The 71,504-nt window shown below is 42.2% G+C and overlaps 3 protein-coding genes across 6 annotated transcripts; 1 reads left to right on the top strand and 2 right to left on the bottom strand.

The window, feature by feature from the left end:
* Nucleotides 1–1,209: 1,209 nt before the first annotated feature.
* Nucleotides 1,210–12,521, bottom strand: NECAP1 (NECAP endocytosis associated 1). Its single transcript, XM_024579364.3, has 8 exons — nt 12,407–12,521; nt 7,591–7,691; nt 7,329–7,433; nt 6,632–6,713; nt 5,674–5,782; nt 5,401–5,581; nt 3,385–3,487; nt 1,210–3,055 (listed from the first exon to the last, which is right to left on the bottom strand). The coding sequence occupies exons 1-8, from the start codon at nt 12,499–12,501 to the stop codon at nt 3,007–3,009; spliced, it is 825 nt and encodes a 274-aa protein (XP_024435132.1). The 5' UTR covers nt 12,502–12,521; the 3' UTR covers nt 1,210–3,006.
* A 7,954-nt stretch (nt 12,522–20,475) lies between these two features.
* Nucleotides 20,476–41,222, top strand: C3AR1 (complement C3a receptor 1). Of its 3 annotated transcripts, none has more exons than XM_045187267.2 (4): nt 20,476–20,586; nt 33,980–34,199; nt 34,986–35,146; nt 37,959–41,222. In XM_045187267.2, exon 4 carries the CDS (start codon nt 37,989–37,991, stop codon nt 39,441–39,443), a length of 1,455 nt encoding a protein of 484 aa, XP_045043202.1. In that variant the 5' UTR covers nt 20,476–20,586; nt 33,980–34,199; nt 34,986–35,146; nt 37,959–37,988; the 3' UTR covers nt 39,444–41,222. The 3 variants fall into 3 exon arrangements, with proteins under 3 accessions (XP_045043202.1, XP_045043201.1, XP_045043203.1); XM_045187266.2 differs by having other exon boundaries at nt 33,980–34,231; XM_045187268.2 differs by lacking the exon at nt 34,986–35,146 and having other exon boundaries at nt 33,980–34,231.
* A 630-nt stretch (nt 41,223–41,852) lies between these two features.
* FOXJ2 (forkhead box J2) lies at nt 41,853–61,073 on the bottom strand. 2 transcript variants are annotated; one of them, XM_053921843.1, is made up of 12 exons: nt 59,950–61,073; nt 57,045–57,227; nt 53,832–54,178; nt 52,360–52,434; nt 51,518–51,586; nt 51,181–51,321; nt 50,496–50,694; nt 47,965–48,357; nt 47,446–47,547; nt 46,681–46,890; nt 45,968–46,066; nt 41,853–44,554 (listed from the first exon to the last, which is right to left on the bottom strand). In XM_053921843.1, the coding sequence occupies exons 3-12, from the start codon at nt 54,162–54,164 to the stop codon at nt 44,466–44,468; spliced, it is 1,710 nt and encodes a 569-aa protein (XP_053777818.1). In that variant the 5' UTR covers nt 54,165–54,178; nt 57,045–57,227; nt 59,950–61,073; the 3' UTR covers nt 41,853–44,465. The 2 variants fall into 2 exon arrangements, with proteins under 2 accessions (XP_053777818.1, XP_024435223.2); XM_024579455.3 differs by lacking the exon at nt 57,045–57,227.
* Nucleotides 61,074–71,504: the final 10,431 nt, after the last annotated feature.

Below are 71,504 nucleotides of genomic sequence, written 5' to 3'. Positions count from 1 at the left end.
GCTGACAGCTCTGGGAGTGGGGGGCAGATTATGAGGCGGAGGGACGAAGCAAAAAGGAAAAAGGACTCATGGGCAAGTGTGGTGATTGCAGGGGGGAGGGGTGTATAAGGGGGTTAAATGGTAATAGGAAATACACAATAAATTTTTTTTAAAAGAAAATTATTAAAGGCAATAAGCAGGGGACAAAAGACCTGTGCAGGGCTTGGTTTTAGGAAGATTATTCTGGTGGCAACATTTAAACTGAATTATAGCAAAGAAAGCTACTGGCTAGTGATTATCTAGAAAGTTATCAGCATGGAGGAAGTGAGGAGTAATAAAGGTTCATGCTTTGGCTGGGGTGGCTCAGTGGACTAAGTGCCAGCCTGCAAACCAAAAGGTCACTGGTTCCATCCCTGGTCAGGGCACATGCCTGGGCTGCAGGCCGGGTCCGCGGTTGGAGGCATGTGGGAGGCAACCAATCAATGACGTTTCTCTCCCTCTCTTCCCCTCTATCTAAAAATAAATAAATAAAATCTTTTAAAAAATAAAAATAAAGGCTCTCATATCAACCATGAAGGCACATGTCAATGTGTAACTGAGGTTGGGCTAAAAAATGATTGTCTACATTTTCCCCCAAACAAAACCTGAGGATTAGAATACAGTTCTATCGATGACAGGCCTCACAACTTCAGTAATGTAAGGAAGGCCACGGTGGGGGAAACCATCTACACCCTACCCTTGGAGATCAAATGGGGAGGGATATCAGAATCTCTGGAGAGAGCAGTATGTGTTACTTTACAAAAGAAAAAAGAAAAAAAGGCAAGCAGCCAAATCCTTGTGATTCATCCATCTCCTGCAATAGTCACTGAATGAGAACTCCAAGATCCTCTAGCTTCCCAAGTCTATGACTCACTTTTGTTCTATCTCTTACACTGATGCCTTTCCTTTCTGCTGAGTCTAGTTCTGGGATGCGGGAGGTGGAGTAGCTCATGAAGATACTTTGAAGCAAATGAAATAAACAGCACTAGCAAAGAAATGATGAACAGTCTCTGTAAGGAGTGCTCTGTGTTCGAACCATGAGCAGAGGTGTAGCCTCAACTCTGTAAGGGCCCCTATTTCTTGAAAAAGAGTAATAGCTACAAAAAGTCCTTTTATTACCTACTGGCCCATTCATACTGGACCAATTAAGTAAAAAAGGTAATGAAATAGGCATATAAAAAGAGACATTACCTTTTTCCATATTTTTAATTACCATTATTGCACCAATACACTTTATATACATATATCTTAAACTTCATTATCAACTTTTCAGCAATTCTAATACATAATATATTATCATCTTCAGAATACAAAGAACACAACATGGAGGAAGATTGAGAAAATAGGTTCCCAATAGTTAGCCACTGGTGATTCTATACTTTCCTTTTAGTGTTTTCTATGGAATTTAAAACGCCCTGCCACAGCTCTGTAGGCACAGAGCCGCCTGCAAAGGGAGGCAATGAAAAGAAATGGACCCAAAGTTAAAAGGAGTCAAAAAGGAAATCCTGGACAGAGAATATATTTTGAAACTAAATATAAGGACTCCCTTCAGCGAGAGTGTACACATCCGAATAGTTACTAAGGGAAGAAAGGATATCTTTCCATTCCTTCCTCAAAACTGCTCACTAACAAACAAAACAGGTGGTGCCCAACCAGCTATGAAAGGGAACTCTCGTCACAGCATTATAAAAGGAATGGTGGGGCAGAGGGAAAGGAAAGTGGCGGGAGAGCAAATTGCCTTTGAGATGGGTCTCAAAGCTGTCATTTGGGCAAATCCTATCACAGCTAAAGTGATGACTCTCCAGCTTCCTTCATAAATGAGTACACGTGTAATAGCAGCTTTTCTACTGAAGAGCGAAATGGACTGAAAATGTTTATGGAAAGGGGCCAGAGACCCAGGCAGCAAGGCAATGTGGGTACTGAACAAGAGTTAGGTGCTTTCCACCTCTCCGCTGTACGGGTCATGAACTCTAACCGCTCAACGTCAGCTCAAAATAATCAGGCAAACACAAAGTAACGCTGTGCTTCAGATGCAGCAATGACATGGCGCTGCAAGAAAGAACAGAAGGCCCTTCAATAACGTCATTTTGTTATGCTGTTGATGAGATGCAGCAGGAACTTAACTCTTGTTCATATCTATTAGCCTATGGTAAACTGGTTTTGTTACAAGTGGTTTAGCTTAAAGTCGAGAACCTATCAACGGTAAGTGAGAACTTATTGTAAACACTTCTCTAGAATGTAACTTGGAAAACACAGCTCCTTGAACCTTCTTCATCCAAGAGACACCCACTGATTGAAGATGTACTATTCAACAAACAGAAGAATAGTGGAGGTGCCACCAACACAACCCTCGTATCATAGAGAGAGACACGCAAACACATGAGAGGGTGATGGAACCGCACCCAGCACTGGATGTCCATTGATCAGGGTAAGCCGGAAGGAGGGTATATAGCAGACCCAAGAAACAGGTTCTTCTCCATTCCTAGGAAAATCCTGTGTTTGTAAACACTGAGGTCAGGCTGTCCATTTTCAGAGTCTTGGGTTAGTGGAAAGCGAAGTTTCAAGGCTTTTGTTTCTCCTGAAATTGCTAAATAGGGCTTCACAAAGAGGCACACGGGGTCATGAGATGATTCCGAAATACGTTAAAGAATTTAAAAGATGGAGAAAAATTCAGCAGATGTTAGAGGTCATTTCCCCCTCACAGAGACCCTGGCCTTTGGAGCCCTGCACAGTCAGCCACAAGTGTGATAAGACCTATAATTCCCCTGCCTTGAGAGAGAAGAGGAGATAAGAGATACTTTCTTGGCTGCACAGCAAGTAACAACACCGGGGCATGAAATAAAACCAGCTCAAATACAATGGAGAAGCTATGAAAAAGATTGTCCGGTAATTTTGGTTCTGGGGAGAGAAGGGATTCCTAACTTCCCTCACAGACTGGTGCCCTCAAGGTCATTTTATTCTTCAAGTCTGTCCTTAAGCCAATGCTATTCAGAACTGGACCCAGTTGGATGGCTGTGGTGCCTGGTTTGGAACAGAGCTGCAAGACAAAACAGAGAAAGCCAAAGACATAATATTAGGTTTGCTACTCCATTCTTTACTTAATAGTTTCAAAGAAATTGCTGCCTAGAATTCCTAAAACTATATTTCACAGCAACTCTACTTACCAAGGCCTGAAATATCCCACTCTAACTTCATCCTGCAGTTTGTTTTGACCCCCCATCCCCAGCACTTGCGCTTCCTTACCGAGAATTCCTGCCGGAGACTCTCTATGACCTACGCACGCCGTTTTCCCGGATCACAGACTTCATCTGACCGCACACACCACCCACACCCCGACGGAGAGTGCGGGCTGCCCTACGGTCATACCTGGGTGCGGTACTAAAGTCTCCCCACAAGTCGTTGCTCGCAGAAACTGGAGCCGGTGCTGGTGTCGTGACAGGGGCAGGAGAATCCAAATCTAAAAGTATATCTGAATACGAGGTAAGAGAAGACAAAAAAGGAGAAACATAATAATAAAAATCTTAGAAATAAAAAGTTATGTTCACACGATCTATACACAGCAGCTTTATTTGTAACAGATAAAAACTGAAACAACTCAGATGTCTCTTCGTGGGTGGTGGTCAAGCACACTTTGGTACATCCCATAAATGGGAAGAAACTAGTGATATACTAACTTGGATGATCTCAAGGGAATTATGCTGAGTGTAAAAAACCAACCCAAAAGATTATATACTGTATCAGCGACTTTCAACTAGTGAGCTGCAAGAATTTTTTTTTAAGATTTTATTTATTTATTTATTTTAGAGAGGGGAAGGGAGAAAAACATCAATGTGTGGTTGCACCTTGCATGCCCCTCACTGGGGACCTGGCCCACAGCCCAGGCATGTGCCTAAGTTGGGAATTGAACCAGCAGCCCTTCGGTTCGAAGGCTGGCGCTCAAACCACTCAGCCACACCAGCCAGGGCTGCAAGAATTTTTTAAAACATGTAATACCTGACTATTTAGTCAGGGGCACTGACCTCTTTTCCCTTAAACTGCCAAATAAAAAAAATGACAACAGCCAACACAATAGCTGTCCAGTGTGAATGAATCAAAATTATACCATTTTTTTTCCAGAACAGCAAAAAATACATTTTCTGGTGTGTCGCACAATTTTAGTAATTAGTTTATGTGAGCCATGAGATGAAAAAGGTTGAAAACTGCCTACTATCTGACTCCATTTATATAACATTCCTGAAGTGACAAAATTAGAGAGATGGAGAACAGATCAGTAATTCCCAAGGGTTAGAGACCAGGGAGGTGCGAGGATGAGGGAAGAGGCAGGGAAGAGGCTGGAGGGCGGTGTGACTAACAGAATGACACAAGGGGTCCCTGGAGCAACAAAACTGTTCCGTATGCTGGCCGTGCTGGTGGGTCCAGGAACCTGTCCACGTGAAACTGCACAGAACCACACACACACACACAAACGAAAACATATAAAACTGACAAAATCAAAGTAAGCTCAGTAGATGCTATCAAGGTCAATCTCCTGGTGGTGATATTAGATTACAGTTTTGCAAAATGTCCCCATTAAGGAAAACTGGGTACATGTAAAGGGATTTCTTTGTATTATTTTTACAACTGCATGTGTATACATGCTTATCTTATAATAAAAAAAGTTGAATTAAAAAATATAAAAAATCCTAGATATTATCCCTAGGCTTCTATTGACATTTATTATAACTCATTGATTGTAATATCTGGTTCTCTAGTCTCAGGAAAATTCCTTCCTGTGTTCTGAAGTTCTCATTCTTTAAATGGAAAGAACTATCTCTTCTTTTTCCCATCAGACAGTAAGGAAGAACAAAAACGCATTCACAAACCCAGATGCCTCGTTTCCTCCCCAGCGCCCTCCTGAAGAGATGGAGAGGATTCAGAAATACCAATCACTAGGTGGCTGCCCTGTTCTGAGACTGTGCGAGGCGCAGTCCATCACTGAAGCTTCACAACCTGGGGCAGTTTTACTTCTCCATTTTGCAGATAAGGATACTGATACTCACAGAACTTAAGTAATGTTGCCAAGCACACTCAGACACAAGGTAGCACAGCCACACCTGAAAACTTGGTCCATCTGACTCTCAGGCCTACTAGCATCTAACCAAGGTGCAATGAAGGAAATAATCTTTTTAATATCCACACATTTTCTGCGAAGAACCTACCACATACCCTGACTCTCAGTTCACTAGAAAAGCTCTGATCCCTTGGTAGAGGCTGCCTGAATTACCTTGGCAGTACAAGCGCCATTAATAGAAAAAACATCAGCACTCTCCTTGGCAAACAGGTGTTATTCAGTTATAACCTAAGGTATGATTTCTGCAAGTTAAAAGTACTGGAGAAATTTACCTGCATCACTACCTCCATGGTTGGACTTTGGAATGGGAGGTGGAGTGACATGATTGCTGATGGCAACTGAGGAAGGTGGGGGAATAGTGACTTTGCCTCCAGGTGGGGGTGGGAGTAAGCTTAGGCCCCCAGTCCCTGCAGTCTTGGGCTTAGAAGTGCCTCCTTTCTTGGTTGTAATGTTCTATAAAAGAAAAAAAGAGGGAGAGCAAGAGAAAAAGACAGAAGTTACAGGCTTATGGAAATACAGGAAGGGAGGGAAGAAAGCATACTCACCCCAATACTCAACTTGATGGTCTGTCCTTCCTTGAAGCCCAGATCCAACTTGGGACGTGTGTCCATTTCCTGAGATTCTTTGGAAATCTCAGATTCCTGCTTTACCCACCTTCGGCAAAAGAGTAAGTTATCTTAACTTGGGATTCCCTGAAAGCAGAGTTTCACATACAAATTTGAGTATAGCTACTTTATGTAAAACAGGATTCCAGAAAGCAAAGTGAGGAAGGATGAAGATCTGAGAAAGAAAGAAAGAAAGAAAAAAAAAGCCAAGAAAGAGGGCAACCAGGACTCAATACCTCTGAGGAGCCAGACAGGCTGCGTATTAAACTTGTCTCTCCAAAGGAGGCCATTTAGCCACAATCCCCATCCCCCATGGTTGAGGGCGTCCCTGAGGAGGTGTTAACTCCTCAGTTCTTCCAGGCTGCACCCTCTTTGCTAACTGAGTGGCCTTCCACAATTTCAGAGAGTCCTAAGGCAGAAGAGCACAAGTATGCCTGCCCTTGAGGTAGGAAGTTGCCAGTGTACGTGGTGCTTTCCACTACAGCTACACCAAAGTTAGGTGGGCTAACTGAAGAAACAGGCACAGGTGCAATAGGCACAAAACATGTCAGTTACATAAAGTAACAAACCTGGTATGTAACTCCCACATATCCTACATACAGCCCCCCAGTTACTGTACACCTTCTCAGCCACTAAAAGTAACAGCAAATTCCCAAAGGCATAAACGAAAGCATCCTCTCAAACCACTGTACAAGGGAGCAAACATATTCCGGGCTATAAGGAAAAGATAAAATAGATATGAAATAAAGTAAGGAAACAGTGAATGGAAAAATTTATATTCGTAATAAACTAGTTTACCAAATAAAGACACCGGGAGCTAAAAGATAGTCCACATTCAACTGAGAAGCAGCTTTCCCAAAACTATTTAACCTGGTAACTAAGGACAAACTTCACTCACTTGAAGTGATCTTGCAAGGAGACATTAAAGTCGAAGGCATCACCCCGATCTGTGAAGCCAATGCCAATGAAAGCACTGCGCCCTGGGAAAAAGACAGGAATACTCAGAGTAGGAGTGTCCCTATGGCAAATTCTACGCACTGAAAATAGAAGTTACCCTACTTGAAGTCTGGGAATGTGAATCATTTTCTCACAGACCGGGGTCCACAAACTACATATGGCCCGTAGTCCGCACGCTGCCGTGGCTTGTTTTTGTAAATCGCGTTTCACTGGAACACAGACCACCTGGCCCACAAATCCTAAAATATTTATGGTCTGTCTCTTTACAGAAAAAGTTTGCCAATCTCTGATACTGACTATGGAGAAAAGATAATGGTTGCTCCAATATAGATAATTTAAGATAGTCCCACCAAAACCCACCACAAACAACGGATGGGCAATAAGTGTAAATTCTTTTGTTAGATATACATTTTGATTTATTTACATCTACCTATTAATTCCCACATCTTGAACTTGTGTTCATTATCTATTACAAATAACATGTTAATCCTTCTCCTTTAGCAACTATAGTTAATTATGGAGAAATGGGAGGAAAAATTTAGTAAACTCAAGTGTGATAAATGCAATTGAGACACTTTCATTGAAGTGCATCCACTCTTTTCCTGATCTCATTGCATTCCAAATCTCAGGTCCCTTACCAGTCCCATCCTGGATCCGGATTACAAAGTAGCGGCTGGAATCTGTCACTGTCTCCACAGCAATACCAGGATACTGTTCTACTGGTGCCTGAGCAAAGAGTTCCCCTGACAGGTAAGAAAAAGACTTCTTTGAGCAAAGGAAGCAAAAATCTAAAACTCCATTTAACAAGTATTTCCATTTCAGTCCCCAACTTGAAAGTACTTATGAAAGCACACCAAAACAATACCCTGAACATGTTAGAGGGTCACCAACATAGATTACCTGAAACTTTATCCTCGAGTTTGATATAAGCAATCTTCCCTTTTGAAGTGATTCGGAGGCGACCAGTCCAATCAGGCTGGTCTAATTTCCAGTCAGATGCCCTACGACAGGAAAATGGGAAGCCTCAGGCCTCGGGTCCATATCTTTAATATACTAACAACCTATGCAGAATCATTTGCCATATTTCTATGTCCCTGTCCTGGATTACCTATTCTTTCTACTTATTAAATAACCAACGAGAATAGCTCATGATCCCCTCTACATATGTAACTCATATTACACACAGTCCACAACAAAAAGAAGACAGTGTTACTATTGGAGGATTCTGACGTCCAATAATATTACTGTCCATTGAGTTCAACCAGTATTTACAGGCACTGTTCTACGTGTTTGGGATACAACAGCAGAGCGAGGCTCCCACTCTCATGAGACTTACATTCTAATAGAAAACAGGCAATAAAAAAGACATATAATAAGTCCAATAACTAGTATCTCAGAAGGTGGTAAGTACAAAGGTAAAAAGGAAACGCAGAGGCAGAAAAGGGGGACTGGGAGAGTAGTGGGAGTATACAGTTTGCAGCAATCAATAAGGTGGGCAGAGTCGGCCTTATTAACAAGGTGAGTGTGAGCAAACTGTGAAGGAAGCGAGAGTTGCCCATGCAGACAGCTGGGGGAAAAGGCACAGGGAACAGCCAGTGCAAAGGTGCTAAGGTAGGAGTCTGCTGCAATGTTTGCCCTCAAGCAAGGCGGCCACTGGAGTGAGAATAAAATGACAGATGAGGTGGGAGAGCTAAGAAAGGGCCTGGTCCTGCAGGGCCTTAGAGGCCATTGTAAGAACTTTAGCTGTTACTCTGAGTGAAAGAGGAGCTTTTACAGGCTTTAGGCAAAGGTGTGATATGATCTCCCTTTTCCGAGAATTCCTCTGCTGTGTGCAGAAGCAGTGTAAGGGTATGAGTGCTGAGGCAGGGGATTAGTTAGGAGACTACTGCAGAAATCTGGGAAGACGCGTGATGGTGACTAGGAAGAAACAGTAGTAGAAGCTGGTAGATTCGGAATACAGTCAAGGTAATGGCAGCAAGATTTCTAACAGACTGAAGAGAAAGAGAAGTCAAGGACAACTCCCAGGTTTTTAGCGCTAGCAAAGAAGTTGCCAATAACTGAGCCAAGAAAGGCGACGTAGAGCATGTCTGGGAGGAAAGATCAGGGGTTCCGGATATGCTGAATTTGAGATGTCTGGCAGATTTTCAAGAGAAGATATAGAGTAGACAGTTGAATACATGAGTCTGGAATTCAGGAAAGACATGTGGGCTAAACATACAAATGTTCAAATGTTCATAAAACATCAGAAAACAATGAAGATTGATCATCTATGTTATAAAAGAATTTGGACGAAATCTAAGGTATTTAAACAGCTTATAAAACATTGCATTTGTGATGCTGTTTGCCAAGAGTATTAAAAAGGGAGGGCAAAGTAGAAGTTATTAATAACTCATCCCTTTGGGACCTGAGGACCACACTTCCAGGTTAGAAGGGTAACGACAGGGTATATCTGAACAAGCATAAGTTTAACAACAGGATAAGCAAAAGGTGGAAAGGAGGAAAGTGACAATCAGCACAGGTTTTACAGGATTTTTAAGATAAATCCTCATCATGTCCTTCTCTCTTGATGCCCTGCTCTCAAAGACTCGGTAGTACTGAATCTGATCCAGATTAGAGTGCTCTAGAGGTCCCATCAATTACATTTTTTAAACTGAGCCCTGACCGGTGTGGCTCAGTTGGTTGGGTGCCATTCCACAAAGCCAAAGGTTGCCAGTTTGATTCCCGGTCAGGACACATGCCTGGGTTGCGGTTCAGTCTCTGGTTGGGGCATGTATGAGAGGTAGGAGAGGCAACTGATCAATGTTTTGCTCTCTCACCTTGATGTTTCTCTTCCTCTTTCCCTCTCCCCTCCCCTCGCTCTAAAAACAAAATAAATAAAGTCTTCTTTAAAAAATATTTTTAATTGAGTTGTTACTTATTCTACCATACTACGAAGAGATAGACATAGTGAACATGGCTATTGAAAACATTGGGAACCAGCCTACTAGATGTGTTTCTTTGCACAGGTTCCTTGTCCTAGTTACCGTGTGTGTCTAGTGGTCAGCATCTCACAAATTCTGAGTAAGTGAATGATATTCACGGCAGCAGTTTCCCTCACCCTTCAGCCTTCATTCCTCTCCCACTCCCAAGCCCCAGCCTGAAGAATTCTTGATCTGGCTGGTCTTCTGACAATACTCTAAACCTCACCAATTTTCATTTACCTTAGCAATAAATCCTTACAGCGGTCATATGAAACAAGCATGAAAACTCTACCATAGCTCCCTCTCTGAATGAAGAAAAAGACAATAATATAGTAACTAATAAACCCAAGTTCAAAGTCCAGCTTTCTTTTTTATCACATTAAAACACACTATAGAATTTAATACTAATTTAGTTGGGGAGAAGGGTAGTAATGAATTAAAAAGTTTTATAGGTTGGGAAACCAATTTCTAACTATTTATAAGGTCCTCATCGACCATAATTTTCCTTCCATTTGTCTAGTCAGTGACAGCCTGGAAAGCAACAGCTGCCACTAGCTGCATCAAAATCATTTATTCCCTCTGACATCGTTAGTTACTAAAAGAAAGGATTTCTCCTGCTTCCTAACAAGCCGTTTTTCCTTTAATGGTGGCCTAGTGAATAAATCATGCTTATAATGTAAAATGGGTCCTGGTACACAACAAAAAAGGTATCCAGGCCAGACAGGAAAGGAATATTCATCAGGCCTTTATTATGCCCATTCTTACAGAAATTAAGTGAGAGGATCTGCACGGTAACCGGTATTATATCCATTTTTACAGACCAGGAAACTAAAACTCAAGGGTTAAGTGACTTGCCAAAGGTAACACAGCAAATAATTGAGAATCATGATTCAAACTTAAGTTGTGTGCTACTCATTCACTATACTAAGAGTAAAAGAGAAAAATTAAGAAACTGCTTTGATGGCTCAGTGCAGTCAACTGACATAAGGATAAAGGCTGTGGTTAAACTAGTAAATGAAGGTAGAGCATGCAGATGAGTGAGAGAAGGTAGGCCTTTTAAAAAATTAAAGCAAAAGAAAAGGAATAGAACCCCACTTCAATGTGTATCACATCCCTTAGGAAATCTTAACACCTAAAGTAGAAAGGCTTGAGCTATTTCCCTTATTTAACACTTCAATCAATGCTATTTTATGTGATAAAGCGTAACCTACTAATTTCTTCTCACGGTCAACCTTTACAGCGTGCCCACTGCTAAGCCCCAGGAACGCAAAATTAAAAGATTTCCACTTGCTCATAGTCTAGTCTGGGGATTCAGGAGACCAATCAGCTACAATACCGCAGGAAGGGCACTGTGATAGAGACAAACAGATGCTGTGGAAGCACAGACAGCACATCTCCGCCAGAATGGAAGGGTCCAGGAGGGCTTCCCGAAGACGGTGACGCCTCAGATGAGTCGCACGTATACTACTACCATCAAAAAGCATGTCAATTCCTATTGACACTTTAATTTGGGGTCTCACTGAAAGCATGAAATTAGGACTGCCTCTTTGTCAAAAGGTACAATGCGTGTTCGGTACATAGGCTGGCAAACACAAAGACACTGATTCTTGAGGAATGAACCTCTGCTCTAAAGGCAAAACAATGGACATAGCGGAGAGGATAACTTTTCAGCCAAGGCAATAATAAATGCCAAGAGAAAAATCATGATGATCATATGGGTCAGAAGAGGAATAAATACAATATCATATATTTACATACTGCTTTACTGTTTCCTAAATTCTTTCACATTTATTATATGATTTCATCCAACCTTCCAAAAACTCCTGTGAGGTACATAACTACAGCAGGTTTTATTATCATTAACTTTTTTTTCTGCTTTACAGATGAGAAAAATGAGGCTTGAAGAGGATAAGAGCTTTGTGCAAGATCACACAGCTGTTCAGTTGCCAGGGCTCCCAGTCATGCTTTTTAAACATGTAACCCACTGAGTTACATGTTAACTCTCCACTACTGGCTTCATAACTTCCTACAGCATCCTCAGACCCTCGCAGGCTCTGAACAGCAAGGTGGCTGGCTAGCCCTACAGAGAAAAGGCTGTGTTGACTCTGAAGGGAAAAGCTATAGGAGAGGTTAAGAGGAGAAGGAAGGAAGAAGATAGAAAACACTGTATAAACATCACGAAAATATACCGGAGAGGAACAAAATGGACAACCATTGGAAAACCTATTATCATAAATAACCTTTGCCCACTGGCAAAAGATCTGCAAAGAAAACCAACTGGTGGATGTTATTTGGTGGCAAGACTGACTGACAGACAACAGCACAAACGATAAGCTGGCTCATCCAGAGAGTGGTCAAGAACACAGTGATTATTCACACGTGTGCACAGAGTAGGGGCAATGGGGCTGGCTGAGGGTGACAGACAGACTAAAGGGCGCAGGAAGAGCGAACGAAGGGGGACTGGCAATGGAGCAGGCAGAACTGGATGTGGATGACGGGGCGCAGATGGGTAACCCAGAGAGGTCCGGGGGAGGAGAGATGGGAGGATGCAGATTGCTAATATATATTTTTTAAATCAGCGGAAACAAGGATGATTGCAGTCAAGAGTGGCGGAATTGCAGGAAGACAGGGCGATAACAGTAAAGGTGGGGAGGCAAGCAAGGTGACAACCCAAAGGTGGGGCAATGGCCTGGACGAGCAGCGTGAGAAAGGAACTGTCATCCCCTACCGAGTACGCGCGTGCTGTGGTTTAGTACCTGTAACCGCGGTTGGAGGCCCGGGGCGGAATCCGGTAGACGCTGACGTCGGGCTTTACACACAGGACAGACTCGTACTCCAACTCCGCCGCCATCTTGGCTCTGCTCGCCTCGCCACGGGGGGCGGAGCGTAGAAACATGGACCGTATGGGGGCGGGGAGTTCGGGTACGCGGCAACTTCCGTTTACGCTACTTCCGCTCCATTTATCTTGGTTCACTAGGTTAACCTCCCGTGATGCGGCTGGGGGAACCATATTGAAACCTGGAGACGGTGAGGCTACGCGACTCACCATCTTAGGTAATGGCAAAGGTGCCATCCTAGTGCGTGACTCACGTTTAGGGAATCTCCATCCCCCAAAAAATAATGAGGGAGAGCGCGCCGTCTTGCTCCTGGCAGGTGTCCCCGATGCTCTGGAAGGACAAGGACCATCTTGAAATCTGGCGAATTTTTTTCTTCCAAGAGTCGCTTCTTGACCGTAGTTTCCTGGCTGGCAGAAATCCACCCGTCAATAATCCCCAACCGAGTACCTACAGGAAATGTATAATCCAGTCCTGGGCATGATGGATTTAACCCTCCAGAATTAACGTTAAAAATGCCTAGCCTGACTAATTACCCAATAGCACCCTTTATTCTCATTATCCACAACGGCGCCTGTTGAAATAGTATGCCGCACTTCCAGTTGTGTATTCTGGTTGTCTTTTTGGAAAAGTTGACCCTGTTAAACTTTTAAGTGGGATCAACGTAATTCCTGACAAAGGAAGCATAATGAGCTATTTAGAGGCTACTATTTGTTCCCAGTTCTAATGATCAAAGCCTACTGACCTCTCTATAAATATGTTCCTATGCACTCTAAATGTAAACTTGACGATCACTTAAAAAGATTTCATTAGCAAGGATAGCAAATGGCAAAATCAAGATAGAACTCAGGTCTGTCTGACTATAACAGCATTGATTTTCACCACTTAACCTGTCTCTAATCAATCTAGACAAGCGATATATCAAAATTCAAAAAGAATTATAATATCTATCCCATCAAGGTGTGGGACTTGGATACTGTCATACTGTTGTCAGGAATGTTAACTGGTACAGAATTTTTGAGAGAAAATTTAAAAGAACTGATCAATATATTGCACATAACCTTCAATTTAGCAAATCCACTAATAGGTATTTTAGAGAAATTCTTATATGCACAAAAATGTATGTACAATGAATAGTATTACAACATTGTTAGTGGGAAAAAAATAAAAACAACATGAATGTCCATCAAGTGGAAATTGTTAGTGGCAAATCCATTACCATAGGTTGCTTTGCACTAGATATACATATATATATATATAACCTCAATATTAAAGCTATAGAAAGGGATCCAAGATTTAAAATAAAACAAACCAGCAAACTTTCACTTAAAATTTCAGTAATTCTCAACTACTTCTAACTCCCTAAATTGTTTTAAGTTCTTCATACCTTTCCATGCATTAAACCTTCTACCTTAAACACTCTCCTGTAGCCTGTCAATTTGGCAGACTGATACGTTCACATAACAACTCAAATAATACCTCATCTGTAACTTTGCTGGGACCTTTAGATGAATTTTCTCTAATGCTTCCACTTGCTTCTGTTATACCTTTATGTTGTACCTAATACTTCAAATAACTCCTGCTAAACCATAAGCTCCATAAAGTCAAGAGCTTTGCTTTTTCAGTACTCAGCACAATGCCATTTACATAGTAGGCACTAATCATCACTAACCATTGAATAATACAAAATTTCTATTTCAATTTAATCATTTCAATTTGGCCATTTCTCCAGACTCCCCAATTTCAGGACCCTACCAAAAAAAAAAAAAAGTCAAAGAGTATAGAAAGGGTATCAAATGAAAAGTGAAAGTTCACATCTCTATATTATGAACAACTTAATGCCAACACATCAATAACTTAAATGAAATGGTCATTGATATACACAACTTACCTAAAATAATTCAAGAAGACAAAGAAAATCTGAGTAGCTCTAAATCTATTAAAGAAATTGGGTTAATAACTAAAAACCTTCCCAACTGGTTCAGCCAACCTTCTCATTGTTGACCAAGCATTTTAAAAAGAAATAATATATATGCCCCGGCTGGTGTAGCTCAGTGGTTTGAGCGTGGCCTGCGAACCAAAGTGTCGCTGGTTTGATTCCCAGTCAGGGCACATGCCTGGGTTGCAGGCCAGGTCCCTAGTGGGGGCCACGTGAGAGGCAACCACGCATTGATGTTTTTCTCCCTTTCTTTCTCCCTCCCTTCCCCTCTCTCTAAAAATAAATAAATAAAATATAAAAAAAGAAATAATATAAATCCTATACAAACTCTAATAGAAGAGGAAAACACACCTTTCAACAAAATTTTATGAGACAATTACCTTGATACCAAGACCAAAGATGATACAAGAAAACTACAGACCAATATTTCCTCATGAGCAAAAATTCTTAACAAAATACCAACAAGTCAAATCCAGCAATGTATAAAAAGGATAATATACACCATGACAAATTGGGATTTACTCCCTATGAATTTTAAGATTAGTTTAACATTCAAAAACCTGTAAGTATAGTATACTATATTAACAGTATAAAGAAAACCCACATAATCATCCCAATAGAAGCAGAAAAAAAAAGAATATGAGGAAATTCAATATTTACTCATGATTTTAAAACAAACAAACAAAAACAACAACAACCACAACAACCCTCTGGGCAAACTAAGAATAGAAGGGGAATTCCTCAGTCTGATAAAGGACATCTATGAGAAACCTACAGCTAACATCTTCCTTAATGGTTAAAGATTGGATGCTTTTCCTTTTTTAAATTTTTTATTTATTTTTTAGAGAGAGGGGAAGGGAGTGAGAAAGAGAGGGAGAGAAACATTGATGAGCCAAACAAACATTAATCATTGCCTCTCGCACACCCCCAATTAAGGACCTGGCCCACAACCCAAGCATGTGCCCTGACTGAGAATCAAACTAGTGACCTCATGGATCACAGTCTGGCCCTCAGCCCACTGAGCCACACCAGCCAATGCAGGATGCTTTTCTGAGAAGATAAAGAACAAGTGAAGAACAAGACAAGTGTTACACTCTTACCACTTCCATAAAATATTGTCCTAGAAGCCCTAGACAATACAGTAAGGCAAGAAAAAGAAATACATAGGATACAGTTTAAAAAGGAAGAAATAAAGCTGTCTTGAATATGGATGACATCATTACACACATAGAAAATCCTGAGGAATAATTTGTTCTTCCCAATTAAGAAAATTAAAATATCTTGGCAGGAATTTATCTATATCCACCACTAGGGGGTAGCAGCTACAAAATTCGAAAGTTTGGGGTTGGAGAATAGATTAACTTCCCTAGAAATAAAGCTATATTTTTCTTTCCTTTTAATTTTTTCATCACCATTTATCCATCCTATACTCTCTTCCACCTCCACCAACCCCCCAACACTCCCCATAATCACCACACTGTTGTCCATGTCTATGAGTTTTTTCTCTTTTTTATTCTTTTTTGCTGAATCCCTCTACACCCCCAGAGCTGTCAGCTTGCTCTCTATCTATGAGTCTGTCTCTATTTTGTTTGTTAATTCAGTTCATTCATTAGATTCCACATATGAGTGAAATCATATGGTATTTGTCTTTCTCTGACTGGCTTATTTCACTTAGTATAATGTTCTCCAGGTCCATCCATGCTGTCCCAAAGGGTAAATTTTTCTTTTTTACAGCCAAGTAGTATTCCATTGTATAAATGTACCATAGCTGTTGCATTCAATCACCTACTGACAGACGCTTGGGCTGCTTCCAAATTTTGGCCCTTGTAAATAACACTGCAATGAACGTAGGTGTGTACGTATTCTTTCAAATTAGTGTTTTGGTTTTCTTTGGAAAAATTCCCAGAAGTGGAATCACTGGGTAATAAAGCAGTTCCATTATCAATTTTTTGAGGTATCTCCATACTGATTTTCACAGTGGCTGCACCAATCTGCATTCCCACCAATGGAGTATGAGGTTTCTTCTTTTACCACATCCTCGCCAATATGTTGTTTATTGATTTATTGATGCTAGCCATTCTGATAAGTGTGAGGTGATATGTCATTGTGGTTTTAATTTACATATTTCTGATGATGAGTGACATTGAGCATCTTTCCATATGTCTATTGGCCATCTGTACATCCTCTTGGGAGAAGATTCTATTCAAGTCCTTCACCCATTTTTTAATTAGATTGTTTTTTTGGAGCTGAGTTTTATAAGATTTTATATATTTTAGATATTAACCCCTTATCAAGTGTTTCAGTGAATATATTCTCCCATTCAATGGGTTGCCTTTTATTTTGTTAATGGTTTCCTTTGCTATGCAAAAGGGAACTTTTTAGTTATATGTATTCCCATTTGTTTATTTTTTTCTTTTGTTCTCCTTACCCAAGAAGATATGTCAGAAAAAATATTGCTACAAACTATGTCTGAGATTTTACTGTCTGTTTTTTCTAGGATTTCTATGCTTTCAAGTTTAACATTTAAGTGTTTAATCCATTTTTAGTTTATTCTTGTGTGTGGTATAAGAAAATGGTCTATCAATAGTTTGATTTTTTCTTTTGCATGTATCTGCCCAGTGTTCCCAACTCCATTTATTGAATAGACTATCTTTAACTTATTGTATTTTTTTGCCTCCTTTGTCAAATATTAATTAACTATGAAGGTGTGGGTTATTTCTGGGATCTCTGTTCTGTTCCATTGATCTATGTGTCTGTTTTTATGCCAGTACCATGTTTTGATTAGTATGGCCTTGTAGTATAGTTTGATATTAAGTAGCATGATTCCTCCAACCTTGTTCTTTTTCCCAAGATCACTGTTGCTATTTGGGGTCTTTTATAGTTCCATATAAATTTTTGGAATATTTGTTCTAGTTCTGTGAAATACGCCATTGGAGAGGAAGGGGGAGAAAGAGACAGACAGACTGACAGAAACATCGACTGGTTGCCTTCTGTATGCAGCCCAACAGGGGATCAAACTCACAACCTAGGTATGTGCCCTGACCAAAATAGAACACATGACCTTTTGGTATGGGATGATGCTCCAACCAACTGAGTCACCCAGCCAGGGCATGTTAATTCTTCCTGCCCATGGCCACGGTGTATGCTTCCATTTATTTGTATCTTCTTCAATGTCTTTCTTCAGTGTGTTATAATTTTTTAAGCACAGGTCTTTTACATTCTTAGTTAAATTTATTTCCAATTTATTTTATTCTTTTGGAAGCAATTGTGAATGAGATTGTTTTCTTAGTTTCCATATCTGATTGTTCATTATTGGCCTATAACAATGCAACTGATTTCTGGATATTAATTTTGTATCCTGCTACTTAACTGAATTCTTTTATCAGTTCCAGTCAGGGTTTTTTTGTGAAATCTTTGTGAAATTTGCAGTATCATGTCATCTGCAGATAATGACAGTTGTACTTCTTCCTTTCCAGTTTGGATAACTTTTATTTCTTCTTCTTGTCTGATTGCTGTGGCTAGGACTTCCAGTAGTATGTTAATAAAAGTGTTGAAAGCAAACGTCCCTCTTTTGTTCTTGATCTTAAGGGGAATGCTTATAGTTTTTGCCCACTGAGGATAATGTTGGTTGAGGGTTTGTCATATATGGCTTTTATTAAGTTGAGGTGTGTTTCCTTTATTTCCATTTGCTGATAGTTTTTATCATAAGTGAGTGCTGAATTTTACCTTCTATTTTTCTGCATCTATTGATATCACGTGGTTTTTAAGTTTCATTTTGTTCATTTGGTGTATTATGTTTATTGATTTGCAGATATTATACCAACCTTGCATCCTTGGAATAAATCCCACTTGATCATGGTGCATTATCTTTTTTTTTTTTTTGCATTATCTTTTTAATGAATTGTTCAATTTAGTTTGCTAACATTTTTGAGAATTTTAGCATGTATATTCCTCAAGGATATTGGCCTATAATTTTCTTTCTTTGTAGAATCATTATCTGGTTTTGAAATTAGGGTAATGCTGACCTCATATAATGAGATTGGGAGTCTTCCCTCTCCCTGAATTTTTTGGAATTGTTTGAGAAGGATAGGTGTTAGTTTTTCTCTGATTGGGTGCTTTTTTTTCTACCTTGTCTTCCAAATTGCTGATTTGATCCTCTGTTTCAGCCAACCTACTGTTTATTCCTTCCAGTGCATCCTTTATTTCAGTATTTCATCTTTCATTTCTGAGCTAACCCTTTTTTATGGTTTCTATGTTCTTTTTCATGCTGTTGAGCATCCTTATAATCATTACTTTGAACTATATATCTGATAAATTGCTTGCCTCCATTTCATTTAGCTCTTCTTCTGGAGAATTCTGTTGTTCTTTCCTTTGGGGCCTGTTTCTTTGTCTTCCCGTTTGGTTGCCTCTTTGTGTATGTTTCTATCTATTATGTAGGTTTTCTATGACTCCCAGTCTTGGGATCGTGGCCTTATGTAGTAGGTGTCCTGTAAGACCCAGTGGTGCAGTCTTCCTGCTTACCTGAGCTGAGTGCTATAGGTATGTTCCTTGTGTGCTTTGTGTAGGCCCTCCTGTTGTAATTGAGTCTTGATTGCTATTGACCTGTTTATGCATGAGACCGACCTTCAGGCTGGCTGACTGTGGGGCTCATTCCCCAACACAGGGTGCGAGCTGCTGTGCAGGTGCTCATCACATGAATCAGAAATCACTTCAGCAGGGTTTGGTGCCTGCTGAGCTCTCCCTGTGGATATGCTGCTTGTGAAGCTTATCGGACCCTAGCCTGTTGTCTAAAGCTGGCCACTGGGTGTATTGTTTTTGTAACAGTAGGAAATTTTAAGAGTGGGAAATTGTAACCCAGCCCAACATTCTTTTGACATTGTTTCTGTAAGTGCTGACTCTGACTAGTATGTAACATAGAGATAAACAGCATGTTTGTATAAGAATCCTAGGAACTAACTTCAAAAGATATAATCTTTGACCTTCAGGAATCCGAGTTCCGGGAGATTTGCTGACCGTCAGCGTGGAGCCAGGATGACCACACCAGGATGACGCATACCGGACCATCACTTGCCTTATTGGAATGGACTGTGCTTGTCTGCACAAAGAGAACTTTTTAGCCCCTTCCCTTGATCTCTTTGTTCTGTTTTCCCTCTCCCTCCTTATAAAATCCTCTGCCTCCACTGAGATGTGGAGATGGGCCTTGACACGAGTCTCCCACATTCCAGATGACCAGCATTTGAATAAACTACTTTCCTTCACATCAGCACCTACATCTCAAATACTGGTTTTTCAAATAGCAGGGAGCCAGCCAGACCTGCATTTGGTTACAGTTCTGGGGCTCTCCAGAGCGACTCTGGTGCAGAACTATGTCAGACAGCCTCCTGCTACTGTCCCTGGGCAACTTGTTCAGAACTATCAGCAATCCACACTTTGTGGCTCCCTCCGCTGGGCCTGAGGGCGTGCTTAAAGACCTGCGCCAAGGCTGGCTTATACCAACTCGGGGCCCAGAGGTGGGTCAGCAAAAGTCTCAAAGCACCCAGAGATTAGCTTCTACCTTCAGGCTGCCTATGAGGCTCAGTCACTGACAGGGACTCCAGCTGTCCCTCAGCAGGGCATAATCTCCACAGGGTGGGGTGAGAGTGATTTCAGTGGGTGGGGCTATTGCTGGCCCCAGGCTGATGCTGCCTGGAGGCGAGTGCTCTGCCTGACAAAGGTGGCCTCTGCAGTATGGGGAATGACTCAGCACAGGGATTCTGGCGGCTGACCTTTCAGTTCTCTCTCCAGAGCCACCAACCCCTGACTCCCCTCATGTGGCTATAGTTCACACTGCCCTTCCTCTGCCAGAGCCCAGGGTGAGTGAATGTGAATGAAATTTTGTACGTTGGCCCTTTAAGAGGGTGGCTGTGTCTCTAGCTGTGTCTCCCTGACAGACAGAAACCCTGCTGCTTATCACATCCGATGTTACATGTTACGTGGGCGCATTTCTCAGTTCTGGTGCTCTAGCTGTGAAGCCAGACTTGGCATTTAGACACTGTACTTCTCAGGGGGAACCCCCCACCCCACAGCTGAGCTATCCTTCCAGAACTTCAGCTGCTGCCCGTGGGAGCCTGGCCAGCCCTCTCACACCTCCACTCTTTCTACCAGTCTGAATGTGGCTTCTTCTGTAAGTCCTTGGTGATAAGGCTTCTCTCCAGCTAGTCTTCAATTGGTTATTCAGGATGATTTTTCTATGATTTAGTTGTTATTCCAGTTTGGTGCTGGGAGGAGGTTAGTGTAGCTTCCACCTAGTCCACTGCCATCTTTGATTTTGTAAAGCCAGTTTTCTCCTATGTGTGACTTTCTATGTATATGTTACTTAACTAACAAATTCAACAAAAGCACCTTTGTTGGAAATTATGGAGGCTTAACCCATCTCAAATTAGACTAGCTCTAGATATAATTTAAATATGATAACACTAATTGTGGTTTTCTTGTCTTATCTCATATGTCATATGTAGCATGTATATGAAACAGTAGTAATATAAAACAGTAACATATTTCCCAGCTCTTTCTTCTTTTCCCACACACACACATTTATTTATCACAGATTTTTTAATTTTGATTTATCTTTGCTCAGGGTACTGTTATCCATTTTATGATAAAATGGTATGAGTTATAATATAATTTTGCTAACTCCTGGGGCTGCTACAAACTCAGCGATGAAAATTGTAATGAGATTGAATCATAATTTACAGATCTGCTTTTGTAGTTGAAATCTCGTATTTCACATGACAGGTTGTGACTCCTGGACTTATTAAACCATTTGTCCAAAGACAGAGTTGATGATGCAGTCAGAACAGGACTTACAAATTACAAACTCACCCTCTTCACACCACCACACTATCTAAGTCAGGAAGCGCCCCAAAATACTGGTTCAAAAATAGCACACTTGTATGCTTTTGTATGCACATTTGTTTTTCATTTAATATAAACCATAAAGATAGCTTCGCAAGTACACAAAGATATATGGAATATTTATTGCAGCATTTTTGTAATGAAAAATGGAAATAATCTAAATGTCCATCCATCTGGAATAGATCAATTCCATAAATAAATGGCACATCGATCAATAAAGTATTATGTACCTGTTAAAAATTGAGATTGATCTATATGTTCCAATGTGAAAAAGTAAATTGATAAGTAAAAATTGCAAGGTTCAGAAGAAAAAGTATAATATTAAATCATTTGTATTTAAAAATGAATATAAAATATTTAGGTTTGATAAACATAAAATAGTTATGGAACTATAGCCCAGAGTCTTAACAGGGGCTGTTACTTCTGGGAAATAGAAAAGGGAAAGGAAGGAACACTCTTTTTTATCTTATACCCTTCTTTATGTTGCTCTTAGAATAATAGTAATAACTTGTAAGAGTAAATCAAGAACTATTCACATAAAATTTTAAAACATGAAACTAAAACTACACATTGCTGATGGAGCTATACATATTTAATGAAAGTATAGAAAAGTGATTACGCCCAGAAAAAGAGGGAGATAAAAAATCGGGGAAAGACGTATATATCTTTTAAAAATACCTGAGCCAAATATAGCAAACTCTTAAGACCTTAATAAAGTCGATCAGTTACAATTTGATAAAGCTGATGTCAATTATATTTTTGTATACTTATTTTTCTGTTTTAAATATTTTGTAACAATAGGAGAACCAAGATGGCGGCGTAGGTAGACACACTGCGCCTCCTCGCACAACCAGAACTGACAGAGAATCGAACAGCAAGGGGGACCAATGCCAAGAAAATAGAAAATAACCATTCATCCAGACTGGTAGGAGGGGCAGAGACGGGCACCAGGGTGGAGAGGACTCGCGTGGCTGTGGCGGGACTGAGACTGGCGGAGTGTGGGACAAATGGCGCAGGCAGTCTGAGCACTAGCAGACCCTGCGGCCCCACATCTGCGCAGATAAACCGAGAGGGCCGGACTCAGAGTGGCGGAGAGTGGGGCAGGCAGAGCGGCAGGTAGCACCCCGCGGCACCAAATTCACCCACAGATAAACCGGACGAACGGAGGGCAACGAAGCAGACCGTGCAACCCAGGGCTCCAGCTCCGGGAAATAAAGCCTCAAACCTCTGATTGAAAGCGCCCCTGGGGGTTGGGGCAGCAGCAGGAGAGACTCCCAGCCTCACAGGAGAGGTTGTTGGAGAGACTCACAGGGGCCTAGAGCGTGCACAGGCCCACTTACTCGGGAACCAGCACCAGAGTGGCCCAGTTTGATTGTGGGTAGCGGAGTGAAGGATTGAAATCCAGAGGAGAGTGAGGCGGGCGCCATCGCTCCCACTCGGCCCCTCCCCCTCGTACAGCGTCACAGCTCAGCGACCAGCATTACCCCGCCCCGGTGAACACCTAAGGCTCCGCCCCTTAAAGTAACAGACGCGCCAAGACCCCCCCAAAAAAAAAAAAAAATGGCCCAAATGACAGAACACTTCAAAACTCCAGAAAAAATACAACTAAGCGACGAAGAGATAGCCAACCTATCGGATGCACAGTTCAAAGCACTGGTTATCAATATGCTCACAGACTTGGTTGAATCTATTCGAAAAACAGATGAAAAAATGAAGCCTATGCTAAGAGAAACAAAGGAAAATGTACAGGGAACCAATAGTGATGAGAAGGAAACTGGGACTCAAATCAATGGTGTGGACCAGAAGGAAGAAACAAACATCCAAACAGAAAAGAATGAAGAAACAAGAACTTGGAAAAATGAGGAGAGGCTTAGGAACCTCCCGGACGCCTTGAAACGTTCCAACATGCGAATTATAGGGGTGCCAGAAGGAGAAGAGGAAGAACAAAAAATTGAAAACTTATTTGAACAAATAATGAAGGAGAACTTCCCTAATCTGGCAAAGGAAATAGACTTGCGGGAAGTCCAGGAAGCTCAGAGAGTCCCAAAGAAGCTGGACCCAAGGAGGAACACACTAAGGCACATCATAATTACATTACGCAAGATTAAACGCAAGGATCTACATCCAAGATTACTGTATCCAGCAAAGCTATCACTTAGAATGGAAGGGAAGATAAAGTGCTTCTCAGATAAGGTCAAGTTAAAGAAGCTCATCATCACCAAGCCCTTATTATATGAAATGTTAAAGGGAGTTACCTAAGAAAAAGAAGATCAAAAATAGGAACAGTAAAAATGACAGCAAACTCACAGTTATTAAGGACCACACATAAAACAAAAACGAGAGCAAACTAGGCAAACAACTAGAACATGAGGGTTGTCATTAAGGGAGTGGGAGGGGGAGAGAGGGGGAAAGGTACAGAGAATAAGTAGCATAGATGATAGGTGGAAAATAGACAGGGGGAGGGTAAAAATAGTGTAGGAAATGTAGAAGCCAAAGAACTTATAAGTATGACCTATGGACATGAACTATAGGGGGGGAATGTGGGAGGGAGGGGGGTGGGCAGGATGGAGTGGAGTGGGGGGGAAATGGGACAACTGTAATAGCATAATCAATAAATATATTAAAAAAAAATAAACATTTCTGTAAAATCAAAAAATAATAATAATAAATAAATAAATATTTTGTAACAATAAAGTAGAGAATGGGATTCCAAGAGGTAAAAACTAAATACAGAAGAAATGACCTGATAGGTTACTAAGTGACAGAAGTTGCAGAATCGAGTGTCTGTTTAAAATGAATCTGTGCAATGACCAAAAACAGAGGACACACGCACACACACTTACACGCACATAGCAAACATTTGAAAAGGATACACACCTGCATTTAATAGCTGTCACCCCCTGCAAAACGGCCTCAGGAGAGGAGAAGTAGAGAATGAATTTTAACTTTTTTAGTTTATATATGTCTACATTTGCTTTTTACAATAAGCATGTATTAGTGTTTTAATTTAAAACAATAATTATTTTAGTCCTGGCTGGTATGGCTCAGTGGATGGAGTGCAGGCCTGCGAATCAAAATGTGGCTGACTTGATTCCCAGTCCGGGCACATGCCTGGGTTGCAGGCCAGGTCCCCTGTTGGGAGCAACCGATGGGTGTTTCTCTGCCTCTCTTTCTCCCTCCTTTCCCCTCTCTCTAACAATAAATAAATAAAATCTTTTTTAAGATAAAGATTTTAATTATTTATTTCAATATTTACTTTTAATTGAATTTATGGTGACACTGGTTAATAAAATTACATCGGTTTTAGGTGTACATTCTACAATACATCATCTGCACATTGAGTTGTGTGTTCTCTGCCCTAGTCCATTCTCCTTCCATCACCATGTGTGTAACGGGATAGTGTCCGTGGTGAACGTGAATAAGCCACTTGCCTTGTGCATCATCATGAGTAGACCACGGACGCACAAGGTTGAGTGGAGGGAAAGCAAGTTAACAACCACGAAAATTGTCCATTTGCACGATGTTCCAAAACAGACAAATTTAAAATTGTACAGTTTTAGGAAATACACTTAGATGGTAAAGTCATTTTTTTAATGTAAGGAAAAGATAAACATGAAATTCCCAGGTGTGAGTGGTTGGAGTGGAATGGTATAGAAGGGAGATCAGAGTGGGAACAGGGTGCTTGGGAGGGACTGGGAGCCTCCTACATCCAAAATTGGATGAAAAGCTCCTGGGAAGTCATTTTATTACTATTAAAAATGTACACATTTACTATATATACACTTTTTCAAATATATACCTCTCCATAAAATTTAAAAGGTGATATGTGAAATAGCTAAGTTGTCAATTACTCATTTCAACAATAAACACTCTATGTAACAATAATGGTGATGATGTTACCTAATATTTACATATACCTTTAAGATTACACAGTGCTTTCACACACACAATTTCATTTGTTTCTCACCAACAATCTTGCCCAGGTAGGTAATATTATCTCCCATTTTCATTAAAATGCATGCTGACATACAGAAAAATCATTAACTTGCTCCTCCAACGACATTAATGTCAGGAAAGGAAAACCTTAAATTTCATATACACACACACACACATACATACATATATATAATTGATTATACTATTACAGTTGTCCTATTTTTTTTCTCCACTTTATTCCCCTCCTCCCTGTACCCCCCTCTCCCACCAGCACTCCTCCATCTTAGTTCATACCCATGGGTTGTACATTTAAGTTCTTTGGCTTCTCCATTTCCTATACTGTTCTTAACCTCCCCCTGTCTATTTTATACCTACCATTTATGTTTCTTATTCCCTGTATCTTTTCCCCCATTCTCCCCCAGCCCCTCCCCACTCCCTCCATGTGACCTCCATTTCTGTGATTCTGTTCCTGTTCTAGTTGTTTGCTTAGTTTGTTTTTGTTTTATTGGGCTCAGTTGTTGATAATTGTAAGTTTCTTATCATTTTTACTGTTCATATTTTTTATCTTCTTTTTCTTAGGTAACTCCCTTTACTATTTCATATAATAAGGGCTTGGTGATGATGAACTCCTTTAACTTGACCTTATCTGAGAAGCACTTTATCTGCCCTTCCATTCTAAATGAAAGCTTTGCTGGGTAGAGCAATCTTGGATGTAGGTCCTTGCCTTTCATGACTTGGAATACTTCTTGCCAGCCCCTTCTTGCCTGCAAGGTTTCTTTTGAGAAATCAGCTGACAGTCTTGTGGGAACTCCTGTGTAGGTAACTGTCTCCTTTTTCCTTGCTGTTTTTAAGATTCTCTCCTTCTCTTTAATCTTGAGTAATGTAATTATGATGTGCCTTGGTGTGTGCTCCCTTGGGTCCAGCTTCTTTGGGACTTTCTGAGCTTGCTGGGAGATAGTCTCAGTAAGCTCAGTGAGCTTCCTGTAAGTCTATTTCCTTTGCCAGATTGGGGAAGTTCTCCTTCACTCTTTTTCAAATAAATTTTCAATTTCTTGGTCTTCCTCTTCTCTTTCTGTCACCCCTATGATTCATATGTTGAAACATTTAAAGTTTCCCAGAGGTTCCTAAGCCTCTCCTCATTTTTTTGAATTCAGTTTCCTCATTCTGTTCTGGTTGAATGTTTATTTCTCCCTTCTGCTCCAAATCGTTTATTTAAAATCAGACAATTTCTGTCCAAGATTGACAAAAGGAAACAGAATTTGAGTCCTGGTTTCCTTCTGTCACTGTTGGTTCCCTGTACATTTTCCTTTATTTCACTTTGTATAGCCTTCACTTCTTCCTCTATTTTGAGACCATTCTCAACCATTGCTGTTGCGCATCCTGATTACCAGTGTTTTGAACTCTGCATCTGATAGGTTGGCTATCTCTTCATCACTTAGTTGTATTTTCTTCTGGAGCTTTTATCTGTTCTTTCATTTGGGACATATTTTTTTGTCTCCCTGCGCCTGTTATATAGTAAGGGGCAAAGCCTTAGGTATTTGCCAGGGTGAGGCAACCCATGTCACAGTGTTGTGGTGCTGTATATGGGGGAGGGGTCCGAGAGGGAACAATGCCTCTTGCTCATCTCTCAGCTGGCTTTCAGTCACTTCCTCTGTTACCCACAAGCAAATTGGGCCCTTCTGGTGCTGATTCCTGGGTGGGTGAATTTGTGTATGTTCTAGGACCCTGTGGGTCTCTCCAGTGAACTCTCCTGTGAGGCTGGGAGTTTCTCCCACCACCACAACCCTAACTTCTCAGTCAGAGGAAAAACCCTAACTTTCTAATACCAACACAACAGCTGCCTATACCTTATGTTTAAATGTTTGAATGTACTATTAGTATTTCTATGCCTGTGTTTGAATTATAGTAACAACTAACATTAGTTAAGTACTGAGAACTATTCTACATGGTTGTGTGCATTATACAATTAATCCTCACAAGGAATGGATACTATTATTATCCTGCCCATTTTACAGGTTGAAGAAACTGATGCAGTGTCATTAAGTAAATTTCCCACTGTCACAAGTGAAACAAGTGACAGACATGGATCTAAGTGTCTTCAAGCCCAGGTCTTTAGCCATTATGCATTTCTGCCTCAGTAATTCATTTCTTCTCCCTCGAACTTCTCTACCTAGAAAATGGACAGAATATTCAAGAGTTTTAGCAATTACAGTAGGTCCTCATTATTCATGGATTCCATATGTGTGAATTTTCCTATTCACTAAAATCTATTTGTAACCACAGATTCAATATCCACTGAACTTTCACAGTTTTTCCTGGACATGTACAGGGTGACAAAGAAACAGGGGTCACTGAACACGCACTTACACGTGATCCCAACGCTCCCAGACCTCACCCCATGGATCTCTCCATTTGTCTGTTCACCTCTGTCCTTTATCATGTCCTTTAGTAATCTGGTAAATGTAAGTGTTTCCCTGAGTCCCATGAGCCACTCAACTCCAAGGCCGGGGGTTAGTATGGCAACCGCTGATTTGTAGCTCAGTAGAGCTGAAGATGTAGCTAACCTGGGGACCTACTAGTTAAGATTGGCCTCTGTGGTGGGGGACAGTCTTGTGGGACTGAGGCCATAAAATCCGATATCTGACACTATCTGTAGGTAGTGTTAGAGTTGAGTTAAATTCTGTGAAGGGCAGCTGGCATCACAGAATTGTGGTGCAGGAAATACAAACACCCACACATTTGGTTACTTGAGTGTCAGAGTGGTGGCAACTGTGTGGAAGTAAAGGAAACACACTGGAGGTGAGGAACTAGGTGTTTCACGTCACAGAGGGTAAAAATGAACGGTTTTCTAACCCAAGACATCTGTGTAACACCACATTCTTTTATGCGCATACTCCTGGACATGAAATGGGGAAGGAGAAAGAAAATGAAGGAGGCCTTTTCTAAATAATCCACAAATAAGAGAGCTAACCTAAAGTATCAAAATTTACTCAAAAATTTATCTAGACCTACAAAATTTATGAGAGCCATCCACCTCTCAACAGTTCTGAATCCTTTCCTCTCCCTACAAAAGCTCCTATTGCTTCTCATTAGATTAGGTAAACACAAACCGAAGCCCCATGCCTTTGTCCACTTTCATTGTTTTGTAACTAAACTCACAAATAGTGTTAATTAAACTCAGTTTAACTACCCCTTCAGTCTCCCTTCCTTGGCTGCCTGAGATACATACTACAATAGAAAATCAATAGCCAAAATTTAATTGACAAAGCAAAGTTGGTTAAATTTTCTTTACACCATTCAGATTTGAATGATTTTTTTATGCTGGATATGGCTGATTTCTTCAAGATTTAAGTATAAGTGCACTGGACATTTCTTGTTATAAGTGTATTAGATGGTATGTTATTTAATTTTCAATGGAATTACTTTAGTTTCTGGGTGGCTTTGTTCCTCAATTCATGTTCCTACTTGGTTTTACTCTAACTGTGTGCATAATTAGGCAGTTACATTATAGACAGCAGTAAGTATGTCTCATCTACCTCATTGAGGGCCATGTGTTGGAATTTGATTTCACAGAAAGGGAAGGGAACAGTCTGCCGATAACTTGCTACATGTCCAAGATGAGGGACTAGTTGTGTTCTAGTTACTAGTTGTAACTAGAAGCCACATTAGTTTTTTGACATAGTAATTGCTAACATTTATTGAATGCCAGCACTGTTTTAAGTGCTTTGCATATATTAATTTATTCACATTAATAATCCTATAGAGTAGGTGCAGCAATTTTTTTATTTTAGTCATTGCCCAGCCAAGAGTATAGAAACCATTGTAGGTACTTCAAACAGGGTAGTTAATACAAGGACTTGGATACAAAATATGGGAACAACTAGAAAAATAAATGAGAAGATGATAAAACTGCAGGAGGCTGCTTGCCTAAAATTGGAAGAGGAAAGTGGAAAAGGGTATTATCCAGAATGGTTAAATTGACTTTGAGGCCAGGGGCTTTTTTCTGCTGCTTAGCCAGAATCTAGGAACTGCCCGGCCTGTGGCTGCTGCTGAAACTACTGACCCTGCCAGAGCCCGCAGCCACCGGCAGCCGCCTCGGCCTCACCTACATCTCCACTGCAAGAGCCCACGAGAGTTTTCTGCCTCTTCAGAAACCAAAGGCTAAATGATTCCCTTTCAGTCTCAATCTCTCTCTCTCTTTCATTTTTAATAGTTTTAATGTTTATTCTCTTCTATAGTTTTTGTTCTTTTCCTTTAAAAATAGATTTGCAATCTCTGTGCTCAAACTAAGTTCCAGCTTCAAATGCAGTAATTCTCCTTTCCCTTCACTTTCCAACAGCACGTGACCACGCCCCTCTGGCAGAGCCTTTTCAGACCCCACTGGGGACAAACTCTAGGAAAGGTAGCACCCAGGCTTCCAGTACAGAAGTAGTATGGAAAGGTGGGAATGGGCTTGGGTATCAATGGATCATATTGGTGCAATCCTCATTTTGCAGGTGAGGAAATAAAAACAGAGTTTGAATAACTTCTGTACAGTCATACAGTTAGGAAGTGGCAGAGCCAGGACCCGAACTCGGGCCTCCTACTTACCTTTCATTAGTCCTTAGTGTGTCCTCTGTACTCCAACCAAACCACTTTACTGAGTCATTCACTCATGTTCGGCTCACCTCCTCCTTAGTGTGTGCTCCTGTTTTCCTCTGGCATGAAATGCACTTTCAGCTTCCCTCTCTCTGATCCAATGGGAGAATTATAGGTTGTCAGATGTAAAAGAAACCTTGAAATAGGAGAACCAAGATGGAGGCGTAAGTAGACACACTGCGCCTCCTAGCACAACCAGAACTGACAGAAAATTGAATGGCAAGGAAGTCCGACACCAAGGAAATAAAAAATAAACATTCATCCAGACAGGTAGGAGGGGCGGAGATGGGCAGCCGGGGCGTTGCCCATGGCAGGACCGGGACTGAGACTGGCGGAGTGCGGGCAGGCAGTCCGACCACTAGCAGACCCTGTGGCCCCACATTCGCGCACAGAGAAACCAGACAAACGGCGGGGAGCAAAGCAGACCATGCAACCCAGGGCTCCAGCGCGGGGAAATAAAGCCTCAAACCTCTGACTGAAAATGCCCGTGGAGGTTGGGGCGGCAACAGGAGAGACTCCCAGTCTCACAGGAGAGGTCGTTGGAGAGACCCACAGGGGCCTAGGGCGTGCACAAGCCCACCCACTTGGGAACCAGCACCAGAGGGGCCCAGTTTGATTGTGGGTAGCAGAGTGAAAGACTGAAATCCGGTGGAAAGGGGAGCGGGTGCCATTGCTCCCACTTGGCCCCTCCCCCACGTACAATGACACAGCGCAGCGACCAGTGTTACCCCGCCCCAGGGAACACCTAAGGCTCCGCCCCTTTAACAGATGCGCCAAGACAAAAAAAAAAAATGGCCCAAATGACAGAACACTTCAAAGCTCCAGAAATAATACAACTAAGTGAGGAAGAGATAGCCAACCTATCGGATGCACAGTTGAAAACACTGGTTATTAAGACGCTCACAGAATTGGTTGAATCTGGTCAAAAACTAGATGAAAAAATGAAGCCTATGCTAAGAGAAACAAAGGAAAATGTACAGGGAACCAATAGTGATGCGAAGGAAACTGGGACTCAAATCAACACTGTGGACCAGAAGGAAGAAAGAAACATCCAACCAGAAAAGAATGAAGAAATAAGAATTGGGAAAAATGAGGAAAGGCTTAAGAACCTCCAGGACATCTTGAAACGTTCCAACATCCGAATTATAGGGGTGCCAGAAGGAGAAGAGGAAGAACAAAAAAATGAAAACTTATTTGAACAAATAATGGAGAACTTCCCTAACCTGGCAAAGGAAATAGACTTCCAGGAAGTCCAGGAAGCTCAGAGAGTCCCAAAGAAGCTGGACCCAAGGAGGAACACACCAAGGCACATCATAATTACATTAGACAAGATGAAACAGAAGGAGAGAATCTTACAAGCAGCAAGAGAAAAGTACACAGTTACCTCTAAAGGACTTCCCATAAGACTGTCAGCTGATTTCTCAAAAGAGACCTTACAGGCAAGAAGGGGCTGGCAAGAAGTATTCCAAATCATGAAAGGCAAGGGCCTACATCCAAGATTGCTCTATCCAGCAAAGCTATCATTTAGAATGGAAGGAAAGATAAAGTGCTTCTCAGATAAGGTCAGGTTAAAGAAGTTCATCATCACCAAGCCCTTATATGAAATGTTAAAGGGAGTTACCTAAGAAAAAGAAGATAAAAAATATGAACAGTAAAAATAACAGCAAACTCACAGTTATTAACGACCACACCTAAAACAAAAACAAGAGCAAACTAGGCAAACAACTAGAACAGGAACAGAACCATAGAGATGGAGATCACATGGAGGGTTATCAACAGGGGAGTGGGAGGGGGAGAGGGGGGGAAGGTACAGAGAATAAGTAGCATAGATGATAGGTGGAAAATAGACAGGGGGAGGGTAAGAATAGTGTAGGAAATGTAGAAGCCAAAGAACTTATAAGTATGACCCATGGACATGAACTATAGGGGGGGAATTTGGGAGGGAGGGAGTGGGCAGGATGGAGTGGAGTGAGGGGGGGAATGGGACAACTGTAAGAGCATAATCAACAAATATATTAAAAATATATAAATAAAAATAAAAAAAGGAAACCTTGAAATAGTTACTCCCAAGCAGTAGAATTGAAAATAAAATCTTTCACTCTTTTACCCTTTATACTTCTGTATTATTTCAATTAATCTCTTTTATAGATATGTGTTACTCTGATAATTAGATAATAACAGTGGAACTAAACAAATAGATAAAACAGTAAAACTCAACTCTTGGCATTTTTCTTGGGTCTTTCCCCCAAAACTATTTCAAAGTGATTTGACTGCAAACAAGCAGAGGAGCAGATAGTATTGTTTGGACAATAGGTTGATTAATATGGATTCAAGCCCTTACCACAGGCAAGAATGTTCAAATATTTTTGACCCAAATAAACTTTAGTTCATATGCATATGTGTACAGGAATGATACACATATTGGGTGTATCATTCAATGATGCATTGGGTGTGAATTCTTTGTGATATATAGTTTGAGCAGGAATCATTGCTCAAGGTCCCACTTCAATCTTATGTTCTGTTTCATGATGAAACAGTCTAATTCCCCAGACTCCTGCTCATACCCCAACACCTAAATTACTCTCCCACCCACCTGCCTCTGACTGTGCTCCACCTACACACTCTAAACAGCATGTCATCTTTTTCTGCCTGTAGGATTCCTGTAGGTTTTTTAAGGACCTGCTCAGATCTTATTCTTACCATAAAACTTGTAAGATTGCCCCAGGCTAAACACATCCAGATCTGTTATTAACAGTGGAAAATTGTAACAGTGGGAAATTGTAACCCATCCCACCATTCTTTTGACATTGTTTCTGTAAGTGCTGGTTTTGACTAATACGTAGCTTATAGATGAACAGCATGGTTGTAACATGTATAAAGGACTAGGGACAAAGACAATGGGGGGCTGGGGGGAAGATTGAATGTGGGAGGTCAGGGGTGGGTAGGACAGGGGAGAGTAATGGGGGGAAAATGGGGACAATTTTAATTGAACAACAATTTAAAAAAGAGAACCCTAGGAACTAACTTCAAAAGATACAGACTCTGATCTTCAAGCATCCCAGCTCTGGAACCTTCACCCGTGGAGCCAGGATGGTGTAAAGTCAAGATGACGTGAAGCCAGGATGACTAAACCAGGATGATGCACACCAGACCCTCACTTGCCTTATCAGAATGAACTGTGCTCATCTGCACAGAGAGAGCTTTTCAACCCCCTCCCTTCATCTCTTTGTTCTGCTTCTCTTCTTCCTCCTTATGAAAACCTCTGCCTGACCCTGGCTGGTGTGGCTCAGTGGATTGAGCATCCAACTGCGAAGCAAAGGGTCACTGGTTCCATTCCCAGTCAGGACACATGCCTGGGTTGCAGGCCAGGTCCCCAGTGGGGGACACGTGAGAGGCAACCATACATTGATGTTTCTCTCCCTCTCTCTCTCCTTCCCTTCCCTTCTTTCTAAAAATAAATAAATAAAATCTTTAAAAAAAAAATTCTGACCAGGAGATGGGCTTTGAGACATGAGTTCCCCCATCTTCCAGGTTGTCGGCACCTGAAAATAAACCACTCTCTTTTACATCAGCATCTGCCCCTTGAGTATTGGCTTTTGTGCGGCAGGGAGCCAGGCCTGTGTTTTGGTTATACTGTTATATTCTACAGTTTTACTTCTATTGGTATTTATGTCATTATAGTCTGGGTTTCATTACTGTTTGTGTGTGTGTGTATGGGTGCATATTTCTACGAGATTGTGAGCCTCTGCAGATAAGAACATAGTTTAATTTATTTGGTTTTGGCATGGCACATTTCTTTAAACATGTTAAGCATTTAAGAGATGTTACTTGAGATTAATCACATAGGATTGTGCAGGGCATTGCCCCCAACCATTCCTGACCCTGACCCTCACATATCATAGGTCATTTTGATGCATTTCTAAAAAAAAACCAAAAAAAGACAACAACCCCCCCCCAGGAACAAACATGTACAAAGCGAGTAGTTTACATAAAGAACTTTTTTCGAATCTTGCTCTGTCCTGCAAAAAATTTCTGAGAAGGATGCTTGCCCACTTCTGTTTTTTACTTTTTTTATCTGATACATTTAGAAATGACTCACTTTGAAACACTTCCTGTGAACTCAAAGAGCAGTCAAAAGTGTGGCATTTAATTTATCAACACAAACGAAGAGAGAAGAAAAACAAAGACCTCAGCAAATTCCCTAAATATACTTCATGACTTGCTTGTGGTTAAGTGTGAAGACAGAACAGGACTTGTGGACGCCTCCAGACTGGTGCTGGAGTCTTCAGCTACTGTCTCAAGTTTCTGGTAAGAAGCCCTGCATCCCCGATGTCTAGCAGGTAGCTTATTTTTCTTATTATACATGATGGTTGGAGGATCATTCTCTTCTATTTCCACTTGTTCCTTCCCAACTTATATTTCTTTTGTTTTCTCCCCATGTGCACCTTTCTTCTTCTAAATATTCCACATTCTATTTATCTTTATTCTTAATACATTCATTCTAAACTAATAGTGAATTTTTATGTCATTCTCCCCTCTCTTAGGTTGGCTATGTTTCTCCTTCTGACATTTCATTCCAGTCTTCCCCAATGGTTTTGTTTTTCAAATCATTGATTACTTAATATATATATGTATGTATATATACACACACATATACACATATATGTATATATTCTTATTATATTTCTTTCTTATTTTTATTTATCACTTTACTTATTCCTTCTTGCTACTGACATCCTATAATTAAAATTTGATTCTGGAATTGTCATAGTTGAATTTTAGTTTCAAATTTTACTTACTTTTTTAGTTATTGTCAGTGAAATCAGTGTTAAAAATAAAACTAAAAATTCTCTATTTTTCTGAAATGTAGAGGTATATTTTAGTCACAACACTTGGAGAATCATAAAAAGAGATCTTGTTCTGAAAGACTTTAAAACTCTAACTTATACATACTTTCATGTCAAGGCAGATAATATGTAATATATAAAATAGCTCCCACTGGATTACTCAATTGTTTTATATTGGAATTTTGCTTTTGTCCGTCTTTAATACTTCACTTTGTACGGTTCTTGGTGCCTTTCCCCTTGTTAACAGTACCAAAGGCTTGTCGGTTACATGAGTCTTCAGAGTGAAAAGAGTGTCAGCCTGCAGTTGTTGGACCCAGCGTCTGAGAGAGCCCGCTGGTTGCATGTGTAAAAGTCAACCGAGTTGCTGAGTATCAATTTCAAAAACTGCAAAATAAAAGTAGAGACAAGGTGAGAGGATTGCTAAGTTTATTTTCAGTCCTAGCATTGTGTAACTCTGCCCTCCTCTCAGTTCAGTATTCAGTGGGTCTGTGCATGGGTATGTGTGCTGGAGCAGGACAGGGGATCGGGGTCGCTGCCAGGCAGAACAAGGTGGCGCTTGAATATTTGAGTAGGTAAGGCTACAGGGAAGGGAATGAGAGTAACATTTTAAAATTATTATGTTGCTGACTCAGTTATTTTAACTTCTGCTAATTATTCAAAACCCTCTGAGGGCATTTTATTAACTCAGCAGAACTATTTCCTTGTTATAAAAATATCTGTGGCCTCTGAAAGGAAAACTTAAAATACTGTTATAGCCCCTAGGAACTGGGAACTGGAAAATAAAAAGGAAGTTAGAAACAAGAATTCTGACTGTATTAAATGGATAAAATCAGAATTTTAAACTTAGCTAAAAGAAAAAGTAACATCCCCCCCAATGAACATTCATCCATTCAAGTAATATTTAATCTTTATGTCATATAAGGCATTGTGCTAAATTCTGTGGAACAAGCATTTAGGGACAAGACTCATTTTTTGCCACAATGAAATTTAAGGCCAATATGATAAACAGAACAGCCACCATAATAATTACAATACAAGATAAAATGTCACAGAGAATACGAAAAGAGGTTCAGTCCTGGCTGGTGTGGCTCAGTGGATTGAGTGCTGGCCTGCAAACCAAAGTGCCGCTGGCTCCATTTCCAGTCAGGGCACACGCCTGGGTTGCCGGCCAGGTCTCCAGTTGTGGGCGTTCAAGGGGCAACCACACATTAAGGTTTTTCTCTCTTCCTTCCCCTCTCTCTAAAAATAAATAAAATAAAATATTTTTAAAAAGAAAGAAAGAAAAGAAGTTCAAACAACACAGTCAAAAGAAATTTAAGAGGCTGAAGAACTAACTTCTGACTGGGATTATTAGAGGAAGTTCCAGGGAAAATATGATATTTGAACTGGATCTTGAAGAATAGCTAGATTTTAACAGGCAGAGATTAAAGATGGAAGGAAGAGGAGGTTAAGATAAAGGAAACAACTTCAGATAGAAGCCAAAGAACAGAAAATGGCATTAACTTGGAATATTGAGCTCTTGAGGAAAACTATAAAGTAAGGTATGTTTTTAGGAATGTTGAGAATTAGGGGAGGATAATGTCACAGAGGCCAAGAGAAGAGAGTGTTGAGGGGTTAATGTATCAAATGATGTGTATTATATTCTGGAAGATGGGAACAGAGAAAAAGATTCTTGGATATGTTACTTAGAGGTAATTTCAGCAAAGTGATAGAAGCAGAAGGCAAATTCATGATTTGAGAAGTGAGTGGTAAAAACAACAGACCCCTAAACAAGCCAGTATCTCTGAAAAAGTGAAACTAGGCTAAATTCGGATTTAAAAAACGTAACATCCTAATGCAAGTGTGATCCTGCACTGGATAAAACTGTGGGCAAATCAGCTATAAAAGATGCTTTGGGGACATTTGGAAAATGAATAAAGATTGAGTATTCCTTATGGTACAATTGTATTATGTCATGGGGAGACTGCTAACTGAGAAAAAGAAAGCTGTTTATAAAACAATATGCATTTACACCACGTCCACAGCGACATCACTCACAATAGCTAAAAGGTGGAAGCAACTCAAATGTCCATTGACAGGTGAGTGGATAAACAAAATGCGGTCTATACAGACAATGGAATGTTTTTAAGACTTAAAAACGAAGAAAATTCTTTTTTATTTAACCTTTGTGGTATTTTTTTCCATTACCATTTAGTCCCCCTGTGTCCCCCTCCCCCAGCAATCACTACACTGTTGGAAATTCTGACACACGCTACAACATGGATGAATCTTATGGGCATTATGCTAAGTGAAAGAAGCTAGTCACAAAAAAAGATGCAGGCTATATGATTCTAAATATACACATACATGGAAAATAGAAGGGTGGTGGCCAGGGCTGGCGGGGAGGGAAGCAGAAAGTATAACGTGAAAGATCCAGAGGGTGTAAATTAAGGTGCTAAAGCAGTAATCACTAACTGGTAGAATAGGACATTTTTATTTCCTTATTCTTACTTGTCTATATTCTCCAAATTTTTTCATGTGTATTTTCTGCTTCTGTAATAATAAAGCTATTGTTCCTGTTACATTCAATACAAAATAAATAAATGAGAAAGAAATGGTGGGTGGTGAGAAAATCAATGCCAAGAGTGTAAACAGCTCTTGAGAAATTGGACAGCAGAAGAAAAAGCTGAGCTTGTATCTAAGACATATCTGAGTCTAGAACACCTTTTTCTGTAGTGATGAATGAGTCTTTTGAAAATCTGGTGCAGGAAATAGATGAATCTTTTGCCCTCACGGAAATAAAAATATATAAAGTTAAAATATTCTATATCATTTGAGGTGGTAGTGGAGTTCCTCAAAGCCCTTTCATGGATCTGAAGTTGGGAACCCCTGCTATAGAAGTTATTGTTTGTTTGCCCCATTAGACTCATTTGTTTGTTTTTAATAGAAAACGTGGGGTAAGGAAAGGAACCAGTGGAGAATGAGAGACTGAAAGTGCAAGGAAAAGGAGAAATATACATTGATATAAACTTCCAAATGAAGTTATTATTTTGATGCACATTTAACTTGATACAGTAAATTTAAATGGTCTACCAGAGAGTGTTTTGTGTGATCCAATGTGAAGTCAAGGAATACAAATTAAAACAGTGTGAGGGGGCTTGTGTGGTTCTACATCATTATGTGGGAAGGCTAGATTTCTAAGAATACTCATTTTTTAAAAAGATAATGTTACTTTCAACAGGTTTGCTCATCTTTTTACAGAAGTCTAGCAATGGAGTTTTTCCCTAATGAGACCGATGCATCTGACCTACACTCACTGCCTTGGAATGAACCCCAGCTAATTCTCTCCATGGTCATCCTCAGCCTCACTTTCTTATTGGGGTTGCCGGGCAACGGGCTGGTGCTGTGGGTGGCTGGCCTAAAGATGAAGTGGACAGTGAGCACCATTTGGTTTCTCCATCTCACACTGGCAGACTTCCTCTGCTGCCTCTCCTTGCCCTTCTCCCTGGCTCACGTGGCTCTCCAAGGACACTGGCCTTATGGTTTGCCCCTATGCAAGCTCATTCCCTCCATCATCATCCTCAACATGTTCGCCAGCGTCTTCTTGCTGACTACCATTAGCCTGGACCGCTGTCTTTTGGTACTCAAGCCGATCTGGTGCCAGAATCACCGCAGTGTGAGGGCAGCCTTCCTTATCTGTGGATGTATCTGGGTGCTGGCTTTTATAATGTGCATACCTGTGTTCGTATACCGGGAAACGATCTCTGTAGACAACCGAACTGTGTGTCGCTACAATTTCGGTGAGGATAGCTCCTTCGATTATTTGAACCTCACCTTTGATGGAGTGGAAAATGAGTCTCTTGAAAACTTCATTGTTCAGCTGTCTGGAGAAGTGGATGATAGTTTAGATGCTTTCCCTTTACAAACTAATGATCATCCTTGGAGAGCAACTACTCTCCTTCCTTCTCAAACATTTCAAAGACTTCCTGGAGATTCACTGCCCGTGGATTCAGCTAGGTTATCTAATCAACATCCATATTATAAATTAATTAAACCTGATGATGAGGTCTTACCCACAATCCCCATTGACCTTCCCACTGATGATCCCAAAACTAACCCACTGAATAACTTGGATGCTTTCCTCTCCCCCAGTTTAGAGCTTTTCTCTGCTGACTCTAGTAATGCCTTAGACATGACTGAGTTATCACAAGATTTACCGGACTATGATGATGACTTCTTTGCATATGACAATCAAGTTCCAACACCTCTGCTAGTAATGACCATCACTAGGCTAGTGATGGGTTTCCTGCTGCCCTTTATTGCCATGCTGACCTGTTATGGCCTCATTATCTTCCGAATGCGACGAGGCCGCTTCGCCAAGTCTCGAAGCAAAACCCTTCGAGTGTCCATGGTGGTGGTAGTTGTCTTTCTTGTCTGCTGGGCCCCGTATCACATTGTTGGAGTCCTCTTATTGTTTATTGACCCAAATACTCCCTTTGGGGAAGCTCTGCGCTTCCTGGACCATGTATCCATTGCTCTAGCATCTGCCAATAGTTGCTTGAATCCCTTCCTGTATGCCTTTATGGGAAAAGATTTTAGGAAGACAGCAAGGCAGTCCATGCAGGGCATTCTGGAGGCAGCTTTCAGTGAGGATCGCACACATTCTACCAACTGTACCCCAAACAACACCTTTTCAGAAAGAAACAGTAGCAGTAGAGCTGTGTGAAAAATATGGAGCACTTGGCCCATGTAGAGCTGCTTAGGTATTCGCCAAGTGTGATATGTTTCTAAAAGAACAAGGGACATGGTGAGCAGGGATTTCAGAAAACAGCAAAGACTCAGTCTAGAGGTCTTCAGAGTGGGTCCTGGACTAGTTGCATTGGCATCACCTGGAAAGTCTCCTGCCTCACCCCAGACAATAACAAGGTCCCTTGTTTCTGATAAATGCTAAATTTGAGAGTCAATGCAAAGCTTAGTCTATGTCTATCCCAAACTAAGCCCACTGAAATAAATGAGAATCTAGTCTGTTGTAAAATGATGTTTCCATCATTAAAGGTACTATTTATATATCTAAATTCCTTTCCAGATTCATTTTAAAACCAATTCTTCCAGCTCTGAGTGAAAGATGATTATTTATTCTATGGCTTTATTGCTGTATGACGGCTGGTGGTGGGATGGTTATAAATAAAGAGAAAGTGCAAGAAGAAATCGTCTATGAAAACAAAGATTTACGAGACTGAGTCTGGAGCAGAGTACACTTATGCCAGACACTTATTCGGAAGACTCATGGATACAGGACACAATTCCAAGCTTCCATTATTGCAACTAAAAAATCATCTGTTATGTAAATGCAACCAACTAAGACATCTAACAACTTACTCATGAACTGGAATGTAAGCTGCCCTTTGAGGAAGTCTTTTGTTAATTTGTTTACTCTGTCCATTGATAGAGCCATCTAACTTCTCCTGATCTTAAATTCATTAATTCCTTATTCCTCCCCTGCCTCTAAGTCTTCTTTCACACTACACTTTGTACCTATACTAACCTCTAATTTCAAGTTTGAAATCACTAGAAAATGACTGAGTACCCTCCCAGAACACCATCAAACTTATTAAACCACAACTATAGGTATGTATCTTTCATGCTATGGTTACCACATATATCTTTAGGATTTTTAATTAAACTTCATCAAAATAATACATACTTATAGTTTAAAGAGATTCAAGGTTTATAATGAAATATGTTTCCTGCCCAGCTGTGCCCAACTACTCCCGCCTCCCACTCCCATTTCCCAGAGATAACCCTTGCAACGATTTTAGATGCTTCCTCTGATATTTGCCATGATACTTCTAAGTCATGGGCTTATGCTGATCATTTTTGTAGACATGATAAAATGACTTCTTCTTTTGCAAGATGAAGAACTTTATCCAAGCACATTTATATTTTTTCTTTATCCAGAGTCCCAATATTCACTAACCATCATACTTCAATTCATTCATCACCACATTTTCTTCCACTGCCTCTATCCATTCCAACCATATATATATAGCTTTCCTTCTGTCCTTCTTTCACTTTATAAAAAGCATCGTTCAATTCCCTATCACCTTCTCATTTTCTCTGTATACAAACCCATGTGTTAAACCTCTAAAATTTCAGGTTTCCTTGTATTTCAACATAGCTTCTTTCATGCTATGATTTAATCTAAAGATGGAAAATGAGAAATTTTTGACCTACTATGACTGATGTGAGGGTCTGGAAAACAAATTTGTTATAAAGCGCTATACAGGAAATGTCAAATAACTAGGAATTCTTGCACCTGTGAGGTGATGCCTGATATGATGTACATTTGCAATGCTACCTTTTATTTTAATCTGCTTATATATTTGATGCAAATAAATGGTTTCTTTCTTGTGGTACCTTGCAAGGCTCAGAGATTCATGGATCCTTTTAATTGTATGACACTCAGAATGTATCATAATATCTAGATATGCAACAAATAAATCTTATTGTGAGTAGCTGTAAGTTTGCTCTAATAGCAATGGGCTGGGCTTCTGGAAGGCCCAACACATCTCACAAGACCCTGGGTGTAAGTCCCAAACTCCTGAGGTTAATATATAGTATATTAGATGAGTGAACTTGGCATAGTTACAAAGATTCAATAATTGGCATTGCTGGGCTCCTTCTAGAGTGCCAATTACCTTGGAAATGTATCCTGAAAACAATTTCTATGATAGGAATTTCCTCATTTCCAGTGAAAATTTCTGGCAAGTACCTTTAAGTACTCACAGAAAGTCCCTCACAGGAAGATGGACCCCCAACTCTCCCCAAATGTAGTACCTTTAATCTTTAAAATACCTAAGAATGCAAGCAAGGTGGCCTTGCCCACACACCAAGCTGCAAAGGATGACTGTCTCTCACAGTGATATTTCACTATCTTTAATAGCATATGAAAAAGGGAATGTTAAAGGCATGGTTTAAATTCTTCTCTCTCATCGATCTCCCTCCCAAATAGTCAACTAATCAAACCCTGTGGTGTGAGGTTGGGGTGGAGCAAAAGACCAAACGAAAACAAATGCCTCATATTTCTCTCTCCCTATCCTGGCAAAAAGAAATTTGAGACCAGCACGAATAAAACCATAAACATTCTTTTTTGTTTTTATTAAGAAAGCATGCAAAAAACAACAACAATTGTGAGACCATACCCCCTTCCCAGCCTGCACCAATGCAAAGCATTATGGATGGTAGGAAGGACTCACCAAACCAGAGACATAGAGGTTGAAGAGAGGAAGGCAGGGATGGGTGAATCTACACCAAGCAATTGCTCCTTCTGTCCCTCTCCTCACTTTCTCCCTTATTTCCTCTTGCAGGCAGTGAGCTCCTGCAGTTTTGCACACATCACCCAATACAATACAATGACTAGACTTCAAGTCCAGCAATGCTGAACCAACAAGAAAAAGTAGTATTTTTCCATTTCATGGAGGGGCAGGGAGCTGAGGCCCAAAGAGGGTCAGGTTTGTCCTGTGACACTGAGCAAGACTGAATTTAGTGGAGGAGACCTGAAGTCCCGGGAGGCCTGATGGCCAATCTCCAGCCCTAGCCCCCAACTTCAGTTACTCTGGCAGCCCACCAGAGTTCTTAATGGGGCTAGTTTTTCTTTAAGACACTGATGAATTATAAACAAGGGATACTCACATGTATGATTTAGTCTACCCTTGCAAACCCTGTCTGGATCTGAGTAGAAAAGTGATTTACAAAAGGGGAGTAATAATAGGTAAAAGGGACATCTTAGGGAGAACGGATTGAAGTTGTGTGCAAGAGGCACCTTGATTGGAAGGAATAAGGAAGAGATGCCCAAAACAGGAACACTGGGCAAAGGCATTGTGCTACCCTCTAAGAGAAATTCTCCTTTCCCCAGTGGGAAATACGACATCATTCTTCAACCCCACTAACTGCCCTCTAATACAACAGGGAGAACTCAAGCCGCTCACACGCCCACCTCTTACAAAGAACTTCAAAGAAATAAAGTGCTCTTTAGTCAACTGCCCTTTCTTGTCCCTTTACTTCAGCCTCACTAGACTTCTTCAACAAACTCCCATATATAACCCCTTACAGAGAGAGAGAAGAAGGGGTGGAAGAAGGAAAAAGCAGAAGAATGGAAAGATAAATCTCTTGGAAATCCTCAGTAAATAAAAGAATATTATAATAAAGCAGAAATCAAAGAGAGTTGTCCTGTCCACTCCGTACATTTGTCCTGTAGTTTTCAGAAACTAAACAGAGAGAAACAGAAGTAAAACTGTTCTTTCCCCCACGAGTAAAATTCAATAATTAACTTTATATATACACTAAGTACTTTGCAGCAATAAATCATGGCCACTCCTTGTCAAAGGAGATAAGTTATCCCTATACCTTTTTCTGGAGGTTTCCCTTGGCCTTCAGTGAATACTTTGCTCTAGACTATTTACCCCACACTACCAATGCCTTCGCCCCTCGAAAGACTATTGCAAAAGTGTCAGCTCCAATGATCTGGATTCCAACAGAAGCATTTGCCTATATAGTTAAGTAACTGAAATATTCCCTTCCCATATCGATGCCAGCTGCATTTTCCTTTCCCCACCCTCCTGTCACCAATTCGGTTTGGTTCCCTAGGACAGATGGGAAAGAGATTCCCATCCTGTCTTAAAACATGATGAAACTGAGAGTGCTAGAAAGTAAGGTGAGCAGAAGAGTGGAGCAAACAGCTGGAGGAGGACAAAATAATATGTGCTGAATGGGAAATGGGGATTGAAGAACAACTGGTAAATGCAGATAAGAGCCACAGTTAATTTTCAGAGAAAAGTTTTAAAAGCCAAAAGGGTTAAACTGAAAACATCTCCAAAAAGCTGAACCTGTGCTGAATAGCTGTCCTCCGCCCACCACAGCAGCAGAGGCCTGGCTCAGACCCACCACACCTCCCACAGAGAATGGCCTCGGAATGAGCCAGTGGACTTGGATTCGACATAGTATGATTTACCCATTCCCAGATGTTTTACATTCCAGCACCCTGCTGCGGTATTCTACTCCACCCAGCCCGGCCTCTTATTCCACGAGGGTTTTGTTGTCACCTTCCGGCCCCACCGCCAGTATGCCTGTCCCTGATGGGGAATGAGGACTGCCAGAAGGAAGAATCGAAGATATAAAGGGATAAGGAAGAGCTCAAAGGACAAAATTAGCACCATTGAGTAAAACCTGCTAAGTCATGACTGCCAAGCAGTAGTAGAGATCCCTTCTACTTGAAAATGTGGCCCCTCCAGTCCTGGACTGAATTGACAAGAACAGAAGAAAAATTAGGGCTGAAAGGTGGGAGTAGCATTGAATTTCTCAGATAGAAAGGTATAAATCCAAGTTTGAAACCTTTCCCTGTAGCTATCATGGCCTCACCTTCCAGCCAGATGACTTTAAATTAGCAAGGGGTGCACACGGCCAATGGTATAGGAACAGGAGACAGGGGATTGCATATAACCAATAATAATAATAACAACATAATAAGAATAATAATAAAAGAGAAAAAAACAAGAAGAGGAAGAATGAGGCAGGAAAGAGGGGTTATCTTCGGCAGCATCTTGCGGTGGCTTCTCTGACAGAGAAAGGAAAAAACCAGAATATATAACTATATACAGGCAAGGAGGGAAAGGTTGGGCTGGGGCTGCTCCTTCCCCACTGCCAGACTTCACCATCCAGCCCTGGGCTGACAGTCACACTCTATGATGCACTAAGTGATCAAGTCCCAGTCGAAGTCATCAGGGATCTCCTCATTGGCACCAGGAGGTGGAACCGGTGGCCGAGGAACCATGTGATGTGCTGTCAAGAAGAGAGAAAGAGATTAAAAAGAGGGTAGATGGGAAGCTATTCTGTCAGTGAGATGGACAGTGCTCAGCCCCCCAATTACCATGAGGAATGCCTGGTGGAACCGCTGTCCTTATCAGCCCTGTTGCTAGCCACTACTTCAATGAAGCCCTAGGAAATAAACTGGAAGTAGGTCCCATGCCAATATGCTTCACAGCCATTAACACTTATCCTCATGAAGACTATGTAACAGAGGCAAACAACATACAGATGTACTGTTCTGAAACAGCAGCACAGAAACATGTATATGTATTACGTGGATAAGGAATACGGGGACAAAGATTCAGATGTCATCTCCAAAACTGAAAATGCTGGTGGTTTCGCAGGATATTAGTAATTTTTCTAAAATGTACTTAAAGGTGAAAGATCTGCTCATTTTGTACTATTTAAGATAATTTTGGGTCTCCCCTGGCACTACCACCATCAGAGAGAGTTCCATCCCAGACCCCTGATACTAGAGGTCGGGCAACAGCAAAGCAGACATGGGCACAAAGCAGGTACGTTTTATGTTTTGCATACTATGTTCATTTTGTTTGCCTGCGTATATCTCTCATCTAGCTTCTTTTGTTTCTTTCTTTATTTTTAGAGAGAGGGGAAGGGAGGGAGAAAGAGAGGGAGAGAAACATCAGTGTGTGGTTGCCTCTCACCTGCGCCCCCTACTGGGGACCTGGCCCTCAAGCCAGGCATGTGCCCTGACTGGGAATTGAACCCATGACCTTTTGGTTCACAGGCCAACACTCAATCCTTAGCCATACAAGCCGGGGCTCATCTAGCTTCTAAAGCTAGACATAAATGTTCTAGGTATCTATCTTTTGTTTACATTCATGAATGTACTTGCTTTCATTATTGAAGATACCAGAACATTTTATTTAATTAATTAATTTATTTATTTTATTCTCACCCAAGGACATTTTTCCATTGCTTTTTAGAGAAAGAGGAAGGGAGACAGAAGAACATCGATGCAAGAGAAAGGCACTGATTGGTTGCCTTCGTACACTGACAGACCGGAGATCATATATGCCCAAACTGGGGATCGCAGGCATCCGGACCAGGAACCAAACCCACAACTCAGGTACATGTACCTTGACTGGGGATTGATCCTGCAACCTTTCAGTTCGGGAGGACACTTCAACCAAAGAAGCCGCACTGACCAGGGCATACCAGATAATTTTGGACTAAATCTGTCCTGTTTAGTCTCCCACGACATATACCTCACTAGTAAGTGGCCCACACTCTGGCCTTTAGGATCCTGAAGGCTCACCCTTGCCAGGAAGTGCAGAGAACGCAGGCCAAGACAGGAGAAAGTGAAACAACTGGTGAGGGAAGAGACTGCTCGGCTGAGGGTGAAACAAGCTTTCGGGCTCTTACCCGGGCGATTGTATCCTGCTGAGTCCTGCGTGGAGATTGGGTACATTGGTGATGGGCCAGAGTAGAGGTGGGGGGCTTGCGGGTGCCCATAAGAGTTCACTGCCAAACAAGACAAGAGTTACTTGAATGGATCATTCTACTCACCGAAGCAGGGTGCCATAGAGAGGAAAAAACAGTCCTCTTCCCCTCCCCTTAGCTTCTCCCTTCTCTGCTCTGTTCTGTAGCTCCCGCGGGCATGAAGGCTTTCTGCAGAAGCTATCAGCCCTCACCGCTTAGGGTGAAAAGACCTGGATACTAGAATTGTGAAAGAACATAGCTATTAGAAAGATGACAACTATGAAAACAAGGTCATTGAATCTCTCTCCTCATGTCACTGGGCTGATGATCACATAACGGTAGAGATTCAAGAGTTCCCCTGACATAATTCAGATAGGGGTCACTTAGACACAAATTAGGACTGGAGACTTTCTCTTCCCTTTTCTTACGTAAGTCTAATCTCCCACATGAAGGAATCATATGGTCTCTTCCTCTGGCGTTCCCCAGTACAGCACTTTACAGACAAATGTGCGGTCTATGTGGTGGACAAACTAGTCCCGCTGCTCAGGTTGGATCACTGCCCATTAGATGATTTTCCTCAATTCCCTTCTGCCCTTCTCTTCCCAATCCCTTCTCATCACAGTCTCCACCTCCCTGGCCACTTGCTTTGTTTGTACCTTGGGTCAGGGCTGGCTCCTGTTTGCCACTCGTGAGGGCACAGGAGTCAGTAATACGGGGAGGGGCTGGCGGCCGGTGGGAGCCCCCTTGGGAGGGCATGTGACCAGTCTGAGTAAGGAAGTGGTTGAGGGAGTCGCACAGATTGGCAATGTGATGCTGGTCCAGGCTCCAGTTCTTCTGCTCTGCCTGTCGCAGACTCTCCATCAGTTCTACAAACAGAGAAGCAAGAAGCGCTATCCTTATAGAGGCCCCCGAGCCCCTACAGGACCTACCCCATCTCACTGTTCCGACCACATCGTGAATCAACCCACTGATTAAATGCATTACTCCTGATTTCTGGTATCCATTAGGGCTCCACATTTTCAAACTCTCATTCCACTTGTTACTAAATTCATATTATAATTTTGATCTTACTGATGAATAAAACAAAATTTCAAAGTAACTGAGGGAACGAACCATGGCCACACCATCAATAAATGCTGACAAACACAAAATAATGGTCCAGGGTTTCTGAATTCCTGACAGCCTTCCCTCTCCCAGAGACAGAACTGGCTAGGGTGGACCACTGTCATGTTTGGAAATAAGGCTAAATTTATGAAAATTAACTTACAAATCATATCAATATCATCCACCTTGTGAAATATGAAGGGAGAACAGTGAGATCATCAATCCTCAAACTTCACTTAACCACCCACTTCTGGTTCTGGTTTGTATTGGGTTGGCGCACTGACATTGGACCCCTCCTCTCTCCTGGCATCACTGACCTGAGAACTGTGACTGCTCAATGCTGGACCAATTGAGCCGATTCACCATCTTGAAGCTTTCCTTTAAGGAGTCGATATTAGAGCACCAGTCAGGAGGAAAGGCTGTAAAGAGGAGGGCAGATTGGGAAATAAGAGAGAGGCAAGTGTAAGAGGGCAGCCAACTCACAGCAGCCTGACTACATGTAGGATTCTGGCATCTACACGGGTTATCGATTATATTACCAAGATAGTTTTGAAATCTTCCTCCTTGGAGGTTTAGGACTAGTAAAGCTATCTATGCATTAAAGTGACAGCCCAGTTCATAGGTAGGAGAATAGGTAAAACAATCCCAATTTATCCACAATTTCTATAATACAGGGCTCGAGGTAGCAACTTCTGTTAGCTCAGATGAGCTCTTGTGGAGGAGAGAGACTAAAAGGTCTAGTATTAACTTCCCCACCAATTGCACCTCCATGCCAGGGCCAGAACAAGGAAGTCATTCACCCTGTTCTAGCATCTCCCTTTGCCCTCCTAACTCACCAAAACCAGTACTGTTGATAGAAGCCTGGCCTTGTGCCTGTGGCTGTGGTGGTGGCGGCTGCTGGCCAGGGTGGGAGTGGGGATGGTGCTGATGAGGGTGGTAGCCTCCATGCTGCAGCGGGGGTGGATGCATGGCCATCAAAGAGGGAGGCCCATAGCCTTCAGCCCCAGCTTGCTTCCCCCCTGGTGGGGTACAACCATCTGGGCTTGGGGTGTGCAGTGGAGGAGCACCCCCCACAGTTGAAGGGCCCTGGGCTGGTGCCTGCTGCTGCTGGGGCTGTGACTGTTGGGGCTGAGGCTGTGGTGACTGCTGCTGTTGAGGTGGCGGCTGCTGCTGCTGGTACATGTAGTAGTTGTTAGAGGGTGCCATGTCGCCCAGGAGAGACGAAAAGCCTGCAGGGTAGGAGGAAGCAGGCAAGTCACTCAGGCAATGCATTTTTCACTCAACAGGATTTCCACTGATTTGAGGTGGGTAACCTCAGACAGAAACCACAGACTTCAAAGGGTAAGGGTGTCCTGGGACAGCAGGGATCCCATTGGTAGGTAAAACAGACCGAGGGAGAGCCTTGAGAATGTGGTGAGCACTGAAATTTTAGCAAAAGGTGAGCATCCACCTTTTTATGTGATTTTACCAAGATTTGGGTGTATGCCTGTAATCATAATATCAAAAGACACCACACATCAGGTAAAGTTTAAAAAGCAAATCATAAGGAAGACAAAGCCATTGGGCGTCTATTCTTTCCTCTTCCTTATTGTCCCTTCACCTTCCACTCCCACCACCTTTTCTTGTATTCACTATCAACAAATGCAGCCTCAGTGAGGAGTAGAGGAAGGATGGATGTATTTCTCAAACAGACTGGATGGAAAAGAACTAGAGATTGAGGCTTGTAGTTTTCAGCCATCATTAAACTCCAATGAACATTTTGCTGTCCTCGCCAATTGAATTCTTTACTTTGTTTCTGAGAGCCCCTCCATGTTCCTCTCTTTCAATCAACGCATCACCTGAGTTGGACTCGTTTCTCACGCAAATGCTAGTCTCAGAACACAACTCTAGATATGAATCCCCTGAGATATAAAAGAATAAACTAATGACAATTAAAATAAACTTTCTAAAAAGTGACTCCTAACTACTTTTAATCATTCTATTCATCTGCTGTCTATACAAGGCCACAGTATAGAACAAGGAGATCTGATGATTCACTTGAAGTCTTGACTTCATCCCTACCTCTAACTTCTTAAAAATAAAACAGAACAGCCCTGGCTGGTGTAACTCAGTTGGTTGGAGCACTGTCCTGGAAACCGGAAGGTTTCAGTTTCAATAACGTCAGGGCACATGCCTAGGTTGCAGGTTTGGTACTCGCTGGGGCACGTTCAGGAGGACACTGATTGGTGTTTCTCTCTTGCATCAATGTTTTTTTCTCTCTCTCTCCCTCCCTATCCCTCTCTCTAAAATCAATAAGCATGTCCTTGGGTGAGGATAAAAAGGGGGAGTAGGAGGGTTGAACCAGATCCTCTCCCAAAGAGCCTCCCAATAAGGACTTTAAATCATTCTCAATTGATAATTCAGGAAGTTGAGTATGGATGAGATATAAACTAATATTAGGAAGAATCATTAATTGTGTTAGGAGTGATAATTGAAATAAGTAACTTAAAAAAGTCTATCGTTAAGGATACATGTTCAAATAATATTTACAGGTAGAAGACATGTCTGGGAATTACATCAAATTACTCCAATTAAAAAAAAAGAAAGAAAGAAAGAGCGAGCCCTGGTTAGTGTGGCTCAGTGGATTGAGTGCCGACCTGCAAACCAAAGAGTCACCAGTTCAATTCCCAGTCAGGGCACATGTGTGGCTTGAGGGCCAGGGCCCCAGTAGGGAGCGCCTGAGGGGCAACCACACATTGATGTTTCTCTCCCTCTCTTTTTCCCTCCCTTCCCCTCTCTCTAAAAATAAATAAATAATAATTTTTTTTTAAAAAAAGGAGAAAGCTGAGTGGTAAATGAAATAAACCTAACAAAATACTGGTAATTGTTTAAATTGGGATATAGAAACATGAGGGTTTATAACACTATTTTCACTATTTTTGCATCTGTTTGAAATTTTTCCCTAATAAAAATTAACATAAATATGCTAAAAATAAAATTAAATTGTTTTGACAAAAAAACCCCAAACCACAATGACTTTTTTTTTTTTTTTTTTGGACTGGCCCATAAGGAAAGAGAACTGCTGTCCCCTAGTGGTCATTCCTTAAATGACTTGCTTGAAGCAATCAAATCACTGCCCTTCTAGACAGGGGATTGTTCCAACTCCCTTTCTGAAGCTAATAACCCAGACCACATGTTGAAAGAGCTGTCCTTCAGAACTAAGCCAGAAGAGCTCGACTCCAAACAGTTTTCGTTCATGACATGCTTCCCCTGACCAGTGATCAACCTCTCCTTATGTGAAAAATAAGAAAGAAGGGAGGAAAGAACATGTCACCACCTGTTCAAAAATATAAAGACGACTACGCTCCCATCCCAACTCCGGACTCACCATGCTGAGAGGAGGAAGAGGACTTCTCCAGCATGGATTTGTAGAGGTTGCGGAAGGACCAGCTCAGATCCTGAAAATTGATCTCTGAGTAGGAGAATTTGAAGTCATGGTTGGTGTTATATAAAGGAGGCGGACCCTCAGCACTGTCTCGGCCTGGAGCCCCTGCAGCCACCGCTGCGCCATCCACAGATCCTGTGCCCTGCAAACAGAAGTAAGAAAGACTTACTGATCCATGTCCTACGTGAGGAACCAATACTACCCTTTAAAGGTGCCCAAGCTCTCCTGCCTGTCTCCATCCTCTACCTACTTTTCAATGAAAGAGCATCATTTTCTTCTTTGTTTATACGTTACTATTTTGCTGTAGCCCCTTGCTCTTTCCCTATGCTACACTCATGCATTTATTTCTCTTATAAACGTTTTTGCCCCCCCTTCTTCGAATCCCTTTTTTAGTAATCTTTCTCAAATTTCTGCTCTCATTCTCTCACTCCCACCCCTTCTCTCTCTCTCAGCTTTCCCCTTTTCCTTTCCCCTTCTTTACCGATTTATTTGCCTACCTTATCACAGATACTGCATACATAATTTTACACCTCTTTTCAACCACTCATCCATCCGTTCCCCCAGCCACCATCTCATCCCCCCCATCCGTTCATCTGCCCCTCTGTCCCCTGCCACCTCTACTTCCTACCTGGCTGTAGCTGGAGAGAGATGTGGGGCTCTGAAGTGACATCTGAGGATTCCCCTCAGGAGGCAGTGAGGCTTCTCCACTCCCTGGAACACCTCCCCGGGGGCTCTTGCTTGCCTCCTGTTCTGGTGAGTCCTGGGAGAGCTGAGGGTTGGGAAAGAAAAGAAATCCATAAGCAGAAGCTTTCCTCCCAAGGCCCACGGTTTCACCTTTGCTGGTACTTGCCCTTTGCCCCAGATACATGAAAGGGCAAATACCAGCAAAGGACTGAAAACACAGGAAAGAATGTGGAAGGAGCAGCTGGCGCAGAACTGACATCTCTCCATGAGGTGGGACTTACATCATCATCTGGAGGGTGTCTTCTCTTTCGGGAGATGTCAGGGCACGTGTCAATTGTCCAATAAGAGCCCTAGAAGGAGAACCAGCACCACGGAGAACAAAATCATTACAGCTGAAAATTCCCACCTTTGGAAAAGTAGATATTTTGGAGGATTTTCTCATAAAATAACACTTATATTAAGACAAATGACTGGGAATAGAAAAAAAGAAATTAAGAAATGACTGGAAATTCACACAGAAGCCTGAGGATCCTGGCTGTTTTCGAGGAGTTAATTTGTCCTACAGGTTCACTAAGTACATCAAACATACCCCCTGTGGCGCACTCACAGACTTAGATTTTTCTGCAGAGGCAGAACAATGGTATCTAGTTCAAAGAGCTGGGCATGCCAGACACATTCCTACCCTTGCGTATGATGTGAGACAAGACTCTCTTGGACTTTAGTGTCCACATCTGTCAAATGAAGAGAATGATTTATCCTGTTTCCCTTTGAAGATAAAAGTCATGAGATTTGTGTAGAGAAAAGTTCCCACAGAGGTTAGTAAGTCCACCTTTTACATCTAGAGAGTGTTCCACACACAGAAATCAGGGCTGCAAAGTCAACCTTAACACTGATATTTCTACTTTTAAAAAAAGATTTCACAATCTTCCTTAGTCACTCATATTAGTGGGGGCCCATGAGCTTGATTACCAAGCTCTTCCATTGAGAAAAAATAAAGCTGCTTCTCTAATTAGCATAGTTTCCTCTTCTGGGTAATTAAAACAACCTCAGGACTCTGGGCTGTCAACTACTTTTCGCTCCTTCCTGTTCCTCCTTTCAGTGCTCACAGAAAACAGTATCTCACCTTCCCAGGATCATCCCGAGGTCTGGGCACCTTCCGGAAACATTTGTTGAGGGAAAGGTTGTGCCGAATTGAATTCTGGGGAAGCACAGAAGCAAGTTAGAGTTGAGCGTCGTGCAAAGCAGTACATTTTACAATAGAACAAAAAGGGACACAAAAGGACATAACAAAAAATAAAGTTCAAGTATCAGGGTAAACTTATCAACTCTCAACACTACTGATGGAGGAAATTACCTATCAGGTAGCAAGTGCAATGAACTAAGAAAAATGCAGAAATTATACTGATGAGCGGTGATGACTATAAACTGAACTACCAGGTGCTTCTGGAAAGCCGATTACAGTATAGAGTTTTTCAATCTTTCCACCCAACTGACAACAGGTATATAAATGCCTCAAAATTACATCTGCCCAGTTCTTATATCATTCTGTCATAAAAGCACAATATTTTAAAACTATTTGTAAATATAATTACAAGTATAAATTATGAGAAAAACAAAAGCACAGTTCACCTTTGTTTTCTCAACAGCCCATAGAACGGCCACATGAGGAGAGAAGAAATACTGTTGTGTGGATGTGCTGGGGGCTTGGGCAGCTAGCAGGGACATATGTATGAAGGAGAACACTGAACGCTTTTGCCCAGTCCGGGTGGCTCAGTTGGTTGGAGCATCATCCTGTACACCAAGGGTTTGCAGTTCTGATTCCCGGGCAGGGCACATACCTAGGGTGTGGGCTCCGTTCCTGGTCAGGACGATCGATGATTCTCTCTCTCCCTCTCTTGCTCTCTAAACATACCCTTGGGTGAGGATTAAAAAACAAAACAACTGAATGCTTTCAACAGTCTTCAGCTCATCATCTGGTTTGTATGTCAACTGGTGATTCATAGAGTGAGAGAACTACATTAAATCCCCATTCTGCTCTGCAACTGGCAGATATGTTGGCACTCCAAAAGACGGGGACCATCAGTCTTCCTTCTTCGCTTGGAAGAGGAGTCCCCTTCTTTTTTTATCTCCAGCCAAACAACTCATCCTCTCATTACTTGCTTGTTGAATGAGTTGTTGGTAAAGGACCTAATTACATTATTTTTTCTTGGTACACCAATTTTTAAAAGATAATGACTACGTGCAATGAAACTTTGGAAATGTGATGAAATCCTACCACTAGGCAGGAAGGAAGAACGCCATGCCTTGCACACTGACTTGAACATAGTAGAGTGGCAATAAATATTTGTGAAATGAATAGATCTTCTTTTTGAGGAATCATCAAGGGTATATGATGAGCAACAGCACCCTACCATCCCCATAACTATACTTGGAGGCTCGGTATCACTGGAGTTTCCCTGACACGCCTGAGGAAAGGATATACCACATGTCTGAGGCAGGTCAGAGTGCACTGGACCAGATCATACAAAGAAACAAAAGCAGAAAACAAGGCCGTCGCAGGCTGAAAATAAGCCTTTGTTATAGAAGCCAGCCCACCTTCCAACCAATGCCAGCATTCTTGTAATAGGGGAAGTTATCACAGATCCAGCGGTAAATCTCACTGAGGGTCATCTTCTTGGCTGGAGAGGAGTTGATGGCATAGGTGATGAGGGTGGCGTAGCTGTATCGTGGTTTGCCATCCTGGTGGACTGCTGCCTCATCTTTGCTCAGGGTGGCATTAGGGTCTGTGGGTGAGCCTGGTGGACACTTGCGGCTGCCCCCTGGAGGCCCAGCCTGGGAGGCACTCCCAAGCTTCTCAATGGTAGCCCGGAGGGTCAGCTGGGGGAGCCAGTCTATGGAAGTGAGGCTACTCTCTAGGTCAGAAGCCATGGTTCTTCTTGGTTCTGCAGAAAAGTGGACAAAGGGAAGAGGAAAATAGAATAGATGAGTGTTACCTCTGGTTATGGTGGCAAGTAATACTCAAATCCTAGTGCTTTAAGGGAAGTGGAAAGTAGCATTTCTTTCTTCTATAATTCCCTTAGTAGACTTCTCTCTGAGACAGCCCCCAACCACATGGTCCTAGAACCCTCCAATGGATCAACCATTATCTACCAGATGACAGACTGGTACTTATTCTACATCTTAATGTGGAAGATGGTCTCTCCCTTCAGGCAGGACTAAGAGAGAAATCAAACCTCCCACCCAAAGGAGCTATTCCTTCCATTGTCCTTACTGAAAGCCCTACAGCATAACATTTTTAAACTATGTAGAAATAATTTTTTAAAATACTCTTAGATAGCAGGAGAAACCTGCCAAAGTTTATTCTTCAATTAAGTGACACTTGTAATAATTAACATACATCTACAGATAGACAGCACAAGTGAACATGTGAAGAAAAACACACTAATGAAGCACACGCAACACTTTAAAGATGTTTCATATTAAATATATTTGAGCACTTGCCCTTTTTAGCCCACATACATGTGCATGTGAGGCATATTAGATATACACCAAGCATAAGTTACATATGAGTAACAGCAAAGAACAGATGTAAGACAGACACATAAACAGGGGCCCCCAAAGAGAGATCACAACCAGCTACACAGCGTACCTTACCAACAGAGCCCAGAGTCCCACACAGAGGTAACAGATCCTGAGTCTGGTTGCCCTCACACCTTGAAAGCTACCCCTCTGCAAGCTCCCGCCCACAGACACCTACACCAGGAAGAAGTCATCAACAAGGACCTCCCACCTCTCATCCTGCTGGGCTTCGTGAGCCCAGGAGACACCCAGCTGAGTGCTCACCGGTAACAATCAGATAGCCTGGCTAAAAATAGCCACTCTGGGGCTAAGAACTGGCTCCCCTTCTCCCGCCCTCCTCTCCTTCCTTCCAAGCCAGGCACGCAAGCTCGCTGCACCTCCATGCAAACTCCTGGCGCTGCCAAACCGCCCACGCCTGATGTTTGCACGCCCTGCTGCCACCCACACAGCCTGGGCGTTCTTTCTGACAGAGAGGTGTAGCTAGAGTGACGTCTTGGTGGGGGAAGGATTAGACCGATGGGTGACATCTGTACTGCAGGGTCTAGAAAGGCTGGCAGGAACCTCTTGGTAGCCATTTGGCACTCCCCTAGAGCTGATGCCAGCGATCCACTGAGCACTTGCTGCCTAACAGGTTTGTGCCTGCACGGCCTCCGGATTCCAACTGGTATTTCTCCCTCTCACCCCTGCAGACAGTCCCACCGGGGCATTTCTCTAGCACGCCTCAGATTTCAGAGTCCTGGACAGAAAAATACTATGTATGTACTCTAAACCCACACACAGATACTATGCACAAGCAGATACATACAACTCCACACAAATCCACTCACTTTGCCATTCAAAGCTCTCTCCCGCTACGGCTGCCTACCCCTCTCCTGACTCCAACACAGCTTTCAGGCTGCCACCAGTCACTCTTCTGGTCAGTGCCTCTTCTCCCCGTGACACTCACCTCTTCCTCCTAAGGAGCAGCATTCATGCTCATCTCCCTCTCTTCCCAGGTCTTTGTGCATACATACAAGTACCCTGCCCTGAGCTTGTCACCAGCAACACACCCACTCCGCAGGCTGAATGAAGGAAACACCTTAGTGCCTGGGGGACCTGGGCATCCAGAGACCCAATCGTAACCCAAGAATTTCTTGACAGGAGAAAGGCGGAGGATGGGGGGGGGGGGCGGGGCATGTTTATGAATAGCTTCATAAAGGGGTTTTCCTTCTATCCTTATCTTCTCTCCCACCACCCTCCTTTTCATCCCACTACCATGGAAACTTAGAAACGAATAGGGATATTCAATCGTTCCAGGAAGTCTCAGACCTCCTAGCACTATACTAAGTCAAAACACCACAGCCTCTGGGGTAAAGCCGGGCTCTTTGGGCAGCAACTGGGGGCCAGAGCTGGGTTAGCCAGAGCTGAACGATAACACAAGGTGAGCAGGGTCTCAGTGACCAGAGGGGGAGGTCTTAAAGAAGTTTCACTCTACTCCCTACGATCTCCTGCTAAAGATCCCTAGGAAATATCATCTTAAGAACACAGAAGCCTGTTGTGGGTATTTCATTTGAAACTCACCCAACACTGGGCAAGAGCGTGAGAGTAGATTTAAAGTGGTAAGAGGGCTTCCAGAACCCATTTGGCACATGCCAATCACTGTGACTTCTGGAAAGGGAAGCACTCTCAGCCTTTTGCTAGTTGTTGTATGCCCTTCCGTATCCTTACCCCAGCACCAGGCTAGGACACTGAGGTTAAATTTAACCTTTCTCCAGCACCCTCCCAGTCAGCCCTCCAGATACTGCCCTAGCACTCAGAATATATTCCAGTCTTAGCAGCTACAAGAAGCTTGCAACAAAAGGTCCTTCTGATCTTTCAGCACCCTTCTCCTTCTACCCATCCCACTTCCTCACTCCTGTCACTTCCCCATTCTTGAAGGGCAGCCCAGTGTGAAAAGGCTCAAAGATTGAGGTTCCTCTGTTCCACTCCCAACCTTGACACTGACTCACTAAAGGTCCCTAACTACCCCTTGCTCCCTGAAGTTTTGATGCCTCAGTTTCCCCTGTCAATAAAAGGGATGAGATCATACACACTGCCAAAGCTTCATCCCTGGAGGGAAGTGAATGAAGCTTAATGACCTCGTGGCTGCCACAAATTCCACGTTCCCCAAAATAATGGCATGAGGCTGATGTTCAGGGCTATTATTAGAAAGGCAAACAAGAGGTACTTCCATTTCTCAGTCCAACCAACCTAGTTACCCAGACCTCTCTCTCCAGGTGGGCCTCGTGCCACTGGGCTTGGGCAGAACCTGAGTCAGGCCACATTCTTCTCTGCGTGCTGGAAGACTGAAAGGAAATACCCACAGAAACTGGGAAAGGCAGCCAAAGGGCAGGCTCCATCACATCCACAGGGCGTCTAATGAAGACTACAGTACTGGGAGAAAGGCAGAGAAAAACAGAAAGACATTCTGTTGGAGCAGAAGACTGATCCCGGATGAGACGTGTAAGATCCAAAATTATAGGCACAGCTTTCTTCCCATTTTATCTGGAAGGCCAGTAATTGTTCTCTGGATGGTGCCAAGGTCAGGTATTAAAGAGTGATAACTTCCTGCTTTGTACATAATGCCAAACCTAATAGAGCAGTGGCTAAGTTAACCATATTACCAATTACTAGTCAGGCTGCCTTGGCTTCAGTCCCGGCTCCACTACCTACGGGCTGTGCAACCTCAGGCAGATTACTTAACCACTGTGTGTTGTAGTTTTTCCATCTAAAACCAAAGATGATAATTGTACCTACAGAGGGTTGTTGTGAGAATTACCCTAAGTTAATATTCTTAAAGCCCTTAGTAAGAATAACTATTACTATTTTTTAATGGGGGAAAAGAATATTAGAAATTAAAAATTAGAAACCTATCAGATTATAGAGGTGAGACTGGAAGCAGAAAGCCTGTGATGGTATATACTGCAAAGCCTGCACTCAGTTTGAAATATGTTCAGGACATCAGAATCTCAAGTTCTTGCTTTGGGGATAGCATCACTCCAGTGCTGACCAGGGCCAGGACCAAGTAAACTCTAAGGATGAAGAATTGAGGAATATCATCTCTTATTTTTCAGGGGGCACTAGGTCTCGCCATAAGACACGATCTGGAAAACAGCACTCTCTAAACCACAGTTACTTCATCCCCAGAGCCACGTGCTTCTGGTATCACAGAGGCAAGGAGACTTAGGGAAACTCAGAGCGAGCAGGGCCGAGGAAGTGGCGGGGTGGCGGCACACCTAGGGGTGCTGTGCTGCTGTTCGCTCTGAGCCATCGACAGGTTGCATCCCAGCATCTGGTAGAGTACTTTGTAGGAAACAGACTGCTGTTACACCAGAGCTGTCTCTTTTCCAAAAAGTTAAGAAGGGAGTTTTAGGATTAAGAATCAAAGATTCTTATGCCTTTGAGACCAGAGATACCAGAAATGAAGCTCTCTTATTAATAAGTCCCAAAAGAAGCGGTCCCAGCCTGAGACTGGGCTGTCCTGCTGCTTAGGATGACTATCATGCAGCCATTCATAAGGACTCCCACTGGCCAGGGAAGGCCAGGCCTTTCCGCCAGCCTGGGCATCCTTACTGGGACCCTCCCCAGGTCCTTGCACAGGGGCACCTTCTTTTAGAGGCCTACCAGGAACGTACAATGCTAGGTCATTGAAGGCTTGGTCTGAAATGCGCACATGTACCTGTCTCCGGAAACATACCCACTCGAAACACGGTCATACAGCCACACTCACCTGAATTAAGAAACATATGCACATCATTCTAAAGCACAGCCACACAAACCTGGATTGCAGCCGCCTCCTATACTCCTATACCTCTCCTACCAGATAGCTTCCAGGACCAAGGGACTTAGGCAACCCATCAGTGGACCAAAGAGAGAAGGAAGAAACATAAAAACCTAAAGAGATAAAGCCTCCCACTTGGCCTTGCTGTGGGGTATAAAACCCCTTACAGAAGATATTTCCTAGTGACAAGGCAGGAAGGCAGCCACCCAGTTAGTGACCTCAGGGTGAAAGGCAGAGCTCTACTAACCACCAGCCTGGGCTCAACTAGAAGGATTTCCTGGCACCTTTTCCCCACATTTTCTAAAGATTCTGGACTTTGATGATTCCTACTCCTATCTTACAAAGGAAAAGTTAAATGCAAGGCTCCAGAGACCCAGAACTGAACAAGAAGCAGGAAGAGAGATGAAACTACTGGGTGCTTTCAGGAAAGGGAATTCCTCAGAGGTCACATCTCCCTGGAGGCCAGCTTATTCAAATGAAAGGCTGGAAAGAGGCTGAGCAGAACACTTCTCTCTTCCTGGGCAGGATCTGATTTTTCCTGAGGAACTGTCAGCAAAGGACAAGAGTTGGCCTGGGGACTGAGGCAGTGGTACGGGGTCAGCCTTGGGAACAACTTCAACCCAGGAGTTGGCATTCCCCTATGCCCTTCCTTCTTGTCTCAGGACATGTGGAGTTCCCATTCTCCCTTTGGATTTCATTGGTAGAGGAACACTTCCAGCCAGGCATGAGAATATCACTACAGGAGACCCCTTGATGTCTGAGCTACAATGAGTGGGGAGAGACTGCTTTTCTTTTGAGAGAGCAATAATCACAGTGGTAGGAGAGGGCATAAAACTGACCGAGGGTTACAGATAAGAAAATGTAACATCAATGAAAGCCACAAACAAGGCCAGGCCATGAAACGTCACCATGACTTTAGTGAGGGCCCACTCTCCAGGTGAGAAGGCCCACTGTCCAGGTGACACAGGCCATGGACGGAGGATGGTAAGGGAGTCTGGCTGGGATGTGTCCATCATTGTTACACAGTACAGATGGATTCCGAAAAAGCAAGCGTTTTCTGATATCCCTTTGCTGTCAGTGTAGAAGCTTCATCCTCCCTAGGGACCTTGTATGAATCCCATCCTTTAGACCCCAAACACCAAGAAACCCACTTCTCAGAGTCTCAGCCTCAAGATGTGGGTTTGAGTGCAGGAGCTCCTTCAGAACACACTTCTCTGAGGATTCTGAGTTATCACTCTACCTTCCCCAGTAATGGAACCCAAGAGACACCATCGCAGACCCCTACACCCACTGATCCCTAAGGATGACAGAGAGAAGACAAAAGAATGCACTAACCTGTCTCCAAAGTTCCCCCAGCAAAGTGAGGGAACCACCTGGTACTGGAGTTTGGGGTTGGAGGGATCCCCGTCTTCAAAGGCAGATGAAGAGTCTCATCCTCAGTGGCTCTTCCTGTACTTGGCCGAGCCTTCCAAGCTGGGGAGGGGATCTGGGTCCCCTGAGGATGAGGAGCGAAGGGAGGAGAAGGAGGAGGGGGAGGAGGAGAAGGAGGTCCTACCTGGGGAAGGTGGCACACCCCCCACACCCTGCCAGTAGCGCTGGGGAGGAGGGGAGGAGCCTCTCCCAACCAGGAGTTGTCTCCTCCCCCTTGGGGGAGTCCCCCTCCCCCCCAAAGTGGATCTTTCGGGAGTGGAGGGCTCCTTCGGTCTGCTAGAGATCTGAGCGGAGGGGCTCTGCCCTGTTCCACTGTCTAGGTCCAAGGAAGTTGAGGGGGAGTTCCTTCCCTCTCCCGAAAGGCTGAAAGCCGATTCCTCTTCTTTCCCTGGAGTGTCCCCTGCCTCTGTGAGTACTGGAGAGGATCGCAGGGTGCCTATTCCACGGGCTCACCCCCTTTCTCTTTGCCTCAAAAGTCCCGAAGTGCCGAGAGTGTGTTCGGAGGGGTGGAGGCACGCGGGGCGGTCTCACGCTGCTTCCTTAGAAAGGATCGTCCCCCTTTTACTTCTGGAGGTCTATTCCGGGGCCGGTGCGGGGAATTTCCTCGCCTCCAGGAAGGAGGGACTTGTCCCCTTACAGGGGTCTCTTCTTTCCCTCGCCCCGATGGTAAGGGTCTTCTCTTCCACAGGGAGAGAGGTGGCGCCCGTCCCCGCTCCCGCCTCCGCTCCTAGGGTGCCCCAGAGGGTGGGGTTTTCGTACTCCCCGCTCTCCCCGGCTGGCCTGGGCAGCAGGGTCCGGGAGGCCGCGGCTCCGCACCCCCGTCACTGGCTACTGTGGCGGCAGCGCCTCCTCTAGCTGCGTCCTGTCCGGTCCGCTCACTTCGTGCGTGGGGCTCCCCACGCTGCCACCTCTTGGGCTCCAGCCAGTCCGGGCTCCTGGGGAGCCAGAAGGCGGACGGACAGTGTCAGGGCTCGGCTGGGGCTCGGGCTCGGCTCGGCTCCGCTGCAGGCCCCGGCTCCTCCCCGGCCTCCGCGCAGCACTCCGGGCCCCTCCCCCTCCCCCCGCCCGCCGGGCCACCGCTGCTGCCTCCCTGCGCGGGTTAAGGAGGAGCGGGCCGCGCCAAGCTGCGGGCCTTTCCGCGGGGAGGCGCTGCGCCTGGGAAGCGGTGTTGCTCCCTGGCGACCCCGCCACTGCGCCACTGCCCACGGGACTAGCGCCGCCCTCAGTCCCCTCCAGCCGCCCCCTGGACGCCTCACTCCGCGCAGCTCTCCATCCACCCTAGGCGGCAACCTCCTGCTCTGCACCCGGAGATTCCCTCGTTCACACCTTACGCGAACAGTCAATTCCGATTTGACACTAATTCTTGTACGATGACCTTTTTTCATTCTGTTGATTCTATATGCAGAAGAACATCTCCATTTTTTCCCCCCAGGAATGTTTTTGATGGGCTTCTCTTTCCCTTGAGATAGTTTATAAAGAATTATGGGGATTAGGGTGAAGTTATGCGTTACCCTGATATCAACCTGGAGTTCAATAAACGCTTGCTCAATAAACGGGTGTATAAAGGGATAAAAGAGCATGCAACTGAGAAAACTCTGAACTAAACATGAGAAAGTCTAGCTTTATAAGCTTGTGCGAGGCCCTTCTTTTTTTTTTTTTGAATTTTTATTGATTGATTTTAGAGAGAGAGGAACATCGTATTGATGCCTTCATTATTGGTCGATTCTTGTATGTGCCCTGATCAGGGATTGAACCCACAACCATGGCATTTTGGGACAATGCTCTAACCAACTGAGCTACCCAGCCAGGGCAAGGCCCTTCTTCTATGGAATCTTGGTCACCAAAGAGAGGACCTTGCCTACCCAATAAGGGTATTTTAAAGATCAAACGAGATAATGTATGTGGAAATGCTTTTTAAGTTGCACAGTATACAAAAATATGACTGTTGTTTAGCTCCCTTGAAAATCCTATAATATATCTTACTGATCACAGAGTGTGGAATGTTCTCATTTTCTCCCACATGCAGAATAATCCCCACCCAAAGATAGTAAATGCCACTGGGGACTCTTCCACCATTTTTCCTCCTGGAATCATATTATTTCTCTGTAGATTCTTATATATTTCATCTTCTGGCCATTAAACTTTTCTAAATATACTCTACTTTCTATCCCATAAAATAATATGAAAGCAAAATATCCATGAAGCATTTGAATTGCTAAAAAAAAAGACTACATACTCAAGATTGCAGCTTGATGACTACATTTCACATTTAGATATTAGTCATGTCCTCTCACTAAATACATGACACTGTATTTTATTTAAATTATATATATATATAATTACATTATATTTACAATGTGTCAGGCATTGAGCTTAGCACTCTTGCATGTGTTACCACATTTAATTCTTCTAGAAGCCAAATAAGGCACTGTTCTTAAACTGATTTTACAGGTGAGAAAACTATAACTAAGAAATATTGACTGTGTCTCCACTTCCAGCCAAGGTGGAGGCGTAGGTGGATACACTGCACAACCAAAACAAGGACAACAACCAATTTAAAAACAAAAAACAACCAAACTGCCAGAAAATCTAACTGTATGGAAATCCAAAAAATAAGGAAGTAGGAAACATTCATCCAGACTGGTGCGCCAAGACAAAGAAATATGTCCCAAATGAAAGAACAGATCAAAGCTCCAGGAAAAGAACTAAGCATCAAGAAGATAGCCACCTCTCAGATGCAGAGATCAAAACACTGGTGATCAGGATGCTCACAGAAATGATTGAGCACAGATGCAAAATAGAGGAAGAAGTGAAATTATGTGAAATGTTAAAGGGACTCATCTAAGAAAAAGAAAATCAAAACTATGAACAGTAAAATGACAACAGACTCACAACTATCAACAACTGAACCTAAAACAAAACCAAAAACGAACTAAGCAAACAACTAGAACAGGAACAGAATCACAGAAATGGAGATCACATGGAGGGTTATCAGTGGGGAGGGGAGTGGGAAGAATGGGGAAAAGGTACAGGGAATAAGAAACATAAATGGTAGGTACGAAATAGACAGGGGAAGGTTACGTATAGTATAGGAAATGGAGAAGCCAAAGAACTTATATGTACAACTCATGGACATGAACTAAGGGTCGGGGGGAATGCTGGTGGGAGGGGGGATACAGGGTAGAAGAGGATAAAGGGGAGAAAAAAATGGGACAACTGTAATAGCATAATCAATAAACTTTACTTTAAAAAGAAATATTGCCTGTGTCTAAATTTACATGATTAATAAGTAGCAAAGTCGGGACTTAAATTTACAATTCCAAATAACTCTAAATATCCGGGTTATACTTTCTGTTCCATTGTTCACAGCTGTCAGAATTAAAAGTCATCCTGAAATTTAAAGGAAGTGAGGGCCTGTGGAGCCTTTTCTCTCTTCCCACCCTTCCAATATCCAGGTATCCCCTCACCCCTTTGAAACATTAACTCATTCTCCCCACACAGATAATTTGGCATCAGATATTTCTTACTCCATGTTAGATGTTTTATTATGTTTCTTCAACCCTTTTTGACATTTTCTATGTATGTATATGAAATTTGGGGGGCAGGGATAAAGAGGTAAAAGTACTAAAAATGGAAAAACTAGGGAAGGATTAGACTTTTTCTGGAAATATAGAAAAATTAAAAGCTCAAGAAATTATTTGATATATACAAGATATTTGTTGCAGCATTATTTGTAACTAAAATATTATAAACAAATTAAATATTCATAATAGTGTAACTGTTAAACTATGGTACATCTACATAATAGAATACTACTTAGCTTTTAAAAGAGTAGAAATTGTATTTAACTCTGAAAGGTAGAATTAGTGAAGAATTGTTTGTCTTTTTATATCTTCTTTACCATTTAGACATTTTGCAATAGGCATATATTATTTTAAAGAACCAATTTTTTAATATATACAAACATTTCAGTGAGAAAATCACTTTCAAAAGTTTGTATAATATGATCATATAGTTGCTCCTTAAAATATGTACATGTGTATATGTACATGTATCTATGTGCTCACACACATAGATATGCACCAAAGATGTGAGCTTAAAGAGTATTTTAATTTACCTCATTTCCACTATATTTATAATTAGTGCTTGTATGCTTTATGCTTATATAATTTTAAATTTAAAAAAAACTGATAAACCTGGGTTGGTTTTGTTTTTGTCCTAAGACAGGAGAAGCACCTGGCATTCATTTTCTCTTTACTTTCTATTAAGAGGAGTAATATGAAGCAGAATAAAAATATAGGAGTCAAAAAGGAAGGATCCACCCTTCTATATAATAGAATGTATTATATAATTCTTCATGAATGTTAGTTGACCTTTAGCAAGGTGCTTCTTCATAATATTGGTGACTAATATGTCATAATACACATTTTAGAAGCATTAAAGACCTGTGTATTATATGAAACCTTGTATAGTGGATAAGAGTCGTGTATTCAAATCCCAGCTTTAGCGCTCAGTAACTGGTAACTTAAGTCATTAAACTGCTCTGTTACTCAGTATCTCGTCAGTAAAATGGGTATAATAATAATTCCTACTTCATAGTATTTGTGGAGGGACTGTGTGACTGCATGCATGTAATGCATTTAACAAGTGCATGAGGAAGGGAAACCTAGAGATTGAAAGAGGCTTGAAACATATATCAACCAAGTGCAATATATATGAATCGAGAAACACGTATCATCAAGTATAGTATGTAGACATTTGGGGGAAATCCTGACTTGTACAAATCAGCTGGAACAAATATTATGAAGCAGTTGGTGAAATTTAAATCCTGACTGTGGTGATATCAAGGAATTATTGTTATATTTTAGATGTTAAAATATACCAACATTTTGTTAATGAAATTGTGTTATTATTTAAGAATCTTTATCTTTTAAAGATGTATATGGAAGTATTTAGTCATGAAATGCCTGAAATTTTCTTCAAAATAATCAAGTAATGGGGAAGAGAGGCATAGATGATAAAAGGTTGGCCCGTTGTTGCTCATTACCATGTGGGGTTTTTTAATACTATTTTCTGTACTTGTATATGTGTCTGAAGTTGTTTTTTAAAGTGCTGTAACATAGTAAGAAAGATACTATGTTTACTATTGTTATATGCTTTGTACAATATTTATAATATTATCTAATGTTTGCTTACATCTTTCAGATTACAACGTGTTTCCATTTACACTGATTTAGTAATCTAGGAGGTAGGTAGGTATTATGTGCCCATTTTGCAAATGAGAAGACCGAGCCAGAGAAAAGACTTCAAGGCCAAGAAATATACTCTCCACTCAGCCAGCCACAGGGGACCCGTGGTAAAAGGATAGGAGGTACCATGGACCACTGGCACAAGGTCCTTGGCTCCTTGGCACGGAAAGGTCGCAGGTTCGCTTCCCGGTCAGGGCACATACCTAGCTTGCAGGGTTCTGTCCTGCGGTTGGGGCACCTGCAGGAGGTAACCAGTCGATGTTTCCCTGGAAAGAAGTTTCCCTCTTTCTCCCTTCCTCTTTCTCTGGAATTAATAAATATATATATATATTTAAAGTTTTTTAAATGGCTCTAGTCAGACCTAGTAGGGAGAGAATAAACAGGACATACAAAATGATTCATTTAGAAAAAGTTATCAGACAAAATTTGAGCTCACATTTACACATGAGAAAAACCCTAGCTACTACTTTAAAAGGCAATCTCAGGAGAACAGAACCCAGAAGAGATTAAATCATAAGGGAAAAGTCCTCGCCATGGTTTTTATTTCCTTTACATACCGATAACTGTGTACTCATTTATTTTAGTAATTTAACTTGGTATCTTCTACCTAACCTGTTTATTGTTGCTAAAAATAAGACTAAAACTAAGGCTAGGGCACAGAGATGAGAAACTGGGAAGCGAGGTTGAGAAGCAGGACGTCACATCCTAGTTGTTTGGAGGCCCAGCTGCCTAACCGTTCTGATCCACCTTAAGGAGCTCTGGCCGCTGCGCAGCCGAGCAAGCGCTCAGCTCCTCCCACTCCCGTGTCAGCCCCTACCCGGGAACGTGGGGAAGACCGGAGGGATGCACTGAATGGAAATATTGGCGCCAGGGGCTGCAGGGTCTCTCCTTCCCCCGACTCTACCCGCACGGGGGAGGGGCGTGTAAAGCACCGGGCACTGGGGTGTGAGTCTTTCCCGGAGGTTTCAGGGTGGGGTGTGTTCTGCAGAACTGGGGAGGAGGGGGGATGTGAGGGGTGGGGCTCATCTTGGGGTGGGGTCGAAACAGGACAGAACTGGGGCGTTTGACACAGACAGTACGCAGCGATCGCTAGTAAAAAATTGTAAGTTCACGAGGTCCGGACGTGCCTCTTCAAACCATTTCCAAAAGAGGGGCAAGTTTTCCATTCCCCGCCCCAATTCCCCTTCTTCGTTTTAATTGATTGGGTTTAAGGTAGGCTGGGTCCCGGGCTGCTTGGTAATTGGCCACCTAAATAATCTATCAGGATGACGCAACTATTTGGGGAGGAAGTGAAGATTATTTTGGTACCTCCTGCCCCAACTACTGATTGGTCAGATTTGCAGTGATGTGAAATGAGGCCTGAAAATGTCCACCAGAGGGAAGGGCCTATTGGCCGTTCTTGCAGGGACGTTTTCTAGGGTGGGACGGGGCGGAGGCGGCCGGACTCTGTAACTGCAGTGAAGGACCAAAGTGATGAAACCCGGAAATGAGTTTGGAAGGGAACTGCAGGAAAAAAGGAAAATCCACAGCACCTTCCTTGCCCTCAAACAAGGTCATTTCCTTCATGGGATCGATAGTTTCCTGTTTACTCAACGAAGTCTGCGTGTATCCTGGCTTTCTGGAATATACGTGATAATTAAATTCTTCGGAACCTTTGGTTCCAGACTTCTCATTTACCTAACGTCACCTAAAAGAATGAATGGCAGAGGAAAGGAAAAGCACGGAGAAGCACGGAGTTTAACACTTCCTTTAGAGAAGAATAGGGAAATTGAGGCTCTCACATGGAAAGCTAAGGGGGACGCTGGATCACGGTATTCAAGCAGGTGGGCTCCTAAAAAATACCTTTCATAAAATAATTGGAGAGGGTGGGTGGAGGTGAAGAGAACGGTAAACATTTGTCTGAAGGAAGGGCGTGAATCGCATACAAAAGCCTTGAGTAGAGTGTATTTTACTCATCCTTGTTTCTCTGGTGCCTGGCAGTGTCTGATACATAGTAGGTGATCAGAGTGAGTAGACTTACAAAGTATGCTGGGCTAATTCTAAACATGTCAGACCTTTCCTATGCCAATTTTATGATCCTGGAAAAATACTCCACACTTACCACCTGAGTTAATCCAGCTGTAAACTGAGATGTAGATATGCTTCCTACCTAATGCTACCATTTTCTCCTTAACACCCTGAGGCCTTTAAAATTTAAAGCAGATTTCTGGTCAATCTGCCTTCCTAGAAAAATTAAAAAGATAGATGGGATTAGATGAAAAGATCTCCTCTATATCAATTACATGAAAAAATAGTCTTTAACCTACAATCTGAGATTCAAGAATAGGAAGAACTACTTGAGTCCTACTACTACTTGAGTGTTGAAAGATACCATCTATACTTATAAATTATAGAATCACTTGCTTCCCAGCACAAATTTACACACGTTTTCCCAAGTCCAGACTTTTTCTTATAGCTAAACTTAAGCAAAGCTTTAGCATGGTGTAAAAACTGCTCTGAAACTGAGCAAATAGTGCGAGAACTTCCCATTAGCATGTTGACAAAAAAAGGCAGAATACTAAACCTGAAAAACTGAGGGGGGATAGTCTGAAATTAAAACTTCTTAACTAAACCCTGGCTGGTATAGATAGCTCAGTGGATTGAGTGCAGGCTGTGAACCAAAGGGTCTCTGGTTCAATTCCCAGTCAGGGCACGTGCCTGGGTTTTGGTCCAGGTCCCCAGTAGGGGGCACACAAGAGGCAAGCACACATTAATGTTTCTCTCCCTCTCCTTCTCCTTCCCTTCCCTTCTCTCTAAAAATAAATAAGATCTTTTAAAAAATAATCTTAATCTCTTTACATCTTTATTAAAAAAACTTCTCAACAGAAAGTGACTCATTGCCAGTAGTCATCATGTACTAGGCTAGTTATCTTCCTTGACAAAGTCAATGTTTACCTTAACCAAGACTGTCTATTGTCTTTTTCCATCTGATACAGCTTACCTTTGGAATACTAGAGTAATCCCTTTTTCCACACTCCCTCAGGGCACAATCCCCCCCACCAGAGCAGGAACCCTTATTGTTATGATTATCATGTTGTTAACTATCCTATACCCACCTATACAGAGGAAGTATGTGTCTATTCCTTTTACTTTTTATCCAGTCCCAGAGATTTCCCCGCCTTGCTTTCTCACACCTCCCTATCACCAGTGAATTTCATGCAATCCCTTTACATCTTCACCCTTAATTCTGATGTACAAAGTAAGTGGTAAAACTGCCATTCTCTGGAGCATTTCTCAATCCATTGAGATTTTGCTTCCCGGCAATTGTGGTCAGTTTGGTTCAAATAAACTCATAAAATCTTTTACAGGTTTGGACGTTTGTTTTGTTGACAAGTAGTAGTGTAATATCTCAAATGCAGGACCTAGGAAGGGCTATCACTCAAGATTCAGCAACACATACCATCTGTTTACCAGAAGCAACTCCTTCTTTTTATGATTTTCTAGGATGTTCTAGGCCACATAGTTTACAAGAGAGTCTATCCTAGTGGATCTTCATTATCATTACGGCAATAGTTTAGAAATAAGGGGAGGAGTAGGAGGCAGCTATATTTGCAATAATGAAAGTACCATAGGAAAATTATTACTAGGCTATGAATAATTCTAGCATAAAAAGGTATATGTTGCTTATGCCAGTGGGTGGGAGAAGAAGTTAAGAATATTTTCAAGAATTGTGTCCACAAAAGCATGTTTTGCTCCTGTCATCATAAGAAACAGCCAAAACTGTAGAGAATTTTTACAAGAGTTTATTTGAGCCAAACTGACAACATATACCAGAGAGCAAGATCTCAAATGCTCTGGAGAGTAAGTTTCTGTTATGCATTCGAAGTTAAGGAGGGAACTGTAAGGAGGATTTCCGGAAGGTGGAAGAAGCAAGACGGGATCAATAACAGTTTAAAATTTTGTGCTCTCTTGAGAGTGCTCATGCTTTAGGAGAAAGGAGATGAAAAGAGGCATTTCAAAGGTTTGTTACAGCTTAGATGCACAAAAACAATGGACAGGGTTTGCTCAAGACAGAGATAAGCCTTTTACTAAAGTCATTATATGCCTGGGTGTGGCTCTCCATCCTGACCTGTCCAGTTAGAAACTTTATGATCAGATTACCCTGTGAGGTTACCTTCCATAGAACCCAATTTTTCGTCCACATTCCTAATGTTGTATGACTTATGTGTAAACATAGAAAATGATTTTTAGGTTAATAATCCATACACTGATGACATCATCACTTTCCCTTTGCTGATGCCTAGTAAACCAAGCAGAAATTGTCTCTGAGGGAACCTAGAGCCCAGCACCAAGTCTAAGGAAGGGAGAAAAAAAAAAAAAACAACTGTCATTGTTCCTAATCACAGATCCAAACCCTCCAACATATAAACATTGTGGATGTAAAAAGGGGTTCTATGGAGAGTAACCTAACTGGGCAGGTCATTGTAGTCATGCCCCAGGCATACAGCTCTTTCAGTAAAGGCTTATCTTTGCTTTAAGCAAGTCCTGTCCCTGGTTTCTGTGTATCCAAGTCAACATACCTTTAAAATAAGCCATAACCTTCCTCAAGAGAGCACATAATCTTGTTAGCTTCCTATAATCCAGTCCCTGCCTTGCTTTCCCCCCACCTTTATGTAATCTTCCTTACAGTTCCTTGCTTAATTTCAAACACATGAAAGAAATTGCAAAACTGTCATTTTTTTTTTAATCTTGCTCGCTAGCATGTTGTCAGTTTGGCTCAAATAAACTCATAAACATTCTCTAAAGGTTTGGGCCTTTCTAACGTGACAAAATAAACCAGTGGCATCTTGACCGTGAGAACATGAGACACTGCGTCAGACAGTAGGTAGAATCTTGGACCTTAGAAAAATCTTCACAGGAGCCTAGCTTTTCCTTGCTCTCCCTCCCCTCCCACCCCCTTGTGAAACAGTAATCACAAGTTTCTAGCCCTGGCCTGGTAGTCGGTTTGTTACAGTGTCATCTTTTTTTTTTTTTTTTTTTTTTTTTAAAGATTTCATTTATTTATTTTTAGAGAGAGGGGAAGGGAAGGAGAAAGAGAGGGAGAGAAACTCCATGTGTGGTTGCCTCTTGCACACACCCTACTGGGGACATGCATGGCCCGCAACCCAGGCATGTGCCCTGACTGGGAATCGAACCAGTGACCCTTTGGTTTGGAGGCCCATGCTCAATCCACTGAGCTACACCAGCCAGGGCTACAGTGTCATCTTGATAGCCAAGGTTGCAAGTTTGATCTCCAGTCAGGGCACATACAAGAATCAACCAATGAATGCATAAATAAGTGGAAAAACAAATCGATATGTCTCCCTCTCCTCTACCCCTCCACCCTCCTTTTTCTAAATAAATCAATACATCTTTAAAAAATAAAATAAAAATAAAAACACAGTGCCCTAGTTGTGATCCAGGAGTCAGAAAGCTACTGTTGGTAACGCTTCTTCAACAGCCTGCAGTGGCCAGGTGAAGGGATATGGAACACAGCAGCAGAAACACCCAACAGCCCATGACCGTGCTGGCCAGCAGCAGCCAAAGCAGCCAGGAGATGGCCCCTGCCTCACTTCCACTCAGTTCTCTTGGGTGTGCAAATTGTCGATAATCAAAATTATAACTAGAATCCTATGCGTAAGAAAATCTGGGAAATTGCCCTAGCAGGTGGCTCAGTTGGTTGAAACATCATCCTATACACCAAAAGTTTTCCGATTTGATTCCTTGTCAGAGCACATGCCAAGGTTGCGGGATTGATCCCTGGTATGGGCGCCTATGGGAGGCAACCGATTGATGTTTCTCAAGTCGATGTTTCTCTCTCTCCCTTCCTCTCTCTAAAATCAATAAAAACATATCCTCAGGCGAGGTTTAAACAAAATATCTGGGAAATACAGTTTTTGGGTTTCCAGCTTTTACAGTTTAGGAAGGTATATAAAAAGCATATAGAATGTGGGTCAGCCCTATCCATCACAAGTGTATACGTATCCACATTTTTTTATTGTTAAGAAATTTTAAAAGTGGATAAATTTAATTTCAAGAAAAATCCTACCTTGTCCTTTTCTTTCTCAGTCAACACTTTGTTCCACTGTGGCAGGGCTATGAAACCACTGAAGTGCAAGGTCACTGCCCTTACAAGGAAGAATCTTAGCTCCTTGGCCAGCCCTGCTTAGGACTTGCTGAATAACCTTGAAC

The sequence above is a fragment of the Desmodus rotundus genome, chromosome 3 (assembly GCF_022682495.2).
Source record: "Desmodus rotundus isolate HL8 chromosome 3, HLdesRot8A.1, whole genome shotgun sequence".
In the NCBI taxonomy this organism is placed as follows: Eukaryota; Metazoa; Chordata; class Mammalia; order Chiroptera; family Phyllostomidae; genus Desmodus; species Desmodus rotundus.
The sequence above is the reverse complement of the archived record's forward strand: the minus strand, read 5'-3'. Positions and strand labels throughout refer to the sequence as shown.

Excerpts from the sequence above, each read along its gene's own strand:
- NECAP1 (XM_024579364.3), bottom strand. The coding sequence starts at position 12,501 with ATGGCGGCGGAGTTGGAGTACGAGTCTGTCCTGTGTGTAAAGCCCGAC. Across the intron at positions 6,714-7,328 it reads CCGGATCCAGGATGGGACTG|GGCGCAGTGCTTTCATTGGC; the intron begins GTAAGGGACCTG and ends TCTTTTTCCCAG. Across the intron at positions 5,783-6,631 it reads TCCTTGCAAGATCACTTCAA|GTGGGTAAAGCAGGAATCTG; the intron begins GTGAGTGAAGTT and ends CTTTTGCCGAAG.
- FOXJ2 (XM_053921843.1), bottom strand. The coding sequence starts at position 54,164 with ATGGCTTCTGACCTAGAGAGTAGCCTCACTTCCATAGACTGGCTCCCC. Across the intron at positions 48,358-50,495 it reads CTCTTCCTCCTCTCAGCATG|GCTTTTCGTCTCTCCTGGGC; the intron begins GTGAGTCCGGAG and ends CCTACCCTGCAG. Across the intron at positions 47,548-47,964 it reads TATCAACAGTACTGGTTTTG|CCTTTCCTCCTGACTGGTGC; the intron begins GTGAGTTAGGAG and ends TCCTCTTTACAG.
- C3AR1 (XM_045187267.2), top strand. The coding sequence starts at position 37,989 with ATGGAGTTTTTCCCTAATGAGACCGATGCATCTGACCTACACTCACTG.